This window comes from Capsicum annuum, chromosome 3, assembly GCF_002878395.1.
Source record: "Capsicum annuum cultivar UCD-10X-F1 chromosome 3, UCD10Xv1.1, whole genome shotgun sequence".
Lineage (NCBI taxonomy): Eukaryota > Viridiplantae > Streptophyta > Magnoliopsida > Solanales > Solanaceae > Capsicum > Capsicum annuum.
In genome coordinates, this window is record NC_061113.1 from 242,121,832 (window position 1) to 242,193,920 (window position 72,089).

The following is a 72,089-nucleotide window of genomic DNA, read 5'->3' on the forward strand; positions in this document are numbered from 1 at the left end:
ATTTTGAGATCTAATCACTTCATTATTTTCAGATACATGAACCTCTCATAAGGTTTTATGAAGTGTTATGTCATAGGCTCTTCAAGAGCTCATTGCTTTCTTATTATGATTATTTGCTCCTTATTTTTCAAGGACTATTTCATTTAGAACCGATTAGTCTACTACGCTTTACGCATGCATAGACTCTGTCTTTGAGAAACACAAAATAAGAGCACCTGCGCTTGATATGAGATGCTTTCGACATTTGACTTGAGTTATCTTTTGGATGAGGATGTGATAATAATTCCTAACATATTTCACAGCGCTTATAATATCCCCCTTATGTTAGAAAAACTAATATACATCCTCTACTTCTTTGAGGAATCCATCTTTGTGCATTATGGTATATTCATTAATCGTATACTGCACATCAAAATATTAGATGAAATAATTAGTTCCCGACCTTGAACCAATTGAGAGAGAAGAAATAATCATAATTTATTGGTCTAATGCATACAAGTGTTATTGTATGCAACATATTATATTTCAGACCAACACATGAAGCTTTGTTCTCATTAGTGATGGTTTAGCTATTTATCAAAGGCATTCAATGCCTAACCATCATCGTCAAGATAACTTTCTTGATTGCACAATCTGAAAATTATGCTCAATTTATATTGAACAAGTAACTTTATGAATGTCAAACGTAGGTTGACCATGAATGTACATGTGATCATCTTATTGATGCATCTTTTCAACATATCACATGATAGGTGAACGAACCCTTATTCACCTTTTATAATTTTCAGATTTGAAGGGATTCAAGCCCAATATTAGGTGGTCCAACCAACTTGTCATGAGAACAAACGACATAAACAATTCTTGAAAAAACTTCTAGTTCTTCAAGACATGCACATCTTCAAGATGTCACAATTGTTCATATCAATTTATGAACTTTTATTCTAGTAAACTCCAAGTTTACCATGACATGTACTTTTTCTTTAGTAAATTTTAGATTTACTCTTACATGAATAAATTTTAGATTTACTACTTCAGAAGTAGGTTTCAAAATTATTCAACCTCTTTCGGAGGTGAGTTGTGATACAAGCACAATCAAGTGCATGTTTGCATTAATAAGTTTCTCATTCCCCAGGAATGAAATATAATCGTGCCTTAAGCCCATCAAATTATGATAGCTTATAATCTCTTTCAAGATTTTGCTACTTCAGAAGCAAATCGAGGCATACATATAATGTAGAAAATTATTTTTTTTCTCTAGCATATCTTATAATCATATAAGCGTGTGAAAATATCATCACTTTTGATGATCATTATCATATTGTCTCTCCACGCATATATTCGTGCATTCAATCACTTGTCTTCTTTCAGACATATTATGCACTGCTACCACATATACCTCAAGAATAAAGTAAGTTGTCATATTTTAGACTTATCATACATTGCTACCATATTCACCTAATGGAATGAAGCATATTCAATGGGTCGAATTTCATGACTTTTCATCAAACACCCATTATTTTACCTTAGCCATCACAATATCATCAATATGGTGTATTGAGATTCAAACTCAATATTTGATCTATATAAAGGCATCTTAGGCATGAATCGATGGGACTTGAACCCAACATATTATCATCTTTTTTGATAATATTGTTCTTGAGGAATAAATTTAAAATATAAATGGTTCCAAACCAATTATTTTTTCTCAAATCCAATAATAATTATATTAATAGTAGAAAAAGAAAGATAACATAAAGAATTACTAACACATCTACTGTGCACAATGAGATATCCAATTTACAAGATTGTTTAGGATTAATTCTATAAAATTAATACAATAACATTAACACTCAACGATATGTAGGACTTTCCAATTTTCTCGTACTCAAAACAATAGGACATATAAGTAGCAATACACATGTCGTGGCTATACTGTCATAACAATTTATGTAAAGAAAAAAAAATGTGGCTAGCTACGGCAAAAGTAACCAACACAGAGAACATTGCCAGCAAATTACATACATATAATGTAGATTTTTTTTCCCCTTAAAAGCTAACTTTAAATAAGCAACAGTGGCTAGTGATTGTACGTACATAGAAAGATTATATATTCCTTATACAAATTCATTATTTATTAGCCATCAAAATTTTCAGTTTACATCACGCGTAGATATCTTACCCATACCAAGATTCAAGCTTACCGTCTGACTAATTGAAATAAAGTAGAGACTTTGTGCTGATAACGTGTTATAAAATAAGAAAGAACAAAGAAGAAGAGTAGAGAGAGAAGAGAGAGTAATTCTTATTACTTCTCTTGAGGGATAAGAGATCATAAGATTGTAAATACAATGAACGAAACCCTTCTATTTATAGGAAAAATTTACTCCTAGTCTGAGTAAAAGACGAATGCTTCAAATCCTAATAGATATCAAATAGATCTTGATAGACATTCACTATAATGTAAATACATTTATAACAATAATATAAAAATAATAAAGATTCCCAAATATAGCAGATGTCCTGCACGTTCGAACAATAATATACTATTAAAATTATATTTCTTTTTATTTTGTAAAAAAAAATAGAGGTCTAATACTACCAAAATTTGAAGCAAAAAAAAAAAATCGTGTGCTTTTAGTTATTTTCCTTGTTTTAATTTATTAAAAGATGTCTGCTATTAAATTTATTATTTAAATTTTGATAAAAATCATCTTATTTTCCTTTTTTCCCTCTTATTTTGAATATAGGAATCCTTTCTCAAGTACACAAAGAGAAAAAAAAAATTCAGCAATAATAAATTTTCATATATTTTTTTCTTACCATATATTTAGGAATCCTTTATTATAAATATAATGATATAATAATTGCAGGAAATAAGTGAAAAGACAATTTCATTTATTGTGGAGATTTTTAATGAAGGGTGAAAGGTTCAAATCACATTTCTAAAGGTATTCACACTTTTAATATATTATAATTATAATACAGAGAGAGAGAAAGAGAGGAGAGAAAGAGAATATAAATTATACATATACTCTATAGATTAAAATTTTCTCCAATATAATTCTTTTACCGAACCCAACATATATATGCACACACACCCAACCCATTTTCTCCCGACCTATTTTCATTGTCATCTTCTCCATCTTAAAACTTCCATTAAAACCTCCTACACTCAAAACTTTCAAATGCTAATGCCTTCCGTTTAATATTTTATCTTATTAGCTGTTATTTTGCCTTTATAAACTATTCGATTATCAGCATTTACGTTATTGAATTTGGATCGGCTCTTTATCATGTTGAGTTAAGCCTGCTTTTTAGTTCAATTCATGTTTTTTAGCTGTTGAGGAGTTTGTCCTTTTCAACTAGCACAAAAAATTGGATGAGTGTAAGACAATTTTCCCCTCAAAAGAGAAATGAGGTTCCGTCTGTTAGTGATGATGGTGGACCTCACTCTCCTTGTTTATCTGCTAATATGTACAAATTCAATTTGTTAGAAATAATGAGTATGAGCGGAAGCTCAACACACCATTTCTCACTCTCTGTATTGTTAACCTCGTTTTTATCGCCCATTCGTCGAAAGCACAATGGAGAACACATCGAAAAAATTATCGGAGAATGCACCATTTGACATATACGTGCAAAGCACGTGTCAAAAACTAGTCTTAAATAATATATACGTGAATATATACGGTTTTTTTTAGGAAGAGAGAGAGTAGTTTGTTGTTTCGGTAAAGTATTTTAAAATTTAAAGGGTATCTTTGAGTCATAAAAATTTATGAAGTTACTAATCCATCCTTAGTTGACAAGTTAATTATAAAAATACTACAAAGACAGTGTCATAGCGGAAAAAAACTTATACGCACCCGGTGTATATACCAAGCCAATACTTGCATGCCATGTATTTGAATTTAAAATTGATGTTACTTAACCATGATTAATCAATATATATTTTACTTAATTTAATTACATAATTATGATAAAAAAAATTAATTTGATGTATATATCGGGTATATATAAATTTTTACCGTGTCATAGATGTCTATTTTTCCGTGCCAAATAAATTTAGCAAAAACTAAAAGCCAAAACTACTATAGCAACCACTTGGCCTTTTCTTTTTGTATGTACTTGCGTATTGTTAAATGTGTAAAAATACTTTCTATTTTTGCCAAATATCTTTAAAAGTAAAAAATACTTAAAAATTAAATTATTTTAAAATAAACTAATTCAAACACCCTTTAAACATCAATTAATAGAAATAATATGATAAATTTACTATACAAATAATTACTTTTTTAATAATTATGTAAGATTAAAATATGATAAATAAATTCAAAGTGAAAGAATAAAATACATCACTAATTATTTTTTTTAAATCTTATTATATTTTTATTCTAACAATTTTTTTTTTACAATATAATTCTTCTACCCCAACCCAACATACATACGTATACGCACACCAACCCAACTCACCCATTTTCACCCGACCTGTTTTCATTATCATCGTCTCCACCTCGTTAAAACCACTTACACTCAAATCTTTCAAATGCTAATGCCTTTCGGTTCAACATTTTATCTTATTAGCTATTATTTTGCCTTTACAGACTATTAGGTTACCAGCATTTACGTTATTGACGTTATTATATTTGGATCGTCTCTTTATAGCAGTTGAATTGAACCTGCTTTTCAGTTCAATTCATGATTTTGGCTGTTGAGAAGTTGTCGTTTTCGACAATCACAAAAAAATGGATGTGGCTGAGGCGTTTTTTTACTCAGATGATTCCACCGGCTACGCTTACAAAGAAACGAGGTTCCGTCCGTTACCGAGGATGGTGGACCTCACTCCTCCGTTTAATCGCTCATATGTACAAATGGAATTTGTTAGAAACAGTGCAAATGGAGTTTGTTAGAAATAGTGCAAATGGAGTTTGTTACAAATAGTGAGTATGAACAGAAGCTCAACACACCCATTTCTCACTCTCTGTGTTTGTTAACCTCGTTTTTGTCACCCATTCGTTGAAAGCTCAATGAAGAACACATCGAAAAACTCGTCGGAGAATGCAGTGGCCGGAGGTGGGTACCCAATGCAGGTACCCCATTACCATCTCCAACAGCCGGAGGAGCAGCAATCGGCGGTGAATGCTGCGGGGGCAGCGGCGGCGGGGTACCCAATGCAGGTACCCTATCACCATATCCTTCAGCGGCAGCAGCAACGGGAACAGCAGTCGGCGGCGGCGGCGGCGGCGGCGGCGGTGAATGCAGCGGCGGCGGCGGCAGCTGGGTACCCACTGCAAGTACCCTACTACCAACTCCAGCAACAGCAGCAACAACTGGAACAACAATCGGTGGGGAGTGTAGAGGTGGCGGCGGAATCTGGGTACCCACTGCAGGTAGGGTGTTCATGGGTCCGTTACTGTTCGAAACCAAACCTAGTTTTTTAAATTTCTAAAACCAAACCAAACAAAAAACTAACCGTTGGTTTGGTTCTCGTTGGTTTAGTTCGGTTCGGTTTGTTTTTTTCGGTTTATTACTTTAGCTAATGATAAAAGTTGAAATTTCTTTTAAAAAAATCCAATCTAACATATAAGATGTCAACCGAGTGTTGTATTTCAACCTTGAAACTAAGATATCAACTCGGTGTTATACTTCGATAAAGCCATGGAATAACTACATTTAACAGAATGATATGATAAACCCAAAAAAGTGAACAAATAAACTTATTGCTCAATAAGGTTCAAAAAGAAAATTAAAACTAGTAATTGTCTATAGTTTAATTAATGTCAGCTGTAAATTTCAACATACAACAAGATATTATTTTCACAATTAGTATCATTTGTCATTCAAAGTGCTAAATTCACTTAGAATCTCATAAGTACTATCAATTGGGTGAAGACATATGACTGGATGTGTTACGACTACAGTTAAATCATGATTAAAATATAAATTGTAACAAATATTTATATTGTATTTATGAATAATTTATATATATATATATATATATATATATCGGTTTGGTTTGGTTATTTTGTCGATTATTTTAGAGTAAAACCAAACCAAACCAAATTAGTATCGATTTTTTAAAATTCAAAACCAAACCAAACCTAACCAAATATCGGATTTCACTCCTAACTGCAGGTACCCTACTACCAGCTCCTTCAGCAGCAGCAGCAGCAGCAACAGGAGCAGGAACAGCCGTTGGCAGAGAATGCAGCTGCTGCTGCGGCGGTGGCAGCGGCAACTGGGTACCCACTGCAGGTACCCTACTACCAGCTCCTTCAGCAGCAACAACAAGAACAGCGGTTGGAAGAGAATGCAGCTGCGGCTGGGTATCCAATGGTGGTACCCTACTACCATGTCCTGCAGCAGCAGCAGGAACAACAACTAGGGGAGAATTCAGTGGCGGCGGCCGCTGCCGCTGGGTACCCACTGCAGGTTCCCTACAACCAACTCCTTCAGCAGCATCATCATCATCAAAAAGAACAGGAACAGCAACAGAAGTTGGAAGCATTTTGGGCGTGTCAGCTCAAGGAAATTAACGAGACGAACAATTTCAAGAACAACAAACTTCCGCTTGCTCGTGTCAAGAGGTTGATGAAAGATAACGAGGATGTTTGCAAGGTCTCCGGGGAAGCACCAATGTTGATGGTGAAAGCATGTGAAATGTTCATACAGGAACTTACTCTCCACTCGTGGCTTAACACGGAGGAGAATAAACGACGGATGGTGCAGAAGAAGGATGTCGCCAAGGCGATTGAGCGGACTGAGCTTTTTGATTTCCTTGTTGACATTGTTCATAAGGATGAGATCAGGGAAGAGGGTGCTGGTTTTGGGCCCAGCATGCTTGGCTCCACATCAAGTGATGTTCAGAACGCCCATCCACCCATGGGGCAGACTGCTCCATCTGAGGTGATGATTAGAGGGACTGCGTCAAGTGGTATTCAGAACTTCAATCCACCCATGGGGCAGACTGCTCCATCTGAGGTGATGATTAGAAGTACTGCTAAGCCTAGGGTTTACCCATCTGTCTATGCCCAGCCTCAGGCGTGGCAGGTTGCTGAGGATAAGACCATTGCTAGTGGAGAGAGCAGTGCACAGGGTAATGTCGATGATTAAAGGTATCCTTGCAATAAAATTGGTCAAATTGCTTTATTCCATTTTCGTTAAATGTGGTAACTTTCTTCTTTTTTCCTGAGTAGTTAAACTAGTTTTGTTATTAAAATTACAAAGTTTGTTCTTTTTTTAGTTTCATTCAATCAGATGGTAGCTACAAATATCTTCGCTTTTTATATGTTTGTCTTCTTGCATTTACGGCAACAACAACATGCCTCGGGATGGTAGGAAGGGGGTAGAGGGGCGGTTTTTGATAGACCGTCCGCTCAAAAGGAATGTTATCTAAGCAGGACTTGCATTTATGGCATTCTTAACTAAACTCGAGTGAAGTACTTGTATAACTAAGGGGTAGCGGGGTGGTTTTTGATAGACCATCTTCTCAAAAGGAATGTTATCTAAGCAAGACTTGCATTTATGGCAATCTTAACTAAACTCGAGTAAAGTACTTGTATAATTTTGTGCATCACTTATAAAAAGACGAACCTTTTCTGCAGCTCACATTGATGTATGGAGATAGGAGTTGAATGTACAGTCGAGAGTCTACACTTTTATCAGTCACTTCTTCTATATTTTGCATTAGTGGAGAAAATGATTTGGCATATCTGGATTTTGTGGGTATGCAAATTTAGACAACAGATCGATGTACTTTCGCACATTTGTTTGATACTCTGTACTATAAAGAAGTTAATGATGGATTCTCTTACTAGGAAATTACAAGCTTTTTCCACTACTGGTGTTGATGCCAAGATAAAGCCAAAACATAAGTTTCAATTTTCTTACCAATGCAATGATTATACATGCATGCTTGGGATGTGTCATCCGTAGCCATTACCTAGTATCATAAGAAATAACTGATAAGTGATATCTGATGTCTTTATCGATGTTGCGAAGTACAGAAAGTGTTTCCAACTCTTATAGTTTTTTATGTATTCCACATGCTTGTTCAACAAGTAATTATTGGTCATACTAATGTCTATTGAACACGTGGTCGGTAGGTAAAGTGGGATTAAATTTGTTACCAACCCCGTCGACTTAATGTATGTTGTATTGGATAGTAAATCCAGAGCAAGTCCGAACAACTAGGATAGTTGGATTTGGTTAGTTGTAACCATTTATTTTCTCCTTTTTTGTCGTTTGCGTGAATGCCAAGATAGAGAAACCAGGACAGCTATGGTACCAGAGATTTGACACTTTGCATGAGCAGTTAACGCGTCAATGGCTTTCTCTTCATGTTAGAAGACTAGAGGTACATCTATATGTTTCCTGCAATCGTGTCAGTAAGGGTTTTCCACTTTGGATTCTCAATGAAGCTAGAGTAACAAAAACATTCACCATCTTATGATGCGGTTTTAGGGTGTGAGTGGAAGTAGTTGTGGGATTCCCAAAAGCAACCTCTCTAACCCGCAAAGGTAGGATAAGTCTGCATACATCCTATCTCTGATGACCCTACTTGTAGGATTGCACTGGGTTTGTTGTTGTTGTTGAGTGGATGTTATATTTGACTTTCAGAGAACAAACCATCTTGCCTAAATTATATGCTACTATGGTGATGAAAACTTTGAAGTGACTTTCTTTTCGGTGATTAAGTTCTCATCATACCTAAGATGTTACTTCAACAGCTTAATTTCGCTCAACAAAAAGGTTTAGGCAGTGACATGTAACTCATGTTTCATCCTGTCATCTATTTTTTGATTCATTCGATTGTCAGGTCCAAAAACCCTAGATAAGCAAATAAAAAATTATAGACCAATTTTAGATTTGAGCTATATGTGTTCGGATGTTCCAAACTTAGTTTTCTTTCTTTGTTTTAATTGAAAACTTAACTAGGGTTACTTCAACCACTTGCTCAACTGACATTATATATAGTTAATGGATGATCAACGTTTATATTTATCTTGTTTTCATTTGGAAAATGATTTAGGGTTACTTCAGTGTCTTCCAGAAGATAAATATAATATTAATCAGTTTGATTCTCATAGTCGGGTAGATTCAACAACAACAACAACAACAAACCCAGTGTGTTCCCACAAAGTGGGGTCTGAGGAGGGTAAGATGTACGTAGTCCATACCGCTACCTCCGAAGAAGTAGAGAGGTTGATGGTCGGGTAGATTAAATTCTTTAAATCCAACTTTATTTTTTTCCTCTTTGATCCCTCTTCTTTTTAGGGCTAGTCTATTTGAATGAAGAGGAAGGGGAAGAAAATAAAAGGAAATTGAAGAGGATGGATTATTTCTAGTACTTATCTCCATCACGGTTGTAGAGGATGGAGAACTATGTTAATCTAGTAGGTACCCGTCGAATGTTGGCTCTGACACAATCATGCTTAGTAATGTTAATGTAGGAATAGGATGTTGAGTTGCAAATGCCAAAAATCAGGTGTGAGCAGCATAAACGTGAATGCAGTTTAGGTTGCCAAATATCTCAGCAACCATCACATTTGGAGTTCAAATGTGATTCTTAGCCATATTCTGATGTGTGTCATGTGCATGCTTGATCTAATTGCTCTGTAAATTCATGTATGTCATTTTATTATTTGATAGAGAAAATGCATTGGGAGATCTGATACTGATTGCGTATAGTCTTGTTAGCTAGTTCATGGTGACTTTGCACTGTCCTTGTGCTTTCTTTTCTTAGATGCTGAACTTATCCTTGCGACAGCCTCTATCCATTGCCCTATTTATTCAACCCCTATTCATTAATATGCTTGTATTCATGTTATTTCACTCATTTGTGGCATGTCGTGGTACTTACATGACATGATTGCTATCGTTAAATATGTAGTCTCGAAAAAAGAAACTTACTCCACAGTTATCTGTTTATGGGTTGTAGTTTCTTGATATTGTTGCACTTGCAATGGAAAGCGGCTAATTTATCTATTTAGTATTTGTTTACAGGAGTTTCTTCATATGGTTCTGTTTGAGATGCAAAACTGATTTCTCATTCATATGGATCAATTAGTAATTCTTTGTACTACTTTTCTAATAGATCTTGCTGCAGTGGAAGATCATGTTTGCTGCTGATCAAATGCTTGATGCCACAACGATAGCTCTTAGTTACTCATGCTACAGGTCCTCTCGAATGTGAATGCAGCTTAATTCTACTGTCCATGGTACTGGCTTAACTGTAATAACTTGAATCCTTTAGTCGTTTCGTTTGTATAAACTTGTGTAGTTTATCAGAATGCTTATGGTGTTCTGGTTGTGTTATGGTAAACTTACCTTACTTCTCGCATAACAATTGTGGATTGTTACTCTAATCAGTTCTCTTTCTGACCTTGAGTGTTTTGACTATGGGATGATTAGTGTGCCTAGTGATCAATGATGTAGATGCGGAATTTGGTGACTAGGGTAATTATGATTCTGTTACTTCCATCATTTATGCAATTTCAACATAACTAAATCCGGACAAATTTTTTTGGTAAGCTTGGATGGCACAGTTAGTCTAATTAGCTAGATTAAATCACATTGGCATGGATAAGTCATTGAATCATAAACGCGGGTGCACTCTAATACATCAATGAGTTTCTTCGTTGTTACAACTGTGATATGCTCTGAAAGAGGGGAGATATTGGTTTATGACCTGTTGTTTGACCCATCTTGACCTAACCATTTTTGGCGGGTTTGGCTCTTGACCCAATAATTGCTTTGACCCGTTTTGATGCGCCCGAATTTGACCCAACCCGCCCATTTTCCACCCTTACAGTCATATGCAATTCTTGGTCATATGTCACGATCTCTATTTTGTCGTACATTAATATTTTTTGAAGGAATGGAGAACATATTTGTTCCTTCTCTTCCTTACAAGCTTTATCTGCTTTTGTCATTTCTTGGTGAATGTAAAAGAGATGTCAGCTTTAGCATTAAGCAGTGTAAGAGGTTTTGCACAAGACAATATTTTGTTAGTCAAGTGATTACATAGACCGAAAAGGATCAGATAAAGACATCAAGCGGTAACTCATAGTTTTGAGTCCAATTTTTATTTTTAGGAAGGTATCTGAGTGAAAAAGTCATTTTCAGTCTGATACACAGCGATGTTCCTTCCAGCTTTTAGGTCAACCAGATGACACAAATCAGAGTTCAATTTGTTTTCTGCAAAATTGAAGTCTTAGACCTTTAATATTAGTGCAGAAGCACTGAGTAATACAAGTCTCTGTTCAGCAGTATCAACAGCATGACTAAATCTTATCAGTCAATAAAACTTTACACCAGATTCTTAGTCATCAACTCAGTGCTAACTTCATTGTCACTATGTCGGTTGGAAAGGTTAAGGTAAATGTAAAATACGAACTTCATTCTTGAAAAAGGAGGAAAAGGACAACCGTCATAAATAATATTTCCAATTTGATATTCAAAATATAGAAAAGGAAGTTAGTATTTGCACCTTCACCAAAAAACCAAGAACCAAAATCTTCAACTCTAAATTTTTTTCCTTATTTAGTTGCGTTCTTTTAGTAAGAAAGTCAAAGTTAAGTAAATCTGTAATAAATTCCTATCCATTCAAGGAAGGCAGAAATTCAAAAAACATTCCAGGATGTGATTTAGAAGACGGAAGAAAATTTAGCAAGGAATATTATACTTAATGTATATATCGCAACTCCGCAATAGCAAAACATGGCTAAATCATAGATGAGACATTAAAACTTTATACTAGATTCTTAATCATCAACTTAGTGCTAACTTCATTGTCACTATTTTAGTTGAAAAAGTTGAAGTAAATAAAAATTAAGGAATTCGTTCTTGAAAAAGGAGGAAAAAGAAAAACGCCATAAATGGTATTTTCAATTTTATATTCAAAAAATAGAGAAGGAAGTTAGTAGATGGTGATCTGAATATTAGTATTTGCACCTTCACCGAAAAATAAAGAATAAAAAAAAAAAATTCTTTCCATACTTCGTTTGTTTCGAAGGGGAGCCTTGGAGTAACTAGTAAAGTTGCTGCCATGTGATCAGAAGGTCACGCGTTCAAGCTTTGGAAACAGCCTCTGGCAGAAATGCAAGGTAAGGTTGCATACGATATACCCTTGTGGTGGGGCCCTTCCCTGGACACTGCGCATAGCGGTAGCTTGAGTGCACTGGGCTGCCCTTTTAACTTACTTGCGTTCATTTAATAAGAAAATCAAAGTTAACTAAATCTGAAATAAATTTGGTGACTAGGGTAATTATGATTTTGTTTCTTCCATCATTTGTGCAATTTCAACAACAACAACAACAACAAACCCAGTGTATTCCCACTTAGTGGGGTCTGGGGGGTAAGATGTACGCAGTCCATACCTCTACCTCTGATGAAGTAGAAAGGCTGTTTCCATCATTTGTGCAATTTCAACATAACTAAATCAGGCCAAATTTTTTTGGTAAGCTTAGATGGCACAATTAGTCTAATTAGTTAGATTAAATCACATTGGCATGGACAAGTCATTGAATCATAGACGCGGGTACACTCTAATACATATTACCAGTTCCCCAAATGCAAAACGTCAATGAGTTTCTTCTAACAACAGTGATATGTTCTGAAAGAGGGGAGATATTGGTTTATGACCTGTTGTTTGACCCATCTTGACCCAACCATTTTTGGCGGGGACCCAATAATTGCTTTGACCCATTTTGATGCGCCCGAATTTGACCCAACCCTCCCATTTTCCACCTTTACAGTCATATGCAATTCTTGGTCATATGTCATGATCTCTATTTTGTCGTACATTAATATTTTTTGAAGGAATGGAGAACATATTTGTTCCTTCTCTTCCTTACAAGCTTTATCTGCTTTTGTCCTTTCTTGGTGAATGTAAAGAGATCTCAGCTTTAGCATTAAGCAGTGTAAGAGGTTTTGCATAAGACAATATTTTGTTAGTCAAGTGATTACATAGACCGGAAAGGATCAGATAAAGACAACAAGTGGTAACTCATAGTTTTGAGTCCAACTTTTATTTTTAGGACGGTATCTGAGTGAAAAAGTCATTTTCAGTCTGATATACAGCGATGTTCCTTAGTGCTAAATCATGGCTAAATCATAGATGAGACATTAAAACTTTATACTAGATTCTGAATCATCAACTTAGTGCTAACTTCATTGTCACTATGTTAGTTGAAAAAGATAAAATAAATGAAAATTAAGGAATTCGTTCTTGAAAAAGGAGGAAAAGGAAAAATGCCATAAATGGTATTTTCAATTTTATATTCAAAAAATAGAGAAGGAAGTTAGTAGATGGTGATCTGAATATTAATATTTGCATCCTCACCGAAAAATAAAGAATCAAAATCTTCAACACTAAATTTTTTTCCATACTTGCGTTCGTTTAGTAAGAAAATCAAAGTTATCTAAATCTGAAATAAATTTTAGATATTATGCTGCAAGTCACATATGAATTGCTATCTATTCAAGGAAGTATAATTAGTATTTGCACCTTCACCGGAAGACCATGAATCAAAATCTTCAACGCTAAATTTTTTTCCTTATTTACTTGTGTTCTTTTAGTCCTAAAGTCAAAGTTAACTAAATCTGAAATAGATTTTAGATATTATGAAGTCAATATGAATTCCTATCTATTCAAGGAAGTTTAATTGTAGTCAGAAATTCAAAACTCTTTTCTCAGGATGTTGATTTAAAAGACCGAAGAAAAATAGCAAGGAATGTGAAGATATAGGAGGTTTCCCCAAAGACTATTTTTTCGGTCACACAACTGGAAAGGTTCAGATAAAGACAATTAAGTTGTAAGAGATAGTTTACAACTGATATATCTCAGTCATTAAAACTTTAAACCAGATTCTTAATCATGAACTTAGTGCCAACTATATTGTCAGTTTGTGGCTGAAAAAGTTAAGGTAAATGAAAACCAAGAACTTCATTCTTGAAAAAGGTGTAAAAAGGAAACACTTCATAAATAAATTTTTTTGCCTTATTTACTTGCTTTCTCTTACTCCCTCTGCTTCATTTTGTTAGTCTAATTTTGACTAGACACGGAGTTTAGGAAAGTAAAACACTTTCGAATCTTGTGGTTTTAAATTGTTCAAACGAATCTTGTGGTCTTAAATTGTTCAAGCTAAAGATTTCCAAAAAAGGAAAGATATTCTTTTTAAACGGAATAAAAAGGAAAGTAAGGCAATCAAATTGAAACGTAGGGAGTATTTTTTTTTTTTTTTTAAATTAAAGGCATAGGGCCCCATAGGCCTTTTTATTAACCAAAAAGAAAGACGTACAAACTGAACCCAAAACCAGGTCAAGGCCCCAAACCCAACCTGGAAACAGGTAAAAATAACAAAAAGCAAAAAGAAAACAAAAAAGGAAAGCTAACAACATTCCGAAAGCTCAAAAGGAGGACAGTACACTATTTCTTCATCTTCATCTCTATCAACTCATTAATCTCAGTACTAATGATGATGAAGCAATGAAAGAGAATCTCCAGAATCTGATACGAAAAGAAGACGTAGGGAGTAGTAAGAAAGGCAAAGTTAACTAAATTTGAAATAGATCTTAGATATTACGATGAAGTCAAAATGTGAATTCCTATCTATTTGAGGAATTATAATATAGTCAGGAATTCAATTAGCAAGGAACAAACAATTAATTTATAAACTCCAAAATATCTTTTTTAAAATTTATCTTCTCCAAATAATAAAAAGTTGGAAAGTTGAATTATGGTTTAAAATTAATCATGGTAAAGGTTTAACCCATACTTCCCCTCTCCCCGCAGCTATAAAAGGTCAAAATAAATAGGGCCGGGCCAAACCTGAAAAGATTACTTTTCATTCAGGAAAAGAAAGCCTTTTCTCCTATTTTTTCTCTTTTTTTAATGAACTGTTTTACCTGCCAAAATTGCAGATTCCTCTAGGGTTGTCGAAATTCTGAATTGATCAATACTCTATATAGCTAGAAGTGGAAATTGTTTTGGGTGGAAATTCAGCAGCAACTCTCTCTATGCTGTTCACCATTGCTTCCTTTTGCAGGTAAACTATTTTTAATCAAATGCTTCTGCTTTGTTTTCATGCATGGCTTCATTCGGATTGCTGAAACTGTTTTCTGCATTTGTTCTATTGAAGAAGATGATTTCTGCATTGGTTTATATGTACATGTTATATATATATAACCCTTCCTTTTTATTTTTAATTTGTGTTGCTAGATCACTTTTTAGTTAGAGTTATTTCATTATCTTGCTTAATTCACTTCTGCTATGTTGAATCAAGGCTTTAAAATCTTTATATAGTTACTTTTCATAATACATCTTTAAACTCTATTTATTGATTGATATTTTCGTTTTTTGAAGCTTTGATTGTAAGGTTCTGTTCTAGATTTTGTGGTGAATGTTTTTTCAAAGAAGAAAAAAGTTCCGTTTGAAGTGTCTATCTCAAATTTGTAACTTCTATAAAAGGAAGTAAATTTTCAGAATTATAATTGGCACCTTTTACTTATTGGATTAGAATGGTTTAAGAATGAAGATTTAAGATGTCTCTTGAAGCTGTCAAATTTTACTTTAGTTTCGTAGAAAATAATTAATATAGAGAATTCACATAGCCCACCCTAAAAAGTTTGGCTTGAGGATCTTTTTAGATCTGAAAAATAGATTACATGAGTAATATGTAAAATTAACTTATTTGTACAAATGGTACTTCATGCATGAAATGAGCATGAAGAGATGCATCTGTGGTTTCATGGCATATTCAGTTACTATTTATGTGCTTAGAGAAACTTGAATGACGGTGAGAATTGCTTTTGGTGCCACTGTAATTTAGGTCTTCAAAAGTTTGGTAATGCAGTTTGTCGGTTTCCCATGATTGTTTGACCAGTTCTCTATAGATTTCGTCACATAATTGGAGAAAAAGTTCAGAAATGAAGATGCATTTCTGCCACTGTAGTATGCAGCCCTATGCCATTACTCGGTGAGAATTGCTTTTCATGCCACTGTATCATGCAGCCCTATGCCACTACAGCTACGCAAGCTGCACACTCCAGTGAGACAGCTTTGAACATTCTATTCGGTCAACTATCTAAGCAAAATGCAAAATAAACAATTTCAGGTATTGAATCATACTTCTTGCAAGATGTATTTTGGTGCTCCCTTCTGTTTGCTTCTAGAATAGAATAGTTATCTCTTCTGTCTGCGTGCTGTCGAATTTTACTTTGGTTTCGTAGAAAATAATTAATACAGAGAATTCATATAGCCCACCCTAAAAAGTTTGGCTTGAGGATCTTTTTAGATCTGAAAAATAGATCACACGAGTAATATGTAAAATTAACTTATTTGTACAAATGGTACTTCATGCATGAAATGAGCATGAAGAGATGCATCCGTGGTTTCATGGCATATTCAGTTACTATTTATGTGCTTAGAGAAACTTGAATGACGGTGAGAATTGCTTTTGGTGCCACTGTAATTTAGGTCTTCAAAAGTTTGGTAATTCAGTTTGTCGGTTTCCCATGATTGTTTGACCAGTTCCTTATAGATTTCGGCACATAATTGGAGAAAAAGTTCAGAAATGAAGATGCATTTCTGCCACTGTAGTATGCAGCCCTATGCCATTACTCGGTGAGAATTGCTTTTCGTGCCACTGTATCATGCAGCCCTATGCCACCACAGCTACGCAAGCTGCACGCTCCAGTGAGACAGCTTTGAACATTCTATTCGGTCAACTATCTAAGCAAAATGCAAAATAAACAATTTCAGGTATTGAATCATACTTCTTGCAAGATGTATTTTGGTGCTTTCTTCTGTCTGCTTCTAGAATAGAATAGTTATCTCTTCCCCCCCCCTCCTTCTCCTCCTCCTCTCTGTCTTGCTTTTCATGTCTGAATCTGATCAATTTTCTTGTGGTTAGATAGAATTCCTCTTGCAGTCATTACTAAGCCTTGCTTTCTCTGCTTGCAGTCGCTGGAACTTATATGTTAAGATGGTTTACTTTTTTGCTTTTGATGCCACAAGAGTATGAGCTGCTGTTATTTTGTCAAGATGCTTATATTCTTTGATTCCAGGTACAAAGTTGTCGCGCCTACTCGGTACGGTTGATGCAAGACACCTTACTGCTGTAGAGTTCTATTTTTGTAGTCCTAATTCTGAGGAATTTGTTTGGACCTTCTCCTCTTATTTAGGCTCTATTGGATAGTCATTATCCTTTTCCAAGTCTATCATGGCTGATATAGATCTTGTGCAAATTCTTTATATACCTGCCATACAATCAATAAAGACGATAACTATTTTCCCATCTTCTGATTTTGCCTCTTTATGGTATCGGAGCACTTCTAAGTACTCCCATGAGTTGATCCTTTTTTTTTCCTTCTTACTCGTCCAAATGGCCCCTAATACTTCTGTGGCCAATGCCGATGGAGTCGATAACGCCGATACTGTTGTGCAGTTTAATCCTGTTACCCAACTGCCCATAAAATTAACCGGCAGTCACAATTTCTCGCTGTGGAAAGCTCAAGTTTCAATGCTTATTCATGGTCACAATCTTTATGGGCATCTCGATGGCTCCATCCCTGCTCCTATTCGCACCATCTCTCAAAACAATCAAGATGCTGATAATCCTGAGTTTCTTCCTTGGTATAACCAAGATCAGTTAATTCAAAATGCTATCTTAGCTTCCGATTATCCTACACTTACGCCAATTTTGCTATTGCAGTCCCCGCCAAACTTGCCTGGGATGCTTTGCATATTGCATATGTAAACAAATCTGAAACAGGAATTTTAGCCTGTTAGACTGATTGGCACGCCTTACTAAAGACTCTCGTCAAGTCACGTATTACCTTCATCAAGTTCGTTCACTTTGTGATGAACTTGCAACTATTGGTGCACTGGTATCAAAACCAGAACTCACTGTTAAAATTCTCATGCACTTGGATCTGAATTTCGAGAACTCTCTGCTGCCATTCGTGCACGGGATTCTCCTATATCCTGTGAAGAGCTTTACGAAAAGCTTCTAGATTATGAGCTTTTCTTACAACATAAGGAAGCCAAGAAGCCTCTATCAACTCCTATTACGGCTGCTTTAGCACAAAAGACAAGCTCAACTCCTTCTTACTCTAGCAATCGTCCAGGTGAGAACACTCCTGCCAACAATCAACAATGGTGAGCTTAACACCCACGTAGAAACAACCACCAGCAGCCCTCTGACAAACACCTTCGCTGCCAACTTTGTGATCACATTAAGGGTGTGTATCGGTCGGTTCGATTCTACATATTATCGGTTCGGTTTATCGATTTTTGATTTTTAAATATGCTAAACCAATAAGATATTTTTTATCGGTTTTTCAGTCTTTAACGGTTCGATTTTCGATTTAACCAATAAGAAAATACTGATAAAATAGAAATAGTCGTAACTAACATTGAAAAAAATCGATTATTAGTTGCAATTAAAAATCCTACATGATGTGTTTTAATTTACAAGAATCTTCAAGTTTGAACTAAGTGTTGTTAGGAGAAATTAAGAGTTTGTATAATTGAAATAATAAGTTTGTTGATTTGTAGAAATTAAAGAGAAATTAAGAGAAATATATAATAAGTCATATATATGTGTGTGTGCGTGTATGTATGTATGTATAGTCTTATTGGTTATCGATTTACCCAATAGCCCAATAAGAAAAAATCGAACCGAACAATAATCCAATAATTTTTTTATAGCCCAATAATATTTTTATCGGTTTGGTTTATCGATCGGTTCGGTTTTTGCACACCCCTAGATCACATTAGTCATTCGTCTACCGTTTGCAGATCGTAGTCACATGACCTTCTGCAAGTCCAGGCAAACTTTGCTGCTTGTTTTTCTCCTCAATAAACCCCTTCGATCATGGATGGTGGAGCCACTCATCATACTACATCTGATGCTCAAAGTCTAGCCACTATACATGACTATCACGGCACTGAAGGGATAACTATGGGCAATGGTAACACCATTCCAATATCTCATACCAGTAACGCTAACATAAATGCATCAAATTATCATTTCAAACTTCTCAATACCTTATGTTCCCCTATCATAAAAAATTATTTTTGTTTCTAAGTATTGCATTGATAATCATTTCCTGAATTGACCTTTTCTCTTCCCATTATATTTTGAAAGATCTGAGTATGGGGGCGTCTCTAGTTCGTGGGCAGGATAAAGATGAGTTATATGGTGAGTTATATGAGTGGCCACCGGGTTGTGCACATCGTTCTCTTCAATGCAATGTTTTAAATACTATCTTGAGTAATTTTTCCCTTCCTATTGTAGATCCTAAAGCTTGTTCCATTTGTAGTTCTTGTTATTCAAATAAAACACAAGGTTGACTTTCTCAGAAAATTCATTGCAAAGTAATAAGCCCGTGTAAATCCTTTATAACGATTTATGGGTTAATCTTTGATTTTGTCAATTGATAAAAAAAAAGATATTATGTTTTATTTGTTGCTCAATTCTCAAAATACATGTGGTTGTTCACTTTAAAATAAAAAAAATGAAATACTGGAAGTTTATCAAGCTTTGCATCCATTGCTTGAACGAAGGTTCAACACGAAAATTCAATTCTTTTACACTGATGGTGGTGGCGAATTTCAAAGTTTACTGTCCTATCTTAAAACACATGACACAGAACACTTAGTGTCACCCCCTTGTATTCCACATCGAGTTGCTCTAGTCAAAAGACGACACCTGCATGTTATTGAAACTGCTAAAACCTTGCTGCACCAAGCGCCTTTACCCTTACATTTTTGGAGTTTTGCCTGTCAACAAGTTGTTTCTCTTACAAACAGGCTAACTACACCTAATCTTCAGCATAAGAGCCCCTTTCAAATTTTGTTTCAAACTATCCCTAAGTATGACTCCATTAAAGTATTTGGTTGTTTGTGTTATGGCTCAAGTTATATGCCAAAAAAAGAAGTAGAGCCCCATTCTATACTATGTGTTTATTTAGAATTTTTGAATAAACAGTACTGCCATCAATGTTTTGATCCTTGAACTCCCAAATATATTTATCTCGCGACGTCTTATTTTTGGGAAATCAGTTCCCATTCGAAAATGTTTTTTCCGCTTTTATCTTGACTTTTAATTTGTTGTGGTCTATCTACTTCCTTGTATTGGTGTCTATTGTTTGTTGTTCTTGGTATTTGGCCTGTTTTTTGAGTTATTTTTTGCTTTTGTTGGAGTGGTGGCTTTCGTGGTGGATGGTAGGCGAGGGTCATGTCCTGGGAGGCTGGGGTTAGGGTCGGGGTCTGGTGTTGGGTTAGTTGTGGGGTATGGGGTGCGGGGTAAGCATGATACGAGAGTTGATAGGTTGGGGTTTGGGTCCTGGAATATATGGATCCTTTAGGGTAAGTCCATAGAGTTCGCAAAGATTCTTAAGAAGAGGAGAATTAATATCGCGTGTGTCCAAGAGACCAAGTGGGTAGGCTCTAAGGCTAGGGATGTGGACGGGTACAAGTTGTAGTACTCAGGTAGTGAGAGACGTCGGAATGGAGTAGGTATCTTAGTACACGAAGAGCTTAGGGGGCAGGTAGTGGAGGTTTAGAGGGTTAGTGATAGGTTTCTGACTATTAAGTTGGTCATTGAAGGGTTTACTCTGAACGTTTGTAGGGCTTATGCGCCTTAGGTAGGCTTGGACGAGGAGAAGAAGAGATTTTGGGAGGTTTTGGACGAGGTGGTGAGTGGCATTCCTAGCTCTGAGAAGATTTTCGTAGCAGGGGATTTCAATGGGCACATCGTGTCATTGCCGAGAGGTTATGACGATGTGCATGGAGGCTTTGGTTTCGGGGATAGGAATGAAGAAGGGGTTGCTCTTTTGGATTTTGCGAGGACCTTTGGATTGGTGGTAGTGAAGTTGAATTTCTCGAAGAAGGAGGACCACAACCAAGACTCAGATTGACTTTTTGCTGCTTAAGAAGGGGGATAGAGCATTGTGTAAGGATTGTAAGGTCATTCCTGGTGAGAATCTTGCGACCTAGCATAGGTTTCTGGTGATGGACGTGGATATCAAGAAGGGCAAGAAGAGGAGAGGTGGAGATGGTCGACCAAGAATTAGGTGGGTGGCTTGACTCCAGCTAGTACTTTGGAGATGGGGGAGAGGTTGGCAGCGATGGGGGTGCGGGAGTGTAGGGGAGACATTGATAGTATGTGGGATAGGGCTGCCAGTTTTACTAAGGAGATAGCTAGAGAGACGTTGGGTGTCTTGAGGGGACGACCTGGCCATCATCGAGGGGACTGGTGGTGGAACGAAAAGGTTAAAAAGAAGGTGGAGGCTAAGAAGGTGACGTATGCTAAGTTGACTGAGAGTAAGGATGAAGAGGAGAAACGGACGAACAGGGAGGAATACAGGTTAGCTAGGAAGGAAGCTAAGTTAGCGGTTACGACAGCTAAGACAACAACTTTTGAGAACTTGTATGCGGGTTTAGAGGAGAGAGACGGGAAGAAAAGGTTGTATAGGTTTGCTAAGGCTAGGGAGCGGAAGGCTCGTGTCCTTGACCAAGTGAAGTGCATTATGGGGAAGATGGCGAAGTACTGGTGGAGGACGTTCACATTAAGAGAAAATGGCAATTGTATTTCCATAGGCTCTTTAATGATGATGGGGACAAAGACATTGTGTTAGAGGAGTTTGAAAACTCTGAGGGGTGTCATGATTTTGGTTATTATAGATGTATAAGGGTGGATGAGGTCTTTGAGGCTACTCGGAGGATGCGTAAGGGTAGGGCGTGGGGCCTGATGAGATCTTGGTGGATTTTTGGATATATTCAGACGGGGCAGGTTTGAGGTGGTTGACCTAATTGTTTAATGGCATTTTCAGGACTGTGAAGATGTTCGAGGCTTGGAGATGGAGTACGATGATCCCTTTATACAAGAACAAGGGTGACATTCAGAGTTGCAACAACTACATGGGCATTGAGTTGTTGAGTCACACTACGAAGATTTGGGAGAGAGTGGTTGAGCGGAGGTTGAGGAGGAGCATGTCTTTTTCGGAGTATCAGTACAAATTTATGCCCGGTCGCTCGACGATTGAGGCAATTCACCTTGTGTGGAGACAAGTGGAGATGTATGGGGAGGAAAGAGGGACTTATATATGGTGTTCATCGACCTGGAGAAGGCATACGACAAAGTCCCTAGGGAGGTACTTTGGAGATGCTTAGATGCTAGAGGGTGCCGGTGGCGTAGGTGCCGTGGTGTACGCTATTTGCGGATGGTATAGTTTTGATTAGTGAGACGAGGAGGTGTTAATGATAAATTGGAGGTTTGGAGACAAACCTTGGAGTCAAAAGGGTCAGATTGCGCAGGACCAAGACGGAGTACTTGGAATGTAAGTTCAGCGACGTGACAAGGGAGGACGAGGTGGTAGTGAAGTTGGATTCGTAGGTTGTTTGTATGAAGTATAGTTTTAAGTATCTTGGGTCTATGATTCAGGGAAATGAAAAGATTGATGAGAATGTCACGCATCGTATTGGGGTAGGGAGGATGAAATAGAGGCTAGCCTCAGGAGTTTTGTGTGATAAGAAAGTGCCTCCCAAGCTTAAAAGCAAATTTATAGAGTGGCAGTCCGTCCGGTCATGTTGTATGGAGCAGAGTGTTGGCCAGTTAAGAACTCTCACATTCAAAAGTTGAAAGTGGCGGAAATGAGAATATTGCTTTGGATGTGTGAGCTTATTAGGGAAGACAGGGTTAAGAATGGGATTAATCGGGCGAAGGTGGGAGTGGCCTCGGTAGAGAACAAGATGCGGGAAGTGGGGTTGAGATGGTTTGGGCATGTGATGAGGAGGGGAACGGATGCCTCGGTTCGGAGGTGCGAGAGGTTAACTTTGGATTGGTAGAGGTAAGCTGAAGAAATATCGGAGAGAGGTGATTAGACAGGACATGAAGCAGTTACAGCTTACTGAGGACATGGCTCTAGATAGGAAAGTATGGAGAACTCGAATCAGGTTAGTAGGTTAGTGTGTGTGGGTGAGTTGTAGCCAGTAGTTAGGTTCGGTTTGGGGTAGCCAGCTAGTAGTTGTAAGCCTTTGCACATAAGAGGGAGTCTCTAGTTAGGTGGGTTGGGGGAGGTGGGTACTTGCGGGGTGTTAGTGTATCATATTACTTTGTGGGTGCCTTTTTCTGTTATTTCATCTTGTTTCATGGTTTATTACGACCTTATATACCGTCTCTGTGTCTTTAGCCGGGTCTATCGGAAACAACCTCTCTACTTCTTCGGAGGTAGTGGTATTGACTGCGTACATTCTACCTCTCAGACCCCACTAGGTGGGACTTACTGGTATGTTGTTGAAAAATACACAAAATAAAAATGTATCTTGGGAAATTTTTTCAACTGAACAACCACGGGTTAATACTCAAAGTTCAAATGATTCTTATGAGTTTCCTACTCAGATTGTGCAGCAGCCTGTGGACACGCCTGCATTCACTCGTCTCCTCTGCCTCAACAGGTACTACTGGGTTAGGTAATTCAGTTTCTTCCTCGTCTGATACTTCTTCTCTTTCTCCAACATCATCCCTGCCCCTTCCCTTCACCATCCAAAATTTAGTTTCCTGCCACAGTTCACTTCAACCGAATGGTTCAGCCTCATCAGTTCATCCATCTCCCCTTTTAAACGCTTAACCACAATCCACAATAATCACTTACTAGCACCGAAATAAGCCCACTGGACCTTTGTGCTAGAACCCTATGGTACAACCCTCTTCCGCATCACTTGCCCCACCTCTCATGGCCACACAACCTTTCCTTGTTGCCTCTAACTCTGCTGCGACGCCCAATCATCACTATTTTCCCAAGTTGGGTGTTGTTGACACCACCAGTTTGCGGGGGCGTTATAACGGGTAACTTTTGTATTCCTATCAAAAAATTCATTAGGTAAAAGACTGATGAGATGGGATTTTCAACCCCAGGGGGTATCATGCAGAATCAATCCCCAAAAAAAGAACTTTACAATTTGCCTATGAAGTTAACTAGACTTTCTACTTCCCCCACCATATTTTGTTTATACCAAAAATACAACAAACTCAGACTTTACATCTTGATCTTCTGAATGCTTCTAGCTTGCTCATCATGGGATCTTTCATTCCTTTCCATTCAAAGTGACCACTCAATGCATGCTGGAATACATTTCCACCGGTCCTCTTTTGATTTTCTTCTTCTACCTCGTCCTTCCCATTGTTTGAGCATGTCTGAAGTAGTTTTGGGCACTACCCAGTTAAACCCAAGAATACATATAAGAACATATCCCATCGATTTATAACTGTTTTGCAATGTAGGAATAAGTGGTTGTTAATCTCTGCCTCTTTTTCACACATACTACACCTTGAGCAAATTTATGTACCTCTCCTGTGTAACACTTCATGGGTTAAACATGCTTTTCTGATCACCAACCATGTGAAGCATGACACCTTATGAGGGCCTTTGATCTTTCAGATTAGTTTCCATGGCCACTCCATTCCCATTATTTGGTTATAGTTCATATTCCAGTAACACGATTTCACAGTCGAAATTCCTTAGTTGTGCAACTTACATATTGGACAATCTGGTTCCTCTGAGACACCTGGGAATATATTCAACACCTGCAAGAGCCCTGCAACTCTACTAATCTCCCAGTCATTTAGAGCCCTCCTAAAATTCAGGCTTCAACCTTGAGGGCTCCACATCTTTGCCAGCATCTATTGCAAGCTAGAATGTATAGATCTGGGAATAAAGTTTTCAGGTTCCTGTCTCCTATCCAGTTTACATTCCAGAAACTAGTTTTTACCCCATCTCAATCTTGAATGACAAATTGGAATTAAAAGGAGGCCTTAGTCTTCTGATAGTCTTTCAAACAGAGCACCCAAAAGTTCCAGCTTCTTTATCAGTGCACCAATTATTTTGGAGACATACTTCTGGGAGATGAATCCTCTCCATAAAAACAAGTCGTCATTATAGAACCTCTAAAGCTACTTCTTCAACAAACTCACATTCTGCATGCTCAGCGTCTTTACCCCAATACCATCCTGGGCTTTGTTGAGAGTCACCTCATCCCATTTTACTAATTTGTACCCAAGCTTCTCTTTATCTCCCTACCATAAGAAGACTCTCCTAAGTTGTTGATTTTCTTCTCTATGCTTCTTGGAATTGGGAAAAGACTCATCATGTAAGTGGGGAGATCATCCATTACTGATTTAATGAGTGTTAATCTGCCTCCTAAAGACAGCTATTGGCTTTTCCATCTTGTCAGCTTTCTCTCACTTCTTTCCATCACTTCATTCCATACTTCCACTTCTTTATTCTTAGCACCAAGAGGCATAACAAGATGTTTAGTTGGAAGGGATGCTACTTGGCACCCTAAATTGACATCAACTATCTCCATATTGGTAATTTGGTTGACTGGGTATAAACTACTGTTATGCCAATTGACATGGAGTCTTGAAATTCCCTAAAAAATAGATGAGTGTCCGATCTGAATTATTGACTTATTTCAGCTTCACAAAATACCGAGGAATCATCTGCATATTATTTCCACTACTGACATTTGCAGGAAAACCATTTATCCATCTATTCTCACTTGCTTTTCTGATCATGGACCTCCATTGCTAAGATAAATAGGAAAGGTGACGTGGGATCACCTTGCCTCAACCACTATGTAATTGAAAGAAACATTCTGGACTGCCACTTATAATAAGCGAAAATTTCACAGTAGGTATACAGAATTTGATCAATTGATCCACTTACAATTGTTGATTTTTAAAAGGAACAATTTAAAAGTTTCGTCTCGTGGTCTAGCGTCGGATATCATTTAAAGATGGCAGTGGGGAGTACTTACAGGGACAATTCCTGTTGTCTTTCATTGACCTGGCTGTGGTTCTGAGCTTAACATTTTTCTTTTCCTTCCATGTCTTGTTTATTATGTCTTCCTTCTTGTGGGTTGTGATGTAATTTTTCCTCATCATGGTGGGATATAGGTTACCCATTTGCAATTGGATCAATTGGTTTAGAGGAATTGTTCGGGTACTCTAGCATGAGTGCAGGTGTTGAATAAGTTATTAATGTTTTCTCTGGTGAGAGGTTTAGTCGTGTGATTATTTCTCTTCTGCTTAATAATTGTAGATATGGTTAGTGAAAGTATGGAATTTAGCCTGCTTGATCACATCTAGAGTTCTTTTTGTGGTTTGTCATGGAGGAGATTTGTGATTATTTCTGTTCTGCTTGATAGTTACAGATATGATTGGTCAAGTTATGAAATTTGGCGCGGTTTGATCGCATTTGAATTTCGTTTTTGGGGTCTGTCAGGTACATTTAGTTAATATGTTCTCTGATTTGGGAAAGTCATGTTTTCTGGAAATTAAGCAATGTCTTGGGGCATTGGTTTGGACATACTGCTTTATCTACCAATTCTACTATTAATTTTACGGTTATTGTCTCCTGCTGGGCTTCTCACCCAGGTACTCTCTCCTATGGTTTTTTTTTATCCAAGTGTGGTCTGAGTTGTTATGAATGCATGGGTAGAAGCGTCCTGGCTTTCGAATGCAGTTGCTCTTTTCTTATTTATTTGGTGCAAACTTCTTGCTATAATGGAACCTTTCAGTAAGTTCAGTTGTTCAATATATATTGAGGTGTTACAGATGCATTCTGAAAATTCAAGCAATGTACTAGAGCATTGGTTGGAATAAAAAATAAAAAAATGTACCATTGGTTGGAATATATATTGACATGGTGCTTCATATCTCTCTTTTTTTTTTTTTTTTTAAAAATAATGTACCATTGTTAGTATTGAATTTAAAATTGATCTTTTCTGTGGGGTCTTTTCCTTGGTGTGATTTGAGTTGTTTTGGATGTTATGGGTAAATTTAACGAGTACTCTATTGTACTAATTGAATGTGTACAAACACTAGAATAGTTTGATGCATATAAGTTTTAATCAAAGATTTTTCTATTGTTTGGTTGCAAAATAACTTGGTGAACAAAACGTGGTAAATGAAAAAGACAAATCAATTATACTAACTTTGCTCTCTTCGTTAAGATAAAATAGATACAAAATAATACAAAATCTGACTTGCAAACCCAATTGTTAAAATTATTTTATAGAACTATATATTACATGACTTGGCATACACGTGCAATGCATGTGCCAAAAAACTATAATCTTAAATAACGTGTACATGAATATATTTTATTCTAATTATTTACTCCAATATAATTCTTCTCCACAACCCAACATGTATATCCAGCCCAACTCACCTATTTTCATCGTGACCCGCTTTTCAGCCATCTTTTCCACCTAAAAACTTTCATTAAAACCTTCAAACTTTCTGAATGCTAATGATAATGCGTTTCAGATCGATGTTTTTATCTTCTTAGCTGTATTTTTGTCTTCAGAGACTATTCTGTCCTAAAGTCACTTTCATCGTCTTCCCTACCCAAAATATAGCTTAGCATCGACTAGAGCTTGCACATTCTGGAGAACTGGATTTTTGTTGTGAAGACATCCACTAATCTCCAGCGAAGTAACATTATTGTCAGCTCTTTATCATCATCGTCATCGTCGTCGCTATCTTCATGTTCTTGTTGCAAGTATCCCCCGATAACCAACTTCTTCACACTTTCAGAATTAATATAAAAACCAGGAAACGCCGAAACACATACAAAACTTGAGAGATTCCAAACCAGGACATCCAGAACAGATCGCATCAACGACTTCTAAGCTCAATTTAACAAACCAAAGAGCTAAAACCCTAAGAGCAGGCCAATTAATCCCCTCCTTTGGTACAAGATTACAATTGTACAACTTCAGTTTACGTAAACACACGTTGGAATACATAAGTTGTGGTAAGCTATAACCCTCTTCGAAACCTCGTGTCCTCATCAGATTCAAATCCACTACCTCAACAGACTTAATCATCACAAAAATCATCCATCTGTTAACATGGTCAACAAATCGGTTGCTAAAGAGACTCAACCGAAAATTCATTCTATTTACTAGGCTTAGGAGAGAATCAATGTATCATCAATGGATTTTATAAATTCAGTTACTTCGCGATTTGATTCAGGAGAGTGGGTGAAAGATAAGTTGTGTGCTGAAGTCCACAAAAGGCGCCACCTTTTAGACAAAACTCCAGTTTGTATAACATCTTTCATCTGGCAAGATGAGAGGATGTGAAGGATGAGAGGGTCTGGTAAGGCGCTGAGACGATCTGGTTTGTTATCCGTTTTATGGCGTTTATCAGTACCGTAGCATTGATATGAACGAGGAGAATCATAAGCAACTTCCACATTTTCACATTCAGAAGATTCAAAAAAAATGAGACATGATGAAGGAAACAGGAGCACAGGGTTTAACAAGTAGAGCGGCATTTCCAAGATTATCAACATTATATATAGTGGATACAACCTCCATTTTTGCAACTTCACTCACTTTTTTAAGGATGACTATAAATTCATTAAGGATAAAATAGATATTTTAAAATAAAATTATTACTGAATATAAAAATGTAAGATAAAACAGATACGAAATAATATCAATCTGACTTGTAAAGCCAATTGTTAAAATTAAATATAACATGACTGGCATACACGTGCAATGCACGTGCCAAAAAGCTAGTACTCTTAAATAACATATGCATGGATATATTTTATTCTTATTAAAATCAAAATTTTCTCCAATATGATTCTTCTACACAATTCAACATGTTATCTAGCCCAAATCACCTATTTTCATCCCGACCCGTTTTACTGCTATCTTCTCCATCAAAATTATTGTCCTTCATCCAAAGCATAATGGAGAACAAATCTCAACAATCGGTGGAGAATGCAGAGAATGCGGCGGCGACAGCTGGGTACCCAATGCAGATACCTTACTACCATCTTTAGATACAGGAACAACATTTGGCAGAGAATGCAGCGACACCGACTGGATACCCGATGTAGGTACCCTATTGCCAACTCCTTCAGCAACAACAACATTATATATAGTGGATACACCCTCTATTTTTGGCAATTTCACTCACTTTTTTAAGGATGACTATAAATTCATTAAGGATAAAATAAATATTTTAAGTAAAATTATTACTGAATATAAAAATGTAAGATAAAACAGATACGAAATAACACCAATCTGACTTGTAAACCCAATTGTTAAAATTAAATATTACATGACTTGGTGAACAAAACATGGTAAATGAAAAAGACAAATCAATTATACTAACTTTGCTCTCTTCGTTAAGATAAAATAGATATAAAATAATACAAAATCTGACTTGCAAACCCAATTGTTAAAATTATTTTACAGAACTATATATTACATGACTTGGCATACACGTGCAATGCACGTGCCAAAAAACTATAATCCTAAATAATATATACATAAATATGTTTTATTCTTATTAAAATCAAAATTATCTCCAATATGATTCTTCTATACAACTCAACATGTATCTAGCCCAAATCACTTATTTTCATCCCGACCTGCTTTTCGGCCATCTTCTCCATAGAAATTATCATTTTTCGTCGAAAGCATAATGGAGAACAAATCGCAACAATGGAATGAGAATGCAGCGGCAACAGCTTGATACCCAATGTGGGTACCCTACTACCATCTTCAACAGCAGCAACAGGAACAATCGGTGGAAAATGCAGCGGCGGCGACTGGATACTCGATGTAGGTACCTTACTTCCAACTCCTTCTGCAGCAGCAGAAGGAATGGGTACAGGAAGAACGACGACAGTTGGAGGCGTTTTAGACCTTCCAGCTCAAGGAGTAAGGATAGTGACTATTTAACTAAGGGGGGTCGTTTGGTGGAGTTTATAAGAATAATGTTGAATATGGTGTATAAGTAATGCATGCATTAGTAAAGCTGGTATTAGTTATATTGGCATTATTTCCTATTCGTTGTTTGGTTTTGTTGTATTAGAAATTATATGTCTTGTAAAGTTTTTATAGTAGTATTTTTATAAAAATATCTTCTACACTCTAGTTTTGTAAAACAAAATGTAAGATAAAACAAATATGAAATATACCAATCTTGTCAATCCAATTTTTAAAATTAAATATTACATGACTGGCATACACGTGCGATGCACGTACCGAAAAACTATACTTTTAAATAACATATACATGAATATATTTTATTTTAATTTAAATCAAAATTTTCTCCAATCACCTATTTTCATTCCGACCCGTTTTTCGGCCATCTTCTCCTTAGAAATTATCGTCCTTCACCTAAAGCATAATGGTGAACAAATCGCAAAAATGGGCGGAGAATGCAGCGGCGACAGTTGAGTACCCAATACAGGTACCCTACTTCTACCTTCAACCGCAGCAATAGGAACAACAATTGGCGGAGAATGCAACGGAGATCGGATACGCGATATAGGCACCTTACTACCAACTCCTTCAACAGCGACAAAAGGAACAGGAAGAACAACGATAGTTGGAGGCGTTTTGGGCCTTCCAGCTCAAGGCGGTTAAGGATAGTGACTATTTAATTATGGGATCGTTTGGTAGAGTGAATAAGAATAATGTTCAATATGGTGTATTAGTAATGCATGCATTAATAAAGTTGGTATGAGTTATATTGGCATTATTTCCTGTACGTTGTTTGGTTTGATGTATTAGAAATAATATGTCTTGTATAGTTTGTATAGTATTTGTCTGCAAAAGTACCTTCTATACTCTTGTTTTGTAAAACAAAATGTAAGATCACTTGCCTAACAGCTGCCAAAAGCGGAAGCTTCAATGTTGACGGGCTTATTGTCTCTTTTCTTATCTTAAAAAAGGGAAAATAAGAGAGGGATCACTCCTCGGGCAGTCGCTAACCGTTGCGCCTTCCCTTCTGCTTACACCATTTCTTTGTGAATGCTCCGCTTTGCTCTTTGTCGCGCTACTTCCGCTAGCAACCGGCTTCGGATTCTCGGTAGCTGCTTAGTCTCATCCGAGAGTTTAATCTCCTTACTCCTTACTGCTTTTTTCAAAGAAAAAAAGAAGGGGGTCGATTTAGGCTCCTTCCCTTCCACTGCGTGCAATCAGCTACTTGCCACCTTCCCTTATTCTCCCTCCTTTCCCTTCCTTGCAAAGGTCTTGGAGCCGTCTTAGGAAATGACTTAACTTAAAAGACAGATGCCGCCGCTGCGAGGCGAGGGAGCAACTTGTCTGGTCTTACGGTGCACTCATTCCCGTTACGAGAATGAAATGACGCCCCAGCTTGACTCGAGACCAAGACTCCTTACAACTCGCACCAATAGCGGCACTGAGCGGCCGGAGATTGATTGAAAAGGCAGGCCCAGCCGACCCTCTCCCCCCCTAACCGCCTACTTCTGGCCTTCCCGAACTCCTACACGGGGGGAGTCAGATCTTGGAGTAAGCTCCTTTCCATGGGCAATCTACTCAAGAGTTTAGGCCCCTAATTCGGTCTATGTCTGAGCTGCTGCCGTACTCAAAGGCGAGGGGCTCAAAAAGTGGATGCGATCGGCCTCAGAGGAGAGGGGAGGCAACTTGGGATTCTAGGCAAAGTGCTTTTTTTGTATATAGTTTGTTTGATAGGCCCGGAAATGCTTCTTATTGGTTCCCTGCGCCCTATTGATGAGAATGCTCATTCAATGAGCATTCTGAATTGGAATAGATTCGGCAGCGGATCGCGAAATCTTGGTGATCTTCTCTATCTAATGAATGGGGAGTCCGCTTTAAAATCGTCCGCCCTGCACCCACCCCCGAGTATATGCTTCAACAAAAACAGATACGAAATAATACCAATCTAACTTGTAAACACAATTGTTAAAAATAAACATTACATGATTGGCATACACGTGCAATACACGTGCCAAAAAGTTATACTCTTAAATAACATTTACATGAATATATTTTATTCGTATTAAAATCAAAATTTTCTCCAATATGATTAACACAACTCAACATGTTATCTAGCCCAAATCACCTATTTTCACCTTGACCCGTTTTTCGACCACCTTCTACGTAGAAATTATCGTCCTTCGTCTAAAACATAATGGAGAACAAATTGCAACAATGGGGGAGAATGCAGTGGCGGCAGCTGGGTGCCCAATGCAGGTACCCTGCTACCATCTTCAACAGCAGCAACAGGAACAACAATCGGCGGAGAATGCAGCGACGCTAGTTGGATACTCGATGAAGGTACTCTATTACCAACTCCTTCAACAGCAACAACTGATATTTCTTTGTTGTATTAGAAATGATATTTCTTGTAGAGTTTTTATAAATATTTGTTTATAAAAATACCCTCTACGTTGTTTGGTTTGATGTATTAGAAATGATATTTCTTGTATAGTTTTTATAAATATTTATTTACAAAAATAACCTCTACATTTTAGTTTTGTAAAACGAAATGTAAGATAAAACAGGTACAAAATAATACCAGTTTGACTTGTAAATCCAATTGTTAAAATTAAATATTACATGACTGGCACACGCGTGCAATGGAAGTGCCGAAAAACTTTAATCATAAATAACATACACAAATATATTTTATTCTAATTAAAATCAAAATTTTCTCCACTATGAGTCGTCTACGCAACTCAACATGTTATCTAGCTCAAATCACCTATTTTCATTCCGACCTGCTTTTTCGGCCATTTTCTCCATATAAATTATCTTCCTTTGTCTAAAGTATAATGGAGGACAAATCTCAACAATGTGAGGAGAATGCAGCGACGATAGCTGGGTACCCAATGCAGGTACCCTACTACCATCTACTTCAGCAGCAGGAACAGTATTGACGGAGAATTTAGCAGCGGCGGCGGCAGCGTACCGAATGCCGGTACCCTACTACCAACTCCTTCAGCAGCAGCAGATGGAGGCGTTTTGGGCGTTACAACTCAAGGAAATCAAGGAGATGAACGATTTCAAGAACAACAAATTTCCGCTTGCTCGTATCAACAGATGATGATATATAACGAGGGTGTATCCAAGGTCACCGCGGAAGCACCAATGTTGTTTGCTAAAGAATGTGAAATGTTCATGCAAGAACTTGCTTTCCGCTCCTGGTTTAACACGGAGGAGAACAAAAGACGGATGTTGCAGTAGAAGGATATCACCAAGGCTATTGAGCGGATTGAAATTTTTTATTTCCTGGTTGACATTGTTCTTAAGGATGAGATCAGGGAAGAGGGTACTGGTTTTGGGCCCAGCATGCTTGGCTCCACATCAAGTGGTGTTCAGAACTTCTATCCGGCCATAGGACAGACTGTTGCTCCATCTAAGGCGATGATTAGAAGGATTGCAACAAGTGGTGTTCAAAACTTCTATCCACCCATGGGGCAGACTGCTCCGTCTGAAGTGATGATTCGAAGGACCGTTATGCCTAAGGTTTTTCCATTTGTCTACATCCAGCGTCAGGCGTGGCAGGCTGCTAAGGATAATACCAGTGCTAGCAAAGGGAGAAGTGGATAGTGGCAAGCTGCTGAGGACAATATCAATGCTAGCAGAGGGAGCAGTGGACGGTGGCAAGCTGCTGAGGATAATATCAATGCTAGCGGAGGGAACAGTGGACGGTGGCAGGATGCTGAGGATAATATCAATGTCAGCGGAGGGAGCAGTGCACAGCATAACGTCGATGGTTAAAGGTAACCTTGTCATAAAATTTGTCAAATCGAATTGCTTTGTTCCATTTTCGTTAAAGGTGGTAACTGTCTTCTTTTTCCTCAGAAGTTGAGACTAGGTTTGTTGTTAAAATTACAATGTTTGTTCTTTGTTTTAGTTTCATTCTATCAGGTGGTAGCTACAAATGTTTTCGCTTTTTATATGTTTGTCTTCTTGCATTTAGGCAACAACAACATACCGGGGAAGACAGGAAAGGGTAGAGGGCCGGTTTCTGATAGGTCCTCCGCTCAAACGGAATGTTATCTAAGCAGGACTTGCATTTAGGGCAATCCTAACTAAATCGAGTGAAGTACTTGTACAATTCTGTGCTTCACTTATAAAAACATAAATCTTTTGTGCAATCTCACATTGATGTATGGAGATAGGATTGAATGTACAGGCCTGAGTCTAGACTTTTATCAATTACTTCTATATTTTGCATCATTGGAGGAAATGATTTGGCATATCTGGATTTTGTGGGCATCCAAATTTAGAAAATAGATCGATCTGCTTTCACACGACTGTTTGATACTCTGTACTGCAAAGAAGTTGATGATTGATTCTCTTTCGGAGATACAAGCTTTCATAGTGGTAACCTTTATTGGGTGTTGATGCCAAGATGGAGCGAAAGCATAAGTTTCAATTCTTACCAATGCAATGATTATCCATGCAGGCTTGGGATATGTCATCCGTAGTCATTATCTATTATCGTGAGAAACAACTGATAAGTGATATCTGATGTCTTTATCGGTGGTGTGAAGTACGGAAAGTGTTCCAACTCGCACAGATTTTTATGTAGTTCACATGCTTGTTCAACAAGTAATTTGGTCATGCTAATGCCTATTGAACACGTGATCGGTAGGTATAGTGGGATTAAATTTGTTACTAACCCTATCGGCTTAAAGTATGTCGTATAGGAAATTCTTTTGGTTGGAAATTCAGCAGTGACTCTCTCCATGCGCTTTATTACTGCTTCCTTTTGCAGGTAAACTATTTTTAATCAAATGCTTCTGCTTTGTTTCATGCATGGCGTCAGTTGGATTGCTGTAACTGTTTTCTGCATTTGTTCTGTTGAAGAAGTTGATTTCTGCATTGGTTTATATATACATGTTATATATTTGCGTGTGTGTGTGTTTGTGATCATGTATATATAACCCTTTCCTTTTTAATTTTAATTTGTGTTGCTAGATGACTTTGGAGTTAAGACGAATTTAGTTGTCTAGCTGAATTCATGTCCTGCTATGTTTAATCGAGGCTTTAAAATGTTCATATAGATACTTTTAATAATACATCTTTAAAGTCTATTTGAGTGATTAATTTTTTTGGTTTTTGAAGCTTTGATTGTGAGTAACCGTTCTAGATTCTGTGGTGAATGTTTTTACTAAGAAGAAAAAAATGCCTTTTTGATGTGTCTATCTCAATTTATGTAACTTCTGTTAAAGGAAGTAAATTTTCTGAATCTTAAATTAGAATGGTTTAAGAATGAAGATTTAAGATGTCTCTTGAAGCTGTCGAATTTTACTTTAGTTTCATAGAAAATAATTGATAAAAAGAATCATATAGCCAACCGTAAAAAGTTTGGTTTGAGGTTTTTTTTAGGGTCAAAAAAATAGATCACATGAGTAATATGTATAAATTAACTTATTTGTACAAATGGTACTTCAAGCATGAAATGAGCATGAAGAGATGCATCTGAGGTTTAATAACATATTCAGTTAGTATATATACAACAACAACAACAACAACAAACCCAGTGTATTCCCACAAAGTGGGGATTCAGTTACTATATATGTGCTCAGAAAACTTGAATGATGGTGAGAATTGCTTTTCGTGCCACTGTAATTTAGGTTTTCAAAAGATTGGTATTTCAGCTTGTCGCTTGCCCATGATTGCCTGACCGGTTTCCTATAGATTTCGGCACATGATTGGAGAAAAAGTTCAGAAATGAGGATGCATTTATTTTGTGTCTGGAGCAAGTGTCCTGATCTTGTCATTACTATGTCCTGTTGTACCGAAAATGTTAATTTCAACTTCTCCATCAATTTGGTTTTGTTTTAGGCTTCCTAAATATTCCACATGTTGCACGACGTTCAATTTTTCTTTTCCATCCAACAGGAAGATTGTTGAGAAGTTTCTTATGTTTCTGAATAAGAAGCTTATGCTATTCATAGACAAGCTAAGAAAGCATGTCCATTCTTTCTTCCGTTTGTCCTTAGTCCTTTAAATTTGGCTTATTGATGAAACTCATCTGTTTTTCTTGGAAATAAGAAAATGGAGCTTCTTTTTTTTGGGAAGGATAGAAATTGGAGATTCTCAATAAACATGGTTAGATTTGGAATGTGATATGCAATTATTTCATTTAGAAGGAATAGTACCATGGTTAGATTTAGAAGTTTTAATACAGTTAATTCAATGGATCGAACAATATAATGATAGACATTGTTGTAAGTTCCCCTCTGTTATATCCATACCTTTTTCTTATTTCTAGTTAGGTTTAGTTTCCGTGAAGTTCAGAACCTTTCATGGGTTCCTTCTTTTTGTGCTTTTCTGGTGTTCACGGAAACCGGATAGTGCATTAATTCATATTATCCGTGAAAAATGCAATAAAACTTATAGTTTCACACTTAATCTGGCTTGCCTTTCTCTTTTCAAGTCGTCGTTACTTTGTATACTAGTACACTTTTTTCTTTTATGGGATTATTTTCGTTTTTCAAGTTTTTTGTTTTTGTAATGTTTGTTTTCTAGGGTTTGAATAGTCAAAAGACCGTTCTTCTCCATAGAATTTTTGTGAATATGCGCCCTCAGAAAGTCAAGCTTCATCTTTTCCATGGTCTTCCACCAGAAGCAGCAGGGTATAAACTATCCTACCGCTAATATCTTCTGCTTCAAGTGTGAAGCTTCCTACAGCTTCAAATTTAGTACAAACTGGTTATTCTGGCCTTGGAGTTAGAGTAAGCATTTATCAGGATCATGTTTTTAAGAAGATAGGTGCAAATAGTATGCAGCCCTATGCTTACATCTAGGCAAGCTGCACACTCCAGTGAGACAGCTTTGAATATTCTACTTGGTCAACTAGTTAGCATAACTTCTTGTAAAATTCAAAGCAAAAAATGTCAGGTATTGAATCATACTTCTTGCAAGAGATATATTTTGGTGCTCCAGAAGTCAGCTTCTAGAATGGGATAGTTATTCCTCCCTCCGCCCCCCAACTCCTCTCTGTCTTGCTCTTCATGTCTGAATCTGATCAATTTATTTGTGGTTAGATAGAATTCCTCTGATCTTTGCACGCATTACTAATCCTTGCTTTCTCTGCTTGCAGTTGCCGGAATCTATATGTTAAGATGGTTTCCTTTTTTCTTTTGTTCCCACAAAAGTATGAGCTGCTGTTATTTTGTCGAGGTGCTCAAAATAACACATTTGTTCAGTGCTGTTACTTTGATTCCAGGTATAAAGTTGTTGGGGACTACTGGGGATTGCTAATGTCTAAGAGCTGCTTTAATCCGTGAGATTGTGGTACTGTTACTTTTTCCTGTGATCCTTTATCTATCACTCTCAGATTGATTTAAATTACGATTCAGGAGTAGAACACATGAAAAGTTAATTGATGTTATTATTGGGTGTGGATAATGCACCTCTAGTTATAAGCTCTCAGAAAAGTTATATGTTGATTTTTAAAAGGAACAATTTAGAAGTTTCGTCTGTTGGTCTGACTTAGGATGTCAATTTAAAGATGGCAACGGGGAGTACTAACAGGGAAAATTCTTGTCGTCTTTCATTGACCTGGTTGTGGTTTTTAGCTCAACATTTTTATTTTCCTTCAGCATCTTGTTTATTATGTCTTCCTTCTTGGGGTTCGTGATGTGATATTTCCTCTTCATTGTGGGATATAAGTTCCCCTTTTGCAATTGGATCAATTGGTTTAGTGGAATCTTTTGGGTACTCAAGCATGAGTTCAGGTGTTGAAAAGTTCATAAAATGCTGTGATTATTTCTCTTCTACTTAATAATTGTAGATATGGTTGGTGAAGGTATGGAATTTAGCCCGCTCGATCACATTTGGAGTTCTTTTTGGGGTCTGTCATGGAAAATGATTTGTGATTATTTCTGTTTTGCTTGGTAGCTACAGACGTGATTGGTGAAGCTAATGAATTTTGACACGGCTTGATTGCATTTGAGTTTCTTTTTCTGTCAGGTACATTTAGTTAATATTTTCTCTTGTTATGATTTGGGAAAGTGATGCGTTCTGGAAATTCGAGCAATGCACTGGAGCAGTGGTTTGGACATGCTACTTCATCTACCAATCTTACTATTGCTCTCCTACGGTGGTTCTTAGCCAGGTACTCTCTCCTATGGGGATTCTACCCAGGTATGATCTGTTCTGTTATGGATGCAAGGGTATGCGTCTCTGATTTTGAATGCAGTTGCTCTTTTCTGTAGGTGCAAATTTCTTGCTATAATGGAACCTTTCAGTGAGTCCAGCGGTTCAATATTATTGGAGCTTCGCTAAGATTGTTGTTGTTTGAAGGTATTCTAATTGGGTACTAAAATTTTCTAGATGGAATAACTCTGCTCCCATTATGCTCATACCTTGTCAGCTTCTAGGAAAGGAGGTTAGGTTTCTCTCTTGCGTCTGATGATTTTCTGGTTATTTTCTGGTTGATTAGGTTGTGCGAACTTCAGTATTCGTAACTGGGACCAAGTCTCTAGTTCTCTATTTCTTCCTACTTTTGGCGCGTTCTTTCATTTGCTTTTTTTTGGCTCGCCTTAACAGGTATGGGTTACCCAATTTGCGGTCTTCCAGTGAGGTGGTCTAGCTTGCCCGTTTGGAAGGGGAGATTCAATCATGTGATTATCTGCTGACGATCATATGGTAACATCTTGATCTCGTTTTGAATTCCTAGTCCAATCATGGATGTGTTTCCTACTCCAATTTGTGTCATGAGGAAATGAGATCTCTTGATCACTTATATAAATTGATTAGAAGAAATGAGATCTCTTTTAGTACTTTTCACTTGTATGGTCGTTTGATTTGATTTGAGATGGTGAAGTCCCTTCTTTGGCTAAATTTAAGAACTTGGAACCAAAATGAGCCACGAAATAAAAAAAGTGACCAAAATAGGCCATCTATTTAAAAAATTATCAAAATAGGCTAAACGTAATAATTTATTACCTTTTTCATTTTTTTCTTAACGGTCAACTAACGGAGTTAACTTTTTAAAAAACGTAAGAAATTATTACGTTTTACATATTTATTTGTAAAACGTAATAATTTCTTACGTTTTATCAAAAAAATATATAAAACGTAACAAATTCTTACGTTTTGCGCGAAGTTTAAAATAATTAAAAACAATGTTTTATAGAAATAAAAAGGATAACTCATTTTTTGTGAATTTTTCATTTTTTCTAATGGTACTTTTATGACTGACAAACGTTTTTTTTGAACATATCAACTTTTTGCACAACTCATATATTTTTCGCACCATATTCATATTTCATATCACTAATAAAGTTATGCACTTATCACACGTATTTTAAGAGCTATATTCAATGGATAACTCATTTTTTTAACTTATTTTATATTTGAATAACTCACATAATCAGTGAGTTTTGCTCTCTCCGTTTCGTAATAGTTAATCTTCTTTTTAAAAAATAAAACTTTAGAAGATAAATTAATTGTTCACATAATTTTGTATAAAGTGAGTGATATAAATTTTATTATATTTACGTAGAGGAAAAAAATAAATTGTGTAATTTTTATTATATAACTCACTTTTTAAGTAAGTCATGTAGAAAAAATGTATAGAAAATAATGCATAACTCTCTTTTTAAACAAGTTGTGTGACTTAAAACACATTACTCTCTCTTTAGTAGAGAGTTATGTAAAAAAAAAGAGATGTTAAAAAAAATGCATTACTCACTTATTAAGTGAGTTATGTATATTTTCTGAAACTTAACTTCATTTGCTCATTTTCGTTAAAAATAATACATATAATTCTCTTTTTAAGAGAGTTAAGCATATTCTGGTATCACTTTAAAAACATGATCTATTTTGGTATTTTTTTTAGTTTAATGACATATTTTGGTTCTGAACTCCTATTTTGGTAATTTGTGATCTATTTTGATCATTTTTTTTTTTTTAATTTCGTGGCTCATTTTGATTTCGAGTTCTAAATTTAACGAGGTAGTGGAGGTACGGGTGAATTTAACAATTACATTAGTCGTGGTACATACAAACACCACAATAAAACAAGTTCGATACATTTAAGTTTAATCAAAGAGGTTTGCTAATTTGTTTGGTTGCAAAATAACTTTGGTAGACCTACGAGGTATGAAAAAAGACCAATCGATTTGTGTTCTCTTCTGTAAGATCAAACAAACTCAAAATAATACAAAAGTGACTTGTAATTCTCGGAAAGAAACGAGAAACGTGAAACAAAATTTTGAATATTTTTCATCTATTATCTTTGAATGCAACTAGTGTTTTTATTTTATATGGAATTGCGTGTTTTCCAAACAAATATTTTCTTCGTTCTTTTTTAGTTGGAATGATTTTTCTTTTTAAAGTCAAATAATACAAGCTTTGACCAGCATTTTAAGATTTACTTTGAATCATAATTCATACTAAAAAAGGAAAATTGTAATTTAATCGCAACAATCGACGGAGAATGTAACAGCGAGAAATGGGTACTCAATGCAGGTACCCTACTACCATCTCCAGCAGCAGCAGGAACATCAATTGCGGAGAATGTAGTTGTCATGGTATCAATGTGAGTACCCTATTACCATCTTCAGCGGCAACAACAAATGAACTAAAATTATTTATAAAATTATATATTACATGATTTGTCTTACACGTGCGTAGCTCGTGTCAAAAAACTAGTTTTAAATAACATATACGTGAATATATTTTTTTCTAATTAAAATAAATTTTTTCTGCTATATAGTTATACACACCCCAATATATATATATATATATATATATATATATATATATATTCAACTCAACTCATCCATTTTTACTCTAACAGGGTTTTACTTTCACAATCATTTTTTTTCAAAGGTTTTCATCAAGCCTCTTGCATCCAAACTTTCTGAATGTGTTATAATTCAAGGTTTTAACTTTTTAGCTATGTTTTAGTCATTAGAGATTGTTTGGTTACTTTCATTTGTCGATTACAGTTGAATTGAACCTATATTCCTGTTCGATTCATTAATTTTTATTAAAATGCTAACAAAAACATGATTGATGTGCTAATTCCTTTCTGTTCAACATTTAATTTATTAGTTGTTATTTAGCTTTTGCAGTTTATTCGATTATCTGTATTTAACTTTATAGAATTTGGATCATCTCTTATCACAATTGAATTGAACCTCTTTTGAGTTCCAATTCATGATTTTTTTTTGGCTGTTGAGCAGTGTTGTTCTTTACGAGCAATACAAAAAATTGGATGAGGGTGAGGCGCTTTTTCCTCAGATGATTCCACCAGCTATCGTCTCGATCAAAGAAATGAAGTTTTGTCTGTTACTAATTACTAATGTGGTGGACCTCACCTCCCCCCCCCTCCCGCGTTTATCCAGTAATAAGAATAAATTTAGTTGATAAAAATAATGAGTGCGCACAAAAATTGCACAAGTAAAAAAGCACAACACAAGCAGATTACTCTTCGTCCATTTCTCTCTGTTTGTGTTTGTTAACATAGAAATTATCGTCCTTTGTCTAAAGTATAATGGAGAATAAATCACAACAATCGACTGAGAATGCAATAGCGGGAGGTGGGTACCCAATGTAGGTGTCCTACTACCATCTCCAACAACCATCGGGAACATCAATTGGTGGAGAATGCAGTTGTGGCAGGGATAGGGGTACCAATGTGGGTACCCTATTACCATCTCCTTCAGTGCCAACAACAAATGAACTAAAGTTATTTATAAAATTATATATTAAATGATTTGACATACACGTGCAAAGCACGTGTCAAAAAAAAGTCTTAAATAACATATATGTGATTATATTTTTTCTAATTAAAATTAAAATTTCTTCTAACATAATTTTACACAACCCTCTTCTTCATATTCTTTTTTATTTTAACAACTCATTTTTTGCTTTTTTTGGGGGGGGGTGGCGGGGGGGGGGGTGTTTATTTTTTTTTTCTTTTTTTTTTTTTCTCTTTTTTTACTTTTTCTTTTCAATCTTTTTCGTGCTCATGAAACTGAGCAAATTGATGGGCTTTTTTCCTCCTAAGTTCTTATTTGTAGATATTTGTAACCAAATAAAATTTATATAGTATATTTTTTATTTAATTTTATTTGTGTCACTTTTTTACAAGTCCATTTGAAAAAAATGTATTTTTCATTTTCTGAAAATTTTTAATTTTAACTTATCACATGACATGTTTAAAATTACAAAAAGTAAAGAATATTTTAATATATTTTACGTATTTTTAGTTTATGACCAATTAAAAGATATTTTAGTTTTTATTTTGGTGTCTATCTAATGATGGAGCAACTCTAAAATTTAAGGAAAAGGATATCAAAAAAATTAAAATCAATATTTAGATTTATTTAGAATCCAGTCGATTTAAATTTGATTCATTTCTTGACTCTACTAGCTTTAAATTTTGTAATATAAGAGATGCCATTAATAATAAAAAGAATATGATGATTCTTTAATTTCTAAATATTAGAAATCTCTTTAATACTAATATTAAATCATAATAAACAATATCATATAGACTCAAAAGATAAATTTATTATTTATGAGATTCAATTTCAAATTTTCAATATCTAATTTTTCTTACACTAACAGAAAAGCTAACATGGTCGAGTGACAGAATTTTTTTAATTCACTTACAAATAAAAATTAGGAGGAAATAAAAACAAAACAAAAAAAATAAAAAATTCAAGTTATGGAGTATGTAACACGAGAAAAAAATAATTGAAGAAAAGAAAAAAAATAAAAATAAAAATAAAGAAAATAGTAAATAAAAATTAACCCAATAAAGGAAAAGAAAAAAAGTAATTTATCAAAAAAAAAAAAGAGTTAATCACCAGCTACCACTTATAGAGAAATGAGGTTACGGACTAGAAATGAGGTTTCGTCCTGATGTGTTGGCCTCACTCTCCCTGTTTATACGGTAATAAGTACAAATTTAGTTTGTACAAATAGTAAGAGCGTACAACACAACTGGGCTACTCTTTTTCCATTTTCTCACTCTATGGTTGCAAACATAGAAATTATCGCCTAAGCACAATGGATAATAAATCGAAATGATCAGCAGAGAATGTCGTGAATGCAGCAAAGATGGTGGCGGCGGGATACCCAATGCAGGTAGCGTACTACCATCTCCAACAACAGCAAATACGAGAATATCAATTGACAAAGAATACAGCAGCGGCAGCGACGAGGGTACCAATGTGGGTACCCTATTACCATCTCCTTCAGCAGTTAAAACAAATGAGCTAAAATTATTTATAAAAGTATATATTACATGATTTGACATGCACGTGTGAAGCACGCGTCAAAAAACTGGTCTTATATAACATATACGTGAACTTCTTTATGAGTTCAATTCATAATTTTTTTGGTTGTTGACAAGTTGTTCTTTTCGAGCAATACAAAAAATTGAATGAGTGTGAGGCATTGTTTCCTCAGATAATTCCACCAGCTACCGCCTCGATCACGGAAATGAAGTTTCATTTTTTACTGATGTGGTGGACCTTACTCCCCCTGTTTATCCGGTAATAACTACAAATTTAGTTGGTAAAAATAATGAATGTGCACAAGTAAGAGAGCACAACACAAGTAGATTACTCTTCTTCCATTTCTCTCTCTCCGTTTATGTTTGTTAACATAGCAATTGTCATTCTTCGTCTAAAGCATAATGGAGAATAAATTACAACAATCAATGAAGAATGCAACAGTGGGAGGTGAGTACCTAATGCAAGTACCTTACTACCATCGCCAACAGCAGCAGCAACAGGAACATCAATTGTGGAGAATATAGTTGTGGCAGCTATAGGGTACCAATGTGGGTACCCTATTACCATCTCCTTCAACTGCAACAATAAATGAGCTATAACTATTTATAAAATTATATATTATATGATTTGCCATATACTTGCAAAGCAAGTGCCATATCATTTAAAATTATATATTACATGATTTGCTAACACAAATATGATTGTTGTGCTAATTTCTTTTGGTTCAATGTTTTATTTATTAGTTGTTATTTTGTCTTTACAGGCTATTCGATTATCTATATTTAACTTTATAGAATTTGGATCACCTCTTTATCACAGTTACATTGAACTTCTTTTCGAATTTAATTCATGATTTTTTTTGGTTGTTGAGAAGTTGCTCTTTTCTAGCAATACAAAAAATTAGATGAGGCTGAGGCATTTTTTCCTCAAATAGTTTCACCACCTATCGCCTCGATCAAAAAATAAGGTTTCGTCTGTTAATGATGTGGTGGACCTCACTCCCCTAGGTTTATCCAGTATTAAGTACAAAATTAGTTGGTAAAAATAGTAAGTGCACACAAAGTGAACACAAGTAAGAGTGCACAACACAAGTAGATTAGTCGTCTTCCATTTCTCCCTCTCTATGTGTTTGTTAACATAGAAATTATCGTCCTTCGTCTAAAGCATAATAAAGAATAAATTACAATAATCTACGAAGAATGCAACAACAGGAGGTGGGCACCCAATGTGGTACCCTACTACCATCTCCAATAGCAGCAACAACAGTAACATCAATTGACAGAGAATGCAACTGCGGCAAAGGCGGGGTACCAATGCGGGTACCCTATTACCATCTCCTTCAGTGTCAACAACAAATAAACTAAAATTATTTATAAAATTATATATTACATGATTTGACATATTTTGCACGTGTCAAAAAAATAGTCTTAAATAATATATACGTGAATATTTTTATCTAATTAAAATTAATTATTGCTTCAATATAATTCTACACAATCCAACACACACACATATATTCAACCCAACTCATTCATTTTTACTCTGATTCTATTTCACTTTGACAATCATTTCTTTTCGAAGGTTTTATTAAAACCTCTTGCTTTCGAACTTTCTAAATGCTAATGCGTTATAATTCAAAGTTTAACTTTTTAAGCTATGTGTTAGTCTTTGAAGATTGTTTGGTTACTTGTATGTGTTGATTATAGTTGATTGAATCTATATTCATGTCTGATTCATTAATTTTTTATTGAAATGCTAATAGAAACATGATTGTTGTGCTAATTTCCTTCGGTTCAACACTTTATTTAATAGTTGTTTTCTTTACCGCTTATGCAATTATTTGTATTTTAACTTTATAGAATTTGAATTGTCTCTTTATCACAGTTTAATTGAACCTCTTTCGAGTTCAATTCATGATTTTTTTGGTTGTGAGACGTTGTTCTTTTTGAGCAATACAAAAAATTGGATGAGGATGAGGCTTTTTTCCCTCAAATGATTCAACCAGCTACCACCTCGATCAAAGAAATAAGGTTTCGTTTGTTACTAATGTGATGGTCCTCACCCCCCCCCCCCCGTCCCCGTTTATCCGGTAATAAGTACATCTTTAATTGGTAAAAATAGTGGGTGCACATAAGTAAGTAAGAGAGCACAACAGAAGTTGATTACTCTTCTTTCATTTCTCTCTTCGTGTGTAGTTGTTAGCATAGAAATTATTGCCCTTCATTTAAAAACATAATGGAGAATAAATCGCAACAATCAGCGGAGAATGCAACAGTGGGAGGTGGATACCTAATGAAGTTACCCTACTATCATCTCCAACAGCAGCAACAACAGAAACATCAAGTGGCGAGGAATACAGTTGTGGCAGCTATAGGGTACCAATGTGGGTAACCTATTACCATCTCCTTCAGCTGCAACAACAAATGAACTATAATTATTTATAAAATTCTACATTACATGATTTGCCATATTCATGAACATATACATGAATATATTTTTTCTAATTAAAATTTTCTTCAATATAATTCTACACAACCCAACACACACATATCCAACTCAACTCACTCATTTTTACTATAACCCGATTTCACTTTCACAATCATCTTTTTTTCAAAGGTTTTTACATAACATCTTGCATTCAAACTTTCTGAATACTAATGCATTATCATTTAAGGTTTAACATTTTTTAACTTTGTTATAGTCTGTAGAGACTGGTTAGTTACTTTTATTTGTCGATTACAGTTGAATTGAACCTATATTCTTGTCTGATTCATTATTTTTTTTATTGAAATGCTAACAAAAACAAGAATGTTAGCCTAATTTCTTTCGGTTCAACATTTTATTTATTGGTTGTTATTTGGTTTTTACTGTCTATTCGATTTTTTGTATCTAACTTTATAGAATTTGGATAGTCTCTTTATTACAATTGAATTGAACCTTTTTTCGTGTTCAATTCATCATGTTTTCGGCCATTGAGAAGTTGTTCTTTTCGAGCAATACAAGGAAATTGAATGAGGGTGAGCCCATTTTTTCGTCTGATAATTCCACTAGCTACCGACTTAATTAAAGAATTGAGGTTCTGTCTATCACTGATAAATGTGGTGGACCTCACTTGATACAAGAATGACAATGGAAGGCACAAAATACACTCCAAATCAGTCCACAATCTTAAGGATCTGAGGACCAAGATGGAGACCACTCTCGAATTCGCTATCAACAAGAAGAATACAAGATACAATGTGTATTTTAAAACCAAAACAACAACAAGAACAAGAACAAGATTAACATAAAATGATAAAAAAGAAGACACAAGATTCGGATTTAACAATAACAACAAGAACACAAGATTACAACACAAACAATAAACAAGATTACAAGAAGGTAAAATGACAGATAGATAGACCACATGAAGGTATAATCTTAAGAACCCAAGAATGGACAATCTTGGACCCTTAACACTACACACAACAATAAGCCTATCTCTTACAAAGACACAAGATCGGAATCCACCTCCCAAGCATCAATGTTTCCAAGCAAACAATAATAAAAGAGAATCCACCCTATTGTTGTATCCTAGTTTCGGTTTTGCCTTCAAAGAGAAGAGAGGACTTGTGTTTTTCAATGTCTTAAGACTTACAACATCATCAATAAACTAAGTCTAAAAGCCTTACAATGTTCTATTTATATTAGGTTACAAATAAAATACAAAAAGACCAAAAGACCCCTTAGAGACTTAGGTGCCCATCAAATGTAATATGTTGACTGATTTTTTGTGCACTTAGGTTCCTTTTTGCATTTCAATTACACACACCAAGTGTCGGACCCAAAATGTACTCCCATAAGTCCATGTCCGTGATTATTCCCGTATCATCCTCTCCATCTTGAGAGAAATTTGTCCACAAATTTACGGCTTCACCTTGTTCAATCAGCCACTTTAAAATAAACTACTCAAAACAGCCCGAAAAACATTAACAAAAGTCTTGGCCAACATCTTAATTTTGAATCTCGGCTTCCTCTCCATCTTGAGCCTTGTCTTCAATCTCATCAGAAACAAGTCTCCTATCATGATACAAGCATCGTCGTAGACTCCATATCCGTCATGTTCCTTTCTATCATTCTCCTCTACATAGACATGTCGGCTTTAGTGAAGTGGAATTTCGGTTGAGAGGATTGATTTGGTAAAGTGGAGTTTCGGTTGTGGAGCTTGGACGGGAGAGATTTGACTTCTGAGTCAATTTTTTGGACTTGATCGAATGGAAGAGGGATAGACCTATGTAGGTCTCGGGTTGGAGGACATTTGGTGGCTTGGATTATGTCTATGTCATTTGGTGGTGGTCTTGGAGGATTGATTGCTTGAGGTAAAGCTTCGGAAGTAGAATCATAAGAATTCCTTCGACTCTCCACTCGATCCAACCTCTCAAGTATAGTAGACATATCCAAGCCTAATTTGTCAAGACTCGCATCCGCCTTAGCTATTTCTCGGGTAATAGCATCAAGGTGGGCCAAAATGGTATCCATTGTGGCGAAGAAGCTACCTACAAAATAGAAAATACGTTAGTTATACAAAACATCCTCACTCTCTCTTTTATTTCGGGTTTCTCGGATCCCTCACACTCAATCTCACAAGTATTGAAAGCTTTCTTGTACTCCGAGAGGTGTTGCAAGGTGAATCCAACGTTAAAAACAACTCCAAAGAGTAAGGAAAAAAAAAACACAAGGACGTTACAATGATTCAAAGGATTAAGACACACAAAGAAAAGTTAACACGAATAACGGTTTCAAAACTAACTTACAATCTAGTACTAGCTCGTACGTTAGTAATGGAATCAACAAACGAAACTAAAGAGACAACACAATGAAACTAAAAGATCAAAATTTGAGCTTAAAATTTTGTCGTGTGAACAGTAAAATGTGATGTGTCAGTCACGTATTGGTTTGATTTTATCAAGTTGTTAATTTCAATAGTTCAAGTCTTGGTCAATTTTCAATTTGGGACCTTTGGTGGAACTTGTTCAATGAAGGGAAATACAAACTAGTCTTTGGAGCTTCTTTTCAATTCAAAATTCAAGACTCAAATGTCTTTGACTAGACTTGTACTATCCTTAAAACATGGGTTCTTGAATCATGAAAAGTTGTTGGAAAGTGGTTGAGATGTGATTGACTAGTTGATGAGTGATGGTACGTCTTTGAAGACTAACAAAGCTTTGCCTTTTTCCCTTCACCTTTATAGATCTAAGGTTCACTTTATTTTAAAAAGCTATGAAGGTTGTGAAGAAATCCATGAACAAAATCAACAATCACCAAGAACAACCAACAACAATCTCCAAGAACACCAACAATTTTCACACGGCCAACTTCCAATTTTCACAATACAATATCTTCAACACTTGTCCAAGACAACTACAACTTCAACAAGATGGTTCTTAGGCCACCAATGAGAAAAAATACCATGTGGCCAAGCTTAGAACAACAAAATGATGAAGACCACAAGGCCAAAACAGTCCACCACAATAATGTTTCAACAACAATTCGTCCAAGTCTTATGTTCACAACAACAACATCAATTTTTAAAGCTCAAAGCTAGATATAAACTCAACGTGTTAGTGAGGAACAAAACTAAAACTTAGAGATAACAAATACAAGTAAAAACCTCGGCCAAGAAACTACAAGAACACACTTTTCGGCCAAGAACACAACACGAACAGATTGCTATTTTTTTCTGAAATTTTCAGTTTTGAACACTTTTTTATTTTTATTTTTTCCACTTACAAGCCCAAGATTGATCTTGTGGGAACAAGATCAAGCCATGCTCTGATACCAAATGATACAAGAATGACAACGAAAGGCACAAAACACACTCCAAATTAGTCCACAATCTTAAGAATCCGAGGACCAAGTTGGAGACCACTTTCGAATTTTCTATCAACAAGAAAAATACAAGATAAAATGTGTATTTTAAAACCAAAACAGCAACAAAAACAAGAACAAGATTAACATAAGATGATAAAAAAGAAGACACAAGATTCGGATTTAACAATAACAACAAGAACACAAGATTACAAGAAGGTAAAAGGATAGATAGATAGACCACATGAAGGTATAATCTTAAGAACCCAAGAATGGACAATCTTGGACCCTTAACACTACACACAACAATAAACCTATCTCTTACAAAGACACAAGATCGGAATCCACCTCCCAAGCATCAATGTTTCCAAGCAAACAACAATAAAAGAGAATCCACCCTATTATTGTATCCTAGTTTCGGTTTTGCCTCCAAAGAGAAGAGAGGACTTGTGTTTTTCAATGTCTTAAGACTTACAACATCATCAATAAACTAAGTCTAAAAGCCTTACAATGTTCTATTTATATTTGGTTACAAATAAAATACAAAAAGACCAAAAGGCCCCTTAGAGACTTAGGTGCCCATCAAGTGTAATATGTTGGCTGATTTTTAGTGCACTTAGGTTTCCTTTTGCACTTCAATTGCACACACCAATTCTTGGACCCAAAATGCACTCCCATAAGTCCATATCCGTGATTATTTCTGTATCATCACTCCCCCTGTCTATCCGATAAGTACAAATTTAGCTGATAAAAATAGTGAGTTTGCACAAAAAGCGCATAAGTAAAAGAGCATAAAACAAGTGGATTACTCTTCTTCCATTTCTCTCTATGTGTGTGTTTGTTAACATAGAAATTATCGTCCTTTATCTAAAACATAATGAAGAATAAATCGCAAAAATCGACGGAGAATGCAGCAACAGAAGGTGGGTACCCAATGTAGCTACCCTACTATCATCTCCAACAACAACAGCGGAAGGAACATCAATTGACAGAAAATGCAGTTGTGGCAGCGGCAAGGTTCCAATTCGGGTACCCTATACCATCTCCTTCAGTGGCAACAAGAAATGAACGAAAATTATTTATAAAGTTAAATATTAAATAATTTGACATATACGTGCAAAGCACGTGTCGAAAAATTACTCTTAAATAACATATACATGAATAGATTTTTTCCTAATTAAAATGAAAATTTTCTCCAATATAATTTTACACAACCCAAACACAACTCACTCATTTTCTCTAACCCGATTTCACTTTCACAATCATCTTTTTGCCAAAGGTTTTCTTAAAACCTCTCTCATTCAAACATTTTGAATGGAAATGCGTTATAATTCTTGTTTTAACTTTTTTAGCTATGTTTAGTCTTTAGAGATTTTTTGGTTACTTGCATTTGTCGATTACAGTTGAATTGAACCTATATTTTAGTCTGATTCATTAATTTTTTATTGAAATGCTAAGAAAAACATGATTGTTGTGCAAAAATTTAAAGTTAATTTGGATGAGATGAAATTCTTTTTTTCTCAGATGAGTCTACGTACCTCTTCACTACAAACAATAACCCTTTGTCTGTTAGTGAAGTGGATCTCAATCCCCTATTTCTTCAGTAATAACCTTTTGTCTGTTTTTATTATGAAATTGTATGTTTTCTAAACAAACTAAAAAATATTATTCTCTTCAAGTAACCTGTTAATTGGTATGGTTGTAATAAATATGGGAGAGGATTTTCTTTTTGATTTTTTATCTAATGTTTAATATTCGCATTGGAGTCAGATTAATCCGATTCGCACCACACAAAGGTCATTCGAGGAAAACACTTTCTATCAAAGACCTTGTTTATTTATGGAATTTACAATTAAGACCTCTAAATAAGGGAGGAGCAACTCTATCCACTACACCACATCAATTGATAATTATATAAAAAATCAAGTTATTTAAGAAAGATTCAAAATTTTGAATTTTTTTTTCAACTTGATCCTGTCATTCCTAAGGACAAATTTGAAAACAAAAATTAAGAGAAGTTTCATATGTTCGATACATCTTAGTAACTTATTTTGCCAGATAATTATATTAACTTATAAAAAGTATTTTAAGAAAGTAAGTGGTTGATGCTTTGACTAAATTATTTGTTTTGCCATACAATTAAATTAACTTAAGAAAAATTTTTAAGAAAGGAATTAGTGACTGATGCTTCACTAAATTATTTGAATATATTTATGTCAGTAATTTGTTCTTGGCTAATATTTTTTAAAAGTGATTTTATGTCAAACCACAAAAAAGGACATTATTAATTTTATTTTAGTAAATATGAATGTCGATGCAAGTAATTTTGACCAAAAACAATAAAAAATAGTCATTTTTTTGTTGATCACTTTTGTTTAAAAAATAGTAAACAATTCATTCTTTGTGTACGAAGTGGTTTTTGTTATGGAACGTTTTATCTCTTAATATAGAACTTTTCAGCGCATATTCAAATTTAATCGTACTCAAATGCGGACATCAAACCTGAATGAGAAATTAAAAAAAGAAAAAAATTTCTATTTATTCATGTATCTTTTTTTAAAAAAATTATATTTATTTCTTGACATACCTTTTTGATATATGACACATATTTCTCTATGGAAATGCATGACCCCCGGCCCCCTCCCCAACCCCTTACCCTGAACTTGTCACCGAAAATTATTTTATTTTAGCACTTTAACTTAATCTGCATTTAAATATCCCTCTAAACAACTTTAAGGTATATTAAAACACCACCCATAAAATATAATACCACTCACTATGAAAAATGTATTACACACGTGCCCTGTCAGTGCCACATTATTATCGCGTCAAAACCAAGTGACATTATTTTAATTTTGATTTTTTTCCTTCTCCTCTTCCTCTTCCATGGAAGCAAGAACTTGCAACTTTAATTTTGATTTTTTCATTGCCAAGAATTTGAAATTTATTAATGTCAATCAATTAAAAAATTGATTAATTCCTTATAGTGTGACTTTGAGATTGCACCTGTAAGTAAATATTTATTCAAGAATTTGTCATCATTTAATTTTTTTTTTCAATTTCATTCTTTCATTAACCACTATCCTTTTTTTACTGCTTCTAATTTCTCTTTTCATAGCACTTCTTTTTAAAAGAATATATATATATATATATATATATATATATATATATATCAGACTTTAAGTACAACTAAAAGGATTTCGTCTAATTTGAATTGATGGGGACGCAGCCATTAGACTGTCAAGTTTTCTTCTAGCTATAAGTAATTCTTAATTTTTCCGAAGTATTCTGCAACTATGCTTTTGAGAAGTCTCACAAGATTTTTTTATGGCCAAGACTTATCTTTTCCCTGGTTAAAGTGGAGAGAAGTCTTGTACAATTTTTATAACCTGATTTTATTTTCAAATACAAGTTAAGATGAGCTTAATTGGAAAAAATATGAGGAAAATACATGTACTTGGGTGAAATTTATAGTTACGTATCCTAAATTTTGCGGGGGTCCTATGACCTTCATAGTCTATTTTTGTATCGTATTTAACTGATATTTATTTGTCCCTTATCAGACATTTTTTCCTTACGCGCTCAATGTGTTAGAGTATGAGCCCTACTAATTGTCTATCTGTGGAACAAGTAAGTAAATGTGGTTCACAGAAGTAAATACTGAACACAGTGTTTTTACGTGAAAAACACCCGGCTCAAGAAAGATGTAAAAAACCACAATCTATACCTCTACAGGATTTAACCCCAACTTCACTATAATACTTGAGCCTCAACAATCAGCAGAAATACAAGACTTCTTGTTAACTAGAAATTAAAATTTCTAACTCCTATCGCTACAAAAAAATGAATCTTCTCAAGACAAGTGTTTCCAAGTCTTCGAGTTCCCAACTTGAAGACACAATTTCTAACTCAGTTTATAAATCACTGAGACTAGAACAATGACTCATTACAACACAAAGAACCTACCTACTACACAGTCTACGACTTGCTAAGTAAGGGACCAGGTTCTTCTTCAAGTATGTAAACTGTTATGCTGATTATTGATTTTCTTTTCAGTGCATTGAGTGAATTACTTGATCGTGCTTTGTTGTACATATGCACCCTGATAATTACTCCCGTGATAAAGTCCTTGTTGATTTATGCTTCTTTCTTCTTTTCTCTTCTTACATCAAGTAACTTCACTTCTTGTTGTAGCCGTTTCTCCTCCCCTGATTGAATAGGACTCATTTGCTTTATCCTTTATCCTTGCAAAACTCTTTTCATTGTTGGACTTCTAGATTAACTCAACTTCTGAATATTGCATTTTTTCCCACTTTACTGAAGTGATAAGTGTTTGAGAAGGTTCCTGAATATTCTTTCTTATCCACTCTTGTCTATGCACAGTATCATCTTATCAACAGCCTTGCCTGCAGCTTTTCTTTGTACACTTGAATGGATCAGCTTTCACGACATGTTTCATTCACATGTTTATCATAAAAAATCCACATGCCTTAACAAATTTCTCCTTTTTGATGATGATAAACATAGCAGCACATCACAGAACCCTGACATACTCAATAAGGCATTGAATAAAAGACTAGCACGGAATGAAGCAGGTTAGTCATTGAGTTATAAGCATTGCATAGCCTACTCTACTCTTCCCCCTTTTGACATCATTGAAAAGCTGGATCAACAAGTGAAAAACATCTAATAATTCATAGCCATTGAGGCTATCACTAAGACAATCAAAATTCAGAATAAGGGAACATGAATGCAATATGATAAAGCAGGAGCAGAAAATAGTAGAATAACTAAGCCCATTTCATTCATTTGCAGAGATGACTACATATACCAAAAAGTAAACTAAGAGAGAACAAGCTGTCAGGAAAAAGAACAAAAAGAGATAGGCTTAAGATATCATTGATAGGCTTAAGATATCATTGAAGAGACTAAGTAGAGGAAGAGAAATAAGAGAGGTGAGTTTCCTAATAACATCTACATTTTTAGCTCTCTCTTTTTCCAACAAGGAATTAAGGAAAGCAATTTGAGCATGGAGGATCCTTTTTTCTTCTTCGTGAGCAGCCTTCAAAGCTGCCTGAGCAATTTTCACCTCAGCTTGTTTCTCAGCCAGTGAATTTTTCAATCTTTGCATCGAATTATCAGCACTCTTCATGGAAACAGGTAGCATCATATGATTCACATGCCCTATGATATCTTTGGTAGTCTATGAAGACCACACTTGAACAGAAACACCAAAGTCCTCAAATATGAGGGTGAGCCAGAATTGATAAGGTAGAGCATGTTCATTCACTTCCTTAAGTAAAACCCTTTGCATATGCTTTAGTATGAGTCGAGGCAGATCAATTATTACTTCAGTATCCAATAGTTCCATGAGTGTAAGATCAAGAAAACTAGCTATACACCGTCTCTCCTTTCTAGGGATAATCATTTTATGAACCAAATCAAAATAGAGCTGATGTAATGGGTACATCTCCCTCTTAAGGATTCTTCTATGGTGGAACAAGTTAGAATTTACAGAAAACTTTCTACATATGTCGAGGGAAGAAGCAAGATTATCCAGAGGAGGCCAGGCACCCTTGACATAGTGATCCCATCCCCCAGAGAGAATACGTAAAATCCTAGCAATGTCAGCAACATAAAGGTTTATGGTAACCTTTTTGACAGTGGTGGAGAACAACTCACCAATTCCCACCCCATTCGTATAAAACTCATACACTTCAGGTTTAGCAAATCTACACTGAAGATCACCCTGAAGAAATAAATGTGACAAACCTTGAAACTCTAATTTTTCCAGTAACACTTGCATATCAGGCCCCCTAAAACCACTAACAACCGTTCCTCTAGCTAATTTTCTCTTTTGAAAGTGAAAATAATGAGCCTCAGGAGTATCTTGATGAGAAGATAGTGGGGAACTTCAAACTCAGGTTCCAACTTATCAGTAGCATCTGGAGTAAAGTTAGAGTCAGATGAGTGAGAAGGAACAGGTGGGGTAACCTATTTCTTGAGACGAGTAGAAGGCTTGGGAGGGGAAACTTTTGAGGAGGAGGATCCTTCGATAGTAGAAGGAAATTTTGAAGAGGAGGAGGCCTTTTGAGTAGGTTTAGAAGAGGATTTCATCGGCAACGAGGGTTTTGGAACTTTGGCCATGATAGTTTTTGTCTTTTTGATAGATCGAAGTAGAAGATCAGGAGAAGATGCACGAGGCGGGGTGGAATCAAATGTAGCCATACATTTCGTTTTGCTGGCTCGAAGAGCCTTAGGCAAGGATGTATCTTCTCATTATTTTCTTCCTCGAGTGTGAGAAGTGCGAGGGATAGCTATATTTGGAGAAGGCTCTAGAGGGGCAGTGTTGTGAACAATGACATGAATGGAAGAGGGTTTTCTTGGGAGCTTGGACCTTGACCTTCTGGGGATTAACTCTGTAATAGGAATTTCATCTCTGTCACTAGGATTATCATCATCTTCAACAATTTGGAGTGGGATAGGAGGAGGAAGGAAGGGTTTTGAAGAGAATGGAGAAGGTGAAGAAATTTGGCCAAAAGGGTTTGGGAAATTTCTGAAAGCAAAAAAATCGATGAATTTCTGGGATAGTGAAGGAGGAATTAAGGGAGGTAAGGTGATGTTTGGATGAAGGATAAGTGCAGTTAAAAGATTTGGAACAGAGTCAGTGGAGGAGAAAGAAGAAGAGGAAGAAGATGATGCCATTGTTGAATCAAGTAATATTCTTGAGTATGAAGAAGGTGCAGAGAATTTTTAGTATAGAAACAAGACAATCAAAAGTGTATTTAAGAGAAAAAGGAGGAGGACTTTTAAGAGGTAAGGGATTGTATTTGGCAGAGCGTAATGATAAGTGTTTCAGTCCTAATGGGAAAGGAAGTGGCAACTTTTTGACAGGGAAGGGACTCTTTGTATTTTGGCAGTTTAAATGGACTAATAAGGAACCAGGAAAACAACTTGTTTCTCTTTAAGATACTTTGAAGTAATAATAAGCATACCTGAATGACAAAATAGACAAAATTGCTTCTGTAATCAAGGCTTTCGGCAAAATCAAAACACACATGTTAATCAACCATACTCTAAAATCTTGGACTTAGGATACACAACTTAATGTGTGAGACTGAATTGATCAACAATCATTTGTAAAATCAACTTATTCTATTCAATCATTGAGGGAGACTTATGCAATTTTAATCATCCCCAAGGCTAACTTATTTTTTTCAAAGTGTTCTCTACTCAAGGCCTTAGTGAAAATGTCAACAATCTGTTCCTCAGTAGAACAAAACATAATGGATATATGACCTTTTTCAATATTATCTCTAAGAAAGTGATGCCTGATATCAGTATATTTGGTTCTCTTATGTTGAACAGTATTTTTAGCTATGTTAATAGCACTGGTATTATCACAAAAAATAGGAACACAACCAACATCTATACCAAAATCCATGAGTTATTTCTTAATCCATAGCAATTGAGCACAACAGGATCTTGCAATAACATATTCAGCTTCAGCAGTAGATAGAGCAACTGAATTTTACTTCTTAGTAGACTAGGTAATCAAACACGATCCAAGAAAGTGTGTCATTCCTGTAGTACTTTTTCTTTCCACTAGATATCCTGTATAATCAGCATTTGAGTAACCTATCAGATTAAAGTTACTACCTTTGGGGTACCATAAGCCAAGATCACTGGTTCCCTTCAAGTATCTGAAGATTCTCTTCATAGATTTTAGATGAGAATCTTTGGGTTTTGCTTGAAACCTGACACATAGACCTACACTGAACATAATGTCAGGACTGCTTGCTGTGAGGTAAAATAATGACCCAATCATACCTTTATATATCTTTTGCTCTACGTCTAAACCTATTTTATCCAAATCCAACTTTGTGGTAGTGGCAATAGGAGTACTTATCTCTTTTGCCTCTTCCATGGAGAATCTCTTGAGAAGCTCTTTGACATACTTCTGTTGGTGAATCATTGTCCCTGAAGCTGACTGCTTTATTTGCAAATCCAAGAATTAATTCATCTCTCCCATCATGCTCATCTCAAATTCACAACTCATGAGTTTGGCAAACTCATGATTCATACTCATATTGGTTGAGCCAAAAATAATATCATCCACATACACTTGCACAACTAAAAAATCCTTCTTTCAAAAAAAGAGTACTATCAATTTTACCTCTGTTATGTCCATGTTCCAATAGAAACTTTGACAATATCTCATACCAAGCTCTTGGAGCTTGTTTCGATCCATACAAGGCGTTATCCAATTTGTACATATGATTTGGAAACTCTTTGCTTTCAAATCTTGGAGGTTGTTTAACATACACTTTCTCCTTGAGAATGCCATTTAGGAAGGCACTCTTCACATCAATCTGATAAAGGATAAACTCCATGCATGCAACAAAAGCAACAAGTAGTCTTATAGCTTCAAGTCTTACTACAGGAGCAAAAGTCTCATCAAAGTCAATTCCTTCTTCTTGATCGTATCCTTGAACCACCAATCTTGCCTTGTATCTTGTAACTGTTCCATGCTCATCAACTTTATTTCTATACACCCATTTAGTTCCAATTACTAATCTTTCTTTAGGGAGAGGAACTAAGTTCCATACTTTGCTTCTCTCAAATTGATTCAACTCTTCCTGCATGGCTATGATCCAATCATCATCAAGCAATGCTTCAATTATCTTCTTTGGCTCAATCTCTGACAGGAATGCCTTGAAGGCATACATACTTCTCAATCCAGACCTTGTGGTGATCCCAGATGAGAGACCAATAAGAACATTCTTAATGGGATGTGATCCTTGATACTTATATCCTTTTGGAATCAAGTTTGGTGAGCTACCAGCATCACTGTTGATGTGCTGAACTGGGGTATGCTCAGTTCTCCCTATCACTTTGCCCTCAACTTCAGTTCCCCCATTGAAATATCTCCATGTTTGTTAGCACCAGTTGATGTACCGGGTCGTATAACCTGTTCTTCCATGTCATTTCCTTCCTGCAGGTTAGTCTTAATACAGGATTCATTAAAGATTACATGCATGCTTTCTTCAACACAGTTAGTTTTGTTATATAAAACCCTATAGGCCTTACTATGAAGTGAATATCCTAATAAGATTCCCTCATCACTTTTAGAATCAAATTTTCCCAAATTATCCTTTCCATTATTATGTATGAAGCATTTACATCCAAAGATTTTAAGGTGAGAGATGTTAGGCTTTCTTTCTTTTAGTAATTCATAAGGAGTCTTTTATAACAAAGGCTTGATTATGCATCTATTTATGATATATGCTGCAGTACTTATAGCCTCATCCCAAAGGTTTTTAGCAACATTTGCTGCAAGCATCATTGTTCTAGCCATATGTTCCAAGGTTCTATTTTTCCTTTCCACTACTCTATTTTGTTGTGGTGTTCTAGGAGCTGAGAAGTTGTGATCTATACCATTTGCTGAACAGTATTTCAAGAATTTTACATTCTCAAATTCTGAACCATGGTCAGACCTTATGGAAACTAAAGAAGTACCCAGTTTTTTTTCAATTTTCTTAATGAAAAGATGCTCAAAAGATTATACTTTAATCCTTCTACAAGATAGACATTCTCTAATGCTTTTGACTCAGATGAGCCAATCTTTTCAATTCCAGTTATGATTCCTTTTTTTCCATCACCCAAATAGACCCCTTCTCCATTTATTTTGGATAGTGAAAGGAACTTTTTCTTATAACCAGTCATGTGTCTTGAGCAAGCACTGTCCAAATACCAGTGCCTTTTGTTTCCTTTTACCTTCTCCTGCAAAAGAATTCAAAGGTTAGCCTTAGGAACCCAGACAAGCTTGGGTCCTGATTTATGTGTGAAAGGATGAATTAAATTTCTCTTAGTCCATGGTGGCAACATGTAGTGCAACCTGTTTCTCTGACCAGAACTGGTTTTGTTCCTTTTGGTCTGAGAAGATCTGTTAGCCATATTTTGACTGGCTAATCTTCTTTTTGCAGCTACTGGACATTCAGTGGTGGGATGTCCAAGGTTTTCACAAATGAAGCATAAATCTTTTGTGGAATTCCAAACCTGCCTTTTCAATGAAATTTTTCTCACTTAATTTGTGAATAATTCTAGAGGAGTTTGTCCACCTGTTAGCCCTTTCAAGATCTAATTTGAGTTTAGATATTTCCTGATTCAACTCATTCATTGTTTTAGTTAAATCATGGCATTCTTGTTTGTATTTAACAAGCTTAAGTTCAGTAGTTTCTTGTTCTTTACTCATGGTCTTCTTTCCAATTTCAGTGAGAGTTAATTTGAGAACTTCAGACCTAAGATCATTGTTTGAAATCTCAAGTTCTGCAACCTGTTTCTTGAGTATGCAACTTTCCTTGTCAACTATATCTGAGTAAGGCCTTAAATCAATGAGATCAAATTTAAGACTTGCTATACTATTGAACAATTCATCCCTATCAGAGGTTAACTCTTGGAAATCATCAATCAATGCATTCATCAAAGAAACAAGTTTTGACTTAGAGAACAATTTTAGTTTTTCTTTGAGTTCGAGTATACTTACCTTAGAGTCCTCATCTTTTTCATCTAGATCTGAATCCCCAAGAGCCATGAATGCAGTTTCATCAACTTCATCTTATTCAGAATCAGATCCCCAGGTTGCTATCATTGCATGCTCCTCTTTTCTTTTTGCCTTCAGTTTCTTTTTAGCCCTTTCCCTTTTCCATTTAATTTCCCAGACTGGACAGTCCCTAATCTGATGATTAATTTTTCCATATTTGTAACACCCATTTGGATTGTCATTGGAACATTTCTTAGTACCTGTTCCCTTCTTCTTCTTGAAGAATTTGTTGAAGTTCTTAGTTATGAAGACAACTTACTCCTTATCAAGTTCAAATTCATCATTACTCTCAGAAGCCTTTAATGCTAAGATTTTCTTAGGAGCTGCTCGTTCTTTGACTCCATCAACTTCCATTTCATAATTCCTTAAGTTCCCTACTAGTTCATCCAGAGTCATACCTTCAAGATCCTTATTCGCCTTTCTGATTGCAGTCACCTTGACATTCTTTTTTGATTTTGGTAATACCCTTAGTACCTTTTCAACTTGTTCTTCCTGAGAGATGACTTTTCCTAAGGAAGTCAGCTCATTTGTTAAAGTGGTAAGCCTAGTCATCATTTTGTGCAAGGTTTCATTTTCCTTCATTTTGAATGCCTTATACTCAGTGAAAAGGAGGGAGATCCTGAACTTTCTTGCTTGAGAAGTGCCTTCATGAGTATTTACCAGTGCATCCCAAATTTGCTTGGCAGTAGTGCAAGTGGATACCCTATTGTATTCAGCAGGTCCTAGTCCACAGACCAAGATATTCTTAGCCTTTGCATTTTCCTTTAAAACCAATAAGTCATCTGGAGTAAATTCACTTCTAACTTTCTTAACTTGTTTACCATCAACTATCTTCATTGGAATAGTGAGACCATCAGTAATCCTGTCCCATAATTCATAATCTTCACCTTGAATGAACATCTCCATTCTTGCTTTGCACCAGATAAAATGAGAGCCATCAAAAAGTGGAGGTCTAGTAGTTGACTGACCTTCACTGTGACCAGTAGAAGGTGCAGAATTCATCATATTGATCTTTTCTTCGGTATTATCCTTATTTAAGAAAACCTCGCTCTGATACCACTTGTTAGAGTATGAGCCCTACTAATTGCCATCTGTGGAACAAGTAAGTAAACGTGGTTCACAGAAGTAAATACTGAACATAGTATTTTTACGTAGAAAACACCCGGCTCAAGAAAGATGTAAAAAACCACGATCTATACCACTACAGGATTTAACCCCAACTTCACTATAATACTTGAGCCTCAACAATCAACAGAAATACAAGACTTCTTGTTAACTAGGAATTAAAATTTCTATCTCCTATCGCTACAAAAAACAAATCTTCTCAAGACAAGTGTTTCCAAGTCTTCGAGTTCCCAACTTGAAGACACAATTTCTAACTCAGTTTATAGATCACTGAGACTAGAACAATGTCTCATTACAACACAAAGAACCTACCTACTACACAGTCTACGACTTGCTAAGTAAGGGACCAGGTTCTTCTTCAAGTATGTAAACTGTTATGCTGATTGTTGATTTTCTTTTCAGTGCAACAAGGTTCTTCTTAAAGTATCTAAACTGTTATGCTAATTGTTGATTTTCCTTTCAGTGCATTGAGTGAATTACTTAATCGTGCTTTGTTGTATATATGCACCCTGATAATTATTCCTGTGATAGAGTCCTTGTTGATTTATGCTTCTTTCTTCTTTTCTCTTCTATCAAGTAACTTCAATCCTTGTTGTAGCCATTTCTCCTCCCCTGGTTGAATAGGACTCTTTTATTTTATCCTTTATCCTTGCAGAACTCTTCTCATTGTTGGACTTCTAGATCAACTCAACTTCTGAATATTGCATTTTTCTTCCACTTTACTGAAGTGATAAGTGTTTGAGAAGGTTCCTGAATATTCTTGCTTATCCACTCCTGTCTATGCGCAATATCATCTTATCAACAGCCTTGCCTGCAGTTTTTCTTTGTACACTTGAATGGACCAGCTTTCACAACATATTTCATTCACATGTCTATCATCAAATCTCCACATGCCTTAACACAATGTGCCTGAAATAAACGTAGTGTTTCAAGTGCTAAATATATGTCAGTTAAATAGGGTAAAAATCAATTTAGGATTAGGACCCCCGCAAAGTTTAGGATGCATAACTGCAAATTTCGCCAAAGTATAGGTATTTTTCCCACCTTGTTCCCAGATGCAAAAAATCAATAAAATCAACACCTAATAGGTAATAGAAGCCTATCAATTTGGGATATAAAATATTTTTATATTCATCAATTTTGTACATAGAAAGTTTTCTTATTATCAATTTGGATCACGGAGAAAAGTGGGTATCCTACCTTACATATTTGAAAATTATAATAAAAAATTCTTAAAGCAAGATGAAGATTTTTTTTGTTTAGGTGATGATAGGAGTTCGAAAAAGAAGAAAGAGAAGGGGGAGGGGGGGGGGGATAAGAATAAGGAAGGAGGTGGAAGTTTACAACAACAACATACCCAGTGTATTCCCACCTACTGGGGTCTAGGGAGGGTAGAGTGTACGCAGACCATACCACTACCTTAAGAGAAGTAGAGAGGTTGTTTTCGATAGACCCCCGGCTTAGGACCAATAACAGTATAACAAATACAAAAAGTAAGCGAATACAAACTAGTATGGTACACAAAACAAACTAACAGTATAACAAACACAAAAGATAAGTGCATAATAAACTAGTACGGGATGCAAAAAAGCCAACACCACTAACCCCAAAAACTAACAGCCCCAACACTACGAACCAGAAACTCCAGACCCAAAGGAGCACTCCCCTATTACGATCGCCGCGCTCCCACCCCCAAAGGGGTGTTTTTATTAGGAGGACCATCCTTTTTTTTATAAAAATGCGCTTTTCATTTTTTTCGCACGTCAGTCATTAAGATGGATATTTAATTAATGTAAAAGTTGCTTAAAGGGTATTTAAATGTATGTGAAATTAAATTACTAAAGTAAATTGTGGTGACAAATTTAAGAAAGTTTTTATGCATTTTCCCTATTTCTCTCTCATACTATTAATTTTCCTATCCATATCTTTATTACTTCTTAGTTTCTTTATATTAAACATTACTTGTATTAATCCATGCGCGGTTGATTTCAAATAAAACTAATTATAAAAAATTACTATCTAATTTGTTTGAATATATAAAAAAAATTATCACATATCATTGATTAATTTTAAAATATATGATACTAAAAGTAACTATTAATATATTAAATTTTAAGATTATTAATAATGTCAAACATATATAAAATTTTTTAAAAATTAATACTAGCGCGATGTGGGAATAATATTAAATTATTCATATTATTCAAAAGAGAATTTTAAAAACTAACTCAGTTACTTGTTGACTCCATCATATTTTTTTCATCTGTTTTTTAATTATTACATGAATATTCATCACTCCTTAATTTTATCTCTCGATCGTTTTTTTTTTTTTTTTTTAATTTAGTGTATTTAAATGAAACCATGAATATCTTTTATCACATAATACTATAATCTATTTTATCTTAATTCAACAAACTTTATAAATGGAAAAGAAAATATGAAAAAAGGCAAATCAAGGCTATATTTTGTATCACTTAACTCTCTTGTATATATAGATTATTACAATATATATATATATATATATATATATATATATATATATATATATATACATTTTTTTTAAAAAAAAATTCTCGAGTCAGAATGCAAAAAAATTTAATATTTTGATAAGGTTAGCAATAAATGCAAAAACGGAAAATTTTAGTTGCTAACTTTATGTCAACTTGAATTTTTATATTGTTCATGAGAGTTCAATTTTCTAATTTCCTCCCTTATTTCTCTCCTTTCATATTCTCAATTTTTTCTTACAAAAATATATAAAATTATTTTTAAATTGAAGTAGATCATCGAAATAATACTTGATCCCCCATGATCATTGGCACAAGAAAAATATGATTTTATTCGTCATCATTCTCTATATTCTGCAAAATAGATGGACATAATTATTGAATCAAAAGATCACTAATATTTTAAAATAAAATTTCGAATGTGAAGATAGGTGATTTATCTCATTACTTATTCATATTCGCTAAAATTAAAAAGTAAGAAGATTATAGTGTGATATCTATTAAAAAAAATATTGCAAACGTTACAAATACCCCATGATATGAAAAACAATATAGTAACTTCTCTGTAATGCTAAAATGTCTAATTGGTCTTGAAAATTGACAAAGTATGATTTAAACAATATAAAAAATCGAATCGTTAAGTACGTAGTATGTTGAATTTTATTTCCAACATTTGACTTCAATCATGAAATACTCATTCAACTTATGATTCTTAAGATGTAGCTCTTTGCATCACTTGAATAATTCACATTCTCTAACATATGATGATAGAGAATAAGTATTTTTTGGATATAATCTTCTTATACAGTGATAAATTAATGTAGATAGGCTAGAAAATATGATAATTAAAAATGGATATTGCCTTCAGTCATTAAGGTGGGTATTTAATTTATGTAAAAGTTGTTTAAGGGTTATTTAAATGTGTAAAGTTAAAATACTAAGTAAATCATGGTGACAATTTTAAGAGAATTTTTATGCATTTTCCTGTTTCTCTCTCATATTATTAATTTTCATATCCATATCTTAATTAGTCGTTCCGTTTCTTTCTACTTATATTAAACATTATTGTTTTAATGTATTGATTCAATTTATGAAATTGAGAGAATTTTTATTATATTTTTGTCTTTCTATCCTCAATATGCAGTCACTCGATAAAATAATAGTAGTTAAATTTAAAGTTTCAAAGTATCATTAATAAAGTTGATTTAGTAATCTTTCCATTCAGATTTACTTGTCATAATTTTTCTAATTTGATTTTCAGTTTTATTATTTTGAAAAATCAAGAAAATATAACTTTTTTTCTATGTTTTACCTTTAACATTAATTAATTATTCTCCAAATCATGTTTTCAATACCTATTACCACTAAGAGGGTGTTTGGATGAACAAAAATTTTATTATGAGCCTCATGCGTCTTGTCATAGTTGCATGAGGCATCTATTATTTTGATAGATGGACTTTTTAAATCCTACCTATCAGAACAATTCTCTCTTCCCCTCTTCTTCATATTTTTTTTTAAAAAATTTTAACAACTCATTTTTTGCTCTTTTTTGGGGGTTTAATTTTTATTTACCGGTTTTTTTTTTGTCTTTCTTTCTTTACTTTTCCTTTTCAATTTTTTTTTGTGCTCATGAAACTAATCAAATTGATGGGGTTTCCCTCCTAGTTCTTATTTGTAGATATTTGTAACAAAATCAAATTTATATAGTATATTTTCTATTTTAATTTGTTTGTGTCTCTTTATTATACTTGAAAGTTCATTTAAAAAAGAATGTATTTTTCATTTTCTCAAAAAAATTAATTTTAATTTTTCACATAACATGTTTAAGATTACAAAAAATAAAAAATATTTTAATATATTTTTAGTTTATGACCGATTAAAAGATATTTTTATTTTTATTTTGGTGTCTATTTAATGATAAGACAACTCTAAAATTTTAGGAAAATAATATTAAAAAATTTAAAATCAATATTTAGATTTATTTAGAATCCAATTCATTTAAATTTGATCCATTTCTTGACCCTACTAGCTTTAAATTTTGTCATATAAGGTATGCCCTTAATAATAAACGAGTTAATACATAAAAATAACCCTAAACGTGACACCAAATTATAACTTTGACCTTAAACTTTGACAGTGCACAAATGTGACCTTTAACTATTCAAAACTACACAAATATGACCTCCAATCCTACGTGGCAAAATGCGTGTTCAACACGCAAAACTTAGCGCGTCCAGCTTAAAATCTAAGGGCATAATACATAAATATAACCTTAAACTTTGACAGTGCATAAATATGACCTTTAACTATTCAAAACTGCACAAATATGACCTTTAAATGACTCTTCACTATTATTTTTTTAATTATTTTTGGCTCAAAAATGAAAATGGCATCTAATTTCTTTTGTCATTGTGGAAAAAGAGCAATATTGAAGATTTATTAATTAGGCGGGTCAGCCTCATACAAAAAATTGAGCGGGTATGTATATATATTATAAAACAGAGGACGAATTTAAGTTATATAATATATCTAAATATTATTTATTTAAATATTAAATTACAGATGAAACTATACTAATAATAAAGAAAATTATGGTTTTAATAAAACGTTATTAAATTAATGTATTAAAGATAGTAGTAGTAGTATATTAAATTAACGTTATCAAATTAACGTAATTAAAATATTATTAAATTAACGTTATTAAATTAATGAGGGGTGAACCTACGTGGTTGCCATGGGGTTCACCCGAACCCTCTCGGTAAAAAAATTACGTTGTATATATATAAGATAGAAAATGTATATTTATGTACGTATATTAATGTTGAACCACATGAAACAAGACACTTAGATAGCCCAGTGGTGTTATTTGTTTTTCTTGGGCGCTTCCTTCAGCCTACTGTGCGGGTTCGATCCCTGCTAGTGGCTGTTTTTTTTTTATAATTAAAAAAAGCTAAGTTTTGCTGCTATAAAAATAAATAAAATAATAATAATAATTTTTTAAAATTAAAAAAAGTTAGGTGCTGCTACTATAGAAATATATAAAAAAATTATTATTATTATTATAATAATAATAATAATAATAATAATAATAATAATAATAATAATAATAATAATAATAATAATAATAAAAACGACGTCATTTTAACACAAAGCAAAACTTTGACAGTGTACAAATATGACCTTTAACTATTCAAAATTGTATAAATATGACCTCTCTCCAAGTCAGTCCTTTTAACGACGTGGCACTGTGTGATTGGATTACCTTTCCACATAGGCGCGAGTGAGACTCACGCATGGGATTGCAAAATCGGAGGTCATATTTATTCAGGTTTTGAATAGTTAAAGGTCCTATTTATGAACTATCAAAGTTTAAGGTCAAAGTTATAATTTGATGTCAAGTTTAGGGTCATTTTTATGTATTAACTCATAATAAAAAGAATATGATGATTCTTTAATTTCTAAATATTAGAGATCTCTTTAAGAATATTAAATCATAGAGTAATAAATAATATAATATAGACTCACAAAAGACAAATTCATTACTTATGAGATTCAACTTCAAATTTTCAATATCCAATTTTTCTTAGACTAACAGAAAAGAGAATATAATAAAAAATATAAATTACTGTCATGGTCGAGTGACAAAAAAAATTTAATTTGCTTACAAATAAAAATTAGGAGGGAATGAAAACGAAGCAAATAAATCAAAAAATCAAGTTATGTAGTGTCGTAACACGAGAAAAAAACAATTTGAAGAAAAGAATAAAAAAGGAAAATAAAAGAAAATAGTAAATAAAATTTAACCCCATTAAAGGAAAAAAAAATAATTTATTCAAAAAAAAAAATAGCTAATCACCGATAAAAGGGAAAGAAAAAAGTAATTTATCCCCCCCAAAAAAAAAGCTAATCACCGAAAACGCAGAAGAATATAAAGATAAGAATTGCTTTTAAGTGGTGGAACCCAAAAAGTGTATGTGTCCAAATAATAGAAGTCTTGTCGCATGAATGCACTTTTTTAAGTGACTTGAACATTTTTTTAAAATACTAGTTTAGGTATATGTGTCTTGCGCGTGTATCTCACTTTAATGAGTTCAAATATTATATTAAATAAGATATTTATTTAAATAATAAAGATGAATATATAAAGTCCCGAGGGAGGTTCTTTGGAGGTGCTTGGAGGTGAGAGGGGTTCCGGAGGCGTACATCAGAGCTATTAAGGACGTGTACGATAGAGGAAAGACCCGGGTGAGAATGACGGGAGGAGACTCAGAGTAGTTTTCGGTCGAGATCGGGTTGCATCAGGGATCGACTCTTAGTCTGTTCCTTTTTGCATTGGTGATGGACGAGTTGACGCAGAGCATTCAAGGCGAGGTGCCTTGGTGTATGTTATTTGCGGATGATGTAGTGCTGATTGATGAGATGCGACGGGGTGTGAATGACAAATTGGAGGTTTGGAGGCAAACCCTTGAGTCTAAGGGGTTTAGGTTAAGTAGGTCCAAAACTGAGTATTTGGAATATAAGTTTAGAGACTTGAGACAAGAGGACGAAGGGGTGGTGAGGTTGGTCTCCTGGGATGTCTGTAAGATGGACAGTTTTAAGTATCTTGGGACTATGATTCAGGGGAATGGTGATATTGATGAGGATGTCTCTAAACGTATTGAAGCAGGTTAGATGAAGTGGAGGCTAGCCTCGAGAGTGTTGTGTGATAAGAAGGTGCCCCTTAAGCTTAAAGGCAAATTCTATAGAGTGACAGTCCGTCTGGCCATGTTGTGTGGTGCGGAGTATTGGCCGATCAAGTACTCGCACATCCAAAAATTGAAGGTGGTGAAAATGAGAATGTTGTGTTGGATGTGTGTGCTTACTAGAGGTGACAGAGTAAGAAATGAGACTATTCGGGAGAAGGTAGGAGTGACTTCAGTGGAAGACAAGTTGTGGGAAAGAAGATTGCGATGGTTTGGGCATGTGATGAGGAGGAGTGCGGATGCCCCAGTCCGGAGGTGTGAGAGGCTTGCTTTGGATGTATTCAGGAGGGGTAGAGGTAGGGTGAAGAAATACAAGAGAGAGGTGATTAGATATGACATGGAGCAGCTGCAGCTGACTGAGGACATGAGCCTAGATAGGAAGGTGTAGAGATCGCGGATAAGGGTAGAAGGTTAATACGGGTGTGTGGGTTGTAGTTTGCAGTCTGGAGAGTCTTGTGTAGACGGGTTAGTAAGCCTAGGTGTTGACACCTAACTTTTGCCCTTCATGACTAAAATTAATCCTAAGTTTCTCCAGTTTTTAATAAACCAAAATAATTATTTCATCCAAATAAAAAAAAAACTTAAAATATTTTTCGTACGTGATTTTGTCATTTTAAGTAGCAATTATATACTATCGTGTTCAGTTATACGAGATTATATAATTTGTTACTTAAATATTTATTTTACAAAATATCGGATTTAATTAAGGCTTATCTTGAAAATAAATTCAAATGATTAAAATCTTAATTTAAATATAATTTATTCTCAAAAATAATTTATTTGGATAAATATGCATTCATTTTATTAAATCAAGAAGTTCGGAATAAAAAAAAAGGTATTAATTCGTATCGAATTTTAATTTAATTTAGCCAATCTATTAGATTTGACCATAATTGAAAATTGATCATAATTGCAATGCAATTCGTCAATTAATTTTTAATTTGGTTAAAATAAATAAATATGGCTAAATTTTAAATTTTAATTTGGGTTATATTTTAAATAACTCCAAAATTTTCAAGAACTCTCATAACTTTTACCCAATTCCCACCAAAAAAATAAATTCAAATTGTACTATTTCCCCCAACTTTGTCCTTTTCCAATTTTGAAATTCAAAGATTGTACTACATTGTACTATTTCCCCCCACATTATCTTTCTCCTCACCTTATCTTTAATTTTTACATTCCAAAAATCCTCCTAAATGCTTTTTCTCCCACATTGGTAGATGACAAGATGCTGCCCCCAAAAAGGTAAACACACCTTTTTTTATTTTAGTTTTTATTATTATTTTCTTCTTTATCTTTTTTCTTCTTCATATTTCGTAGATATAATTTTGTTTGCTGGGATTGTATGCTGTAGATGACCTTGAAGACCCTAGGACGTTGTGGTATTGATATTCTAATTATTTTCATATTCATGATATAAAAATGAGCTAGCAATAGTTGATGTGCCTTTTTTTACTTTATTCTCTGATTATTTTTGATAAAGTTTAAATCTTTACTTGAAAAATAATACCCATGTCTTGTTTAAACTTATTGTTGGTAGATATGTTTTTTATAGCATGTAAAGTTGTTTATTTTATGTTGGAAGAATAGTTATTATTATTTGTTGCGCCTTAATAAAAATAGTAATTAGTTAAGTCAAGAATTTGTCATTTGCTTACTAATTATTTTAATGGATTTCAAAACCCTCATATAAGATATGAAGTGCTAGCTTTATTTTTCATCCAAGATGTTTACTCTTCTTTGTTCGCATGTTGTCTTTTCAAAATGATATTTAAAATTTTGCGGTTAAATAAAATTATTTGGATATTTTTGACTCATGCATAGTATGATTGTGAAACTTTTGCTTTGCATTTTTTATTCGTTGACTCTCATTGTTGTGCAAGTGTGCTTATTCTTGTCATTCAAAAATTGGTTCTTGATAGTTTATTTTACTTTGAAATATGTCACTATTATGCCTTGAACATATATTAATTTCTTTATCTTTTCTTTGTATGCAAAAAAATATCTCGAGTCCAAATGGACTCCTCTCCTCTTGTATTTCATAATGGGTAAATGAATCAAGTTTGAATTTTAAACTCAAGGTCCACTACATGGCGTGCGGGTGCTAGAAGATAGACGAAGAAGGAAAATGGGTCAAAACCCATTGATGAGGTCACTAAGAGACTTGAAAAGTCTTAATTTTTATTATTGTCTTCTTTTTATTTATTCATTTAGTCATTTATTCATTCATTCATTCATTTCGGCTTTGAAGCTAGAGTTGTATTTAATACAGGTGGAGCAAGACTCAAGCCAAAGACTCTAAAAATAGTTTAGGACAGGTGAAATGAGTCGAAAGCCCAACTAGATTAGGACAAGTCTTGTTGATTTGGGCCTAATGGCCTAAATCCTTTACTTTCTCCTCCCTTCCCCTTTTATGTGTTTATTTGTTTATTAGTTTTGTTTAGACTTAGTTAAAATCCCTACTAATTTGCCTAAATCTATTTTACACAAGTCTTTTTTTGGAAAAAAAAAATCAAATCACTATTTCAACAAATTAATCTTTTCGAAGTTAATCAAAAGACGATTTTTAAACAGTTCGGATAACCGCAAGTTAGCAGACGTTTTAGGTGACTAAAACCTTCCTAAAGCGTTAATAGGAACCGCTTATCTAGAATTTCTTACTTAAAACAATTTTCTTGTTTTGAATCGTTTGAAGTTACTTTTATAAAGGTTTCTTAATTCCTTTTCAAAATTAAGTGGCGACTCTTTTTCAAAAGTCAAAATTTTCGCAAAACAGAAATGGCGGCTCTGCTGGGGATCTTTAACTAGGTTCTAACCAAATGATTGATTTCGTCTTTTGATTAACTGTTTATGTGTTCCGATTACGTAAAGTTTAATTATCGCATCTCATGGCATATTCCTGCATCTTATAAACAGTTTTGGGATTTCGTGGATGTCCCGGCCCCTGTTGTTCAATTCCAAAATGTGTTGGAAATACGAATAGCTTATCAGCACGTGAGTCGTCTGACGCTGTTTGTATTTTCAAACTCAAGTTGTCCGCTTGATAACCAATGTTCAAACCCACTCTAGACACCTAGGATAGAACGAAACCAAAACCCTATTTTAGGCATAAATCGAGGACGACCCAATACCCGAGCGGGGTATTGGGCCCATTAGAATACCTGCCCTACGTCTATTGACCCTGAGTCAATTATAGACGAACCATATTTATGTGTTGAAGAAAATGTATGCCTGTCTAATTCAATCCATTATCCTTTGGGGGTCGGGAAAAAGCTTGATTTGCTTACTTTCGTAGGAAGAATTGAAGCAAGTTAAGCAAGAAATTGATCGATTTGGGAGGTTGCATCTAAGGCACAATTTGAGCGCTGACGGATGTCACCAATATGAGAAGTGGACAAAGGTAAGAAGGCAAAGGCAGACGAAGGAGCCTCCAGTAGCTAGTTTTTCTATTCTCCCCTGCGCGGGAACTTATCCTTTTTCATGTTATTTTCCTTTTCCCCCAAAGATTGTATCCCTCTTTTGTTATCGTTCGTACGCATTTATGCCCGTTTTGAATCTATATAAGTTGGGGTATAATGGATTGAATTTAGGGAAGCATATACTTTCTTAAAAAATCGTTAGGCCTGAACCCTTGGCTCAAAAAGGGTCACCCCAGTTATGATACGCATTATTATAATGTTTTGTGTGCTTGTGGTGTTTGTTTGGATCAAAGGCAAGTTTATCCGCTATGCTCCTATGGATGAATTTGTCTAGGACTCAAACAATTCTATATGGTTATTTTCTGTCAAATATTTTGCATTACTTTTCACATACGGAAACTAACACATCTGCCTTTGAGTTGTTTTACTTTAGAGATAACAGAAATTACTCCATGTTGATATAAGCTGGCAGAACATCCCCACTTCACCCAATCGAAAGCGCACAAAATCCCATCCTCTGACCATCATTCAAAAATGACGAGAAATGACGAAGAAAGCGCACTGACTATCCGGGATAATGTGATAGCGGAACAGAATGAGATGATTACGAAACTTGCAAGAAAGTTAGAAATGCTTCAGGAATAAATAAATCGCACTCGGGATTTGACTAACTTGGCCATCACCGTCAATGCTCCCGCTCCGGGAGGACACGGGACTCCACTCCAAATTTCTTCCCTCAGCACACCTATTCTCGGGG

The 72,089-nt window shown here is 35.0% G+C and overlaps 1 protein-coding gene, 1 long non-coding RNA gene and 1 pseudogene across 3 annotated transcripts; 2 read left to right on the forward strand and 1 right to left on the reverse strand.

Moving 5' to 3' along the window:
• The first annotated feature begins 4,446 nt into the window (after nucleotides 1-4,446).
• On the forward strand, nucleotides 4,447-31,303 carry LOC107862724 (polyglutamine-repeat protein pqn-41-like). 2 transcript variants are annotated; one of them, XM_047409630.1, is made up of 6 exons: nucleotides 4,447-5,387; nucleotides 6,133-7,112; nucleotides 10,094-10,217; nucleotides 14,923-15,047; nucleotides 15,831-16,115; nucleotides 16,532-31,303. In XM_047409630.1, the coding sequence occupies exons 1-2, from the start codon at nucleotides 5,025-5,027 to the stop codon at nucleotides 7,108-7,110; spliced, it is 1,341 nt and encodes a 446-aa protein (XP_047265586.1). In that variant the 5' UTR covers nucleotides 4,447-5,024; the 3' UTR covers nucleotides 7,111-7,112; nucleotides 10,094-10,217; nucleotides 14,923-15,047; nucleotides 15,831-16,115; nucleotides 16,532-31,303. The 2 variants fall into 2 exon arrangements, with proteins under 2 accessions (XP_047265586.1, XP_047265585.1); XM_047409629.1 differs by having other exon boundaries at nucleotides 15,885-16,115.
• On the reverse strand, nucleotides 27,416-28,353 carry LOC107862726 (annotated as a pseudogene).
• A 5,826-nt stretch (nucleotides 31,304-37,129) lies between the features above and the next one.
• LOC107862727 lies at nucleotides 37,130-40,603 on the forward strand. Its single transcript, XR_001672030.2, has 5 exons — nucleotides 37,130-37,943; nucleotides 38,044-38,075; nucleotides 38,162-38,216; nucleotides 38,378-38,476; nucleotides 40,304-40,603. It is a non-coding gene; the product is annotated as an uncharacterized LOC107862727 (long non-coding RNA).
• The last annotated feature ends 31,486 nt before the right edge of the window (nucleotides 40,604-72,089 follow it).

Coding starts and splice junctions, on each gene's coding strand:
- LOC107862724 (XM_047409630.1), top strand. CDS start 5,025: ATGAAGAACACATCGAAAAACTCGTCGGAGAATGCAGTGGCCGGAGGT. Junction 5,388..6,132: donor AATCTGGGTACCCACTGCAG/GTAGGGTGTTCA, acceptor TCCTAACTGCAG/GTACCCTACTACCAGCTCCT.